At 47.8% G+C, this 68385-nt stretch overlaps 1 protein-coding gene across 1 annotated transcript; it reads left to right on the top strand.

The window, feature by feature from the left end:
• Positions 1–2783: 2783 nt before the first annotated feature.
• Positions 2784–41684, top strand: LOC149435151 (ubiquitin carboxyl-terminal hydrolase 5-like). Its single transcript, XM_089662972.1, has 12 exons — positions 2784–2836; positions 6634–6718; positions 7690–7815; positions 10483–10636; positions 12976–13150; positions 13245–13333; positions 19622–19813; positions 21384–21527; positions 24311–24456; positions 26045–26201; positions 37445–37529; positions 41191–41684. The coding sequence occupies exons 1-12, from the start codon at positions 2784–2786 to the stop codon at positions 41282–41284; spliced, it is 1500 nt and encodes a 499-aa protein (XP_089519098.1). The 3' UTR covers positions 41285–41684.
• The last annotated feature ends 26701 nt before the right edge of the window (positions 41685–68385 follow it).

The raw sequence follows: 68385 nt of genomic DNA on the forward strand, positions 1-68385 counted from the left end.
AAACCTTGAGAGGCTGGTGTTAATGAGCTCACGGCGAATCATATATCTGGCAAAGTCATTCAAGTCTGATCTCTCACTCTTTGGTGCCAAAGTAACTTGTGGAACCCCTTGGGTGTGAAAGTTCTCTGGTGATGTAGGGTGAGGTTTACCAGGGTAAAATGATGTTGCATGAGCGTTTAACTGTGGTGTAGTCTCTAAGGCTTGTGCTGGCTGTGGCTTGAGCTGCGACTTGTCACTGGAAATCACCTTGTTGTTGGCAAGAGTTGATGTGGTTTGCTGCATAGATGTACTTGTGTTGTAGATTTGAAGAGGCTTAGGCATATGGAGCTGAGAGGTCTCTGTGTTGAGAGTCAGAACAGTGTTGTTAGTAGGAGGTACAGGAGATGACTCTGTATCTTCGCAAATGTTATGCTTTAATACGTATTCACTGGTGCGTTCAACTGGATCTTCCAGTTCTGCTGGGATAAGGCAGTCTGAATTAGTACTTTGTCCCATTGCTTGTTCAAGGACTTTCAGCCTTGCTAGGGAAGCTGCTTCCTCCCCTTCCATCTGCAGAATCTTTATTTGGGAATCTGCCTCTGCTTGTTGAGAAGCCATTTGTGCTTGGAGAGCTTTGCTTTTAGCTTCCATCTCTGCTTGCTGAGCTATCATCTCTGCTTGTTGAGTTTTGCTTTTAGCTTCCATCTCTGCTTGCTTTCTGGTAAAAGAGCTTTGCGCCTTTTTTGATTCAGCATCAGCGCGGGCCTCTATTAGCTTATCGCTTAACGTCGAACTTCTGGAGTGAGAGGATCTAGAAGAAAGTGCAGTGCGCTTGGTTGAGGTGGATCTGTGAGATCTGGTCTCCTGCAGTTGAGTAATGCGGAGTTCTGCTTTAAACTTAGCATTTTGCACTGCAAGATCCCTTTGTTGGTTTAGTGCATCAATCCTGGTCAGTTCTGCTGAAGAATCCTCTATATTAGAGTCCTGCAAGAAAGCTGAGTATTTTACAGACAGCCGCTGGTAGCGTTCATACGCAGCAGATAGGCGATTTATAGAGTCTCTTAATTCAGCTGGTTGATCATTAAAGTGTGACAAAACTGACATGCATTGTGAAGTTCGGTCCCAGAGGTCTGACAGATTACTGGAGAACTCATCTCTAGTGGCTTCATAGTTTTCCCTGAGTTTCTGTGTCGGTTTTATTGTACGTTTGGGTTTTACGCTCTTTTCGGGAATGTCTGCAGAATCTCCTCCCTGGACGTCTGCTGGTTCAGGGGAATTATGTATCTGCGTTGGTTCGGCCATAAAGGAGTGTTCAGAGCCTTGTCTAGACATTTTTTACTGTTCTGCAAAAATTGGTACTGTCTCTTTAAGAAGACGAACAGCAGCTTAGACAGGTGGGGTAACACAGTTCAATGCAGAGAAACAGTTTTCAGCATTCACATGAAGTGCAGTAAGCTTGTGCGACCATGTGCTTTGCAAGATGGCGGATGGCACTGGAGCTTGATTGCAGATTAGGCACACACATATACACAGCAGGCTGGAGGGATTCTATGCATCTTCTGACTATTCTGACTCAGATTGTTGTGATAGCGATTTATCCCTTGTGAGACCTCTCTGCCTAGCCTGTATAAGCAGATATAATCACTGTGGGCAACCCTTGTCAGATAGCTGAACTCACCAATACTGTGTTCATCCAGAAGTTGCTTTATTCTGTACATGTGACAACAGGATACAGCAGAATGAATGGTTTCCAGTATTATGCGGTCAAAAGATGATACTTTCCATAGCGTACTATGCAGAATACATGTGTCCCTGTTACATGTGGTCTGTTAGCTGCATCCATGACACAGGAAGTGCTGAACTCAAGAAGAAGGGAGGAGCTTCATATACAAAGGAACTGTGTCATAGATCTCAGGGAGGCAACATGAAAAACAAAGTGTATACCAAATAAGACCACTGGATGGCAGCATTACTAACTATAGAAATGTCCATAGAAAATGGTACAAAAAATAAACTATATGAACTCTCATGTACATTAACATAAATATTAACTGTGTAACAGCATAATATATATATATATATATATATATATATATATATATATATATATATTTATATAGATCTATATAGATCTATATAGATAGATATATAGAGATATAGATATATATATATAATATATATATTAAAAATGCAGCCCAAGGTGACACCGTTCTTACTGGTAATATGTTATTCAGCAGTCTATGTGAGCGGCAAACAAATAGGTAAAATGCGCCCTCATGACACGCATGGATAATGCACAGTATATAAATCCGTGAAGATCTGCCCGGAATCCCTCTTTAAGGTAGTACTGGAGAGAACAGCCCAGTGTAGATGAATAACATCAGGGTGGCTCTACACCCGGAGGTCCTCTTTAAGGATGTGAGTGTAAACCTCTTCTGGATACAGGAATGGTCACCAGGAGGAGCTCTGGGGGATTAAAAGCTCACATCGGCGCCAGTTCCGGTGCCTAGTTCAACTTCCGTGACAAGCGGGCGTATTTCTACTTCCAGGTGACACAAATATACAACCTCTCGACAGGTGGGCCTTGACGCAGAGAGGCTGCATATTTGCGTACCCATATGTAAATAGACCTGTTCCCGAGCGCGCGCTGCGTGCACAGTTACCGGCGCCGAACGGAAAGCTCCCAATCGGGAGACTTGCGATCGGCAGCTTTCCGGTCATGTAACAGCCAATCATGACGGTCACATGACCGCAAACCCCTCCCTGCCTCCCAGCATCAGGAGCCTCTTTAAAGGCCAAGAGGCATGGCGTTAAAGGATAAGTTCAACTTTGGGAACAAGTTATTAGGATGGAACATGTAACATGTTCCACGTAGCTGCTGGCGCCACCTCTCCCCTCCCTCTGACAGTACGGGAAACTTCTCCCTGTACTATCTGTCAAATTTGAAAACAGCGCAGCCATATGGGGGGCTCCGCCCACACGGCAACATCATTAATTCATGGACTTCCGTGAATGAACTGCAAGTCCCGACAGCCTTAGCGGCTGTCGGTTTGTAGTTTTCAATGAACTACCACAACGCTGTGGAATGCCGTGGTAGTTCATTGAAGCTTCCTGTCAGAATATCTGCTTGTTCAGACATCCCGTACAGCGTGGGTGTCAAACTGGTGGCCCTCCAGCTGTTGCCAAACTACAAGTCCCATGAGGCATTGCAAGATTGACAGTTTTGATAGTTACAAACATGACTCCCGAAGGCAGAGGCACGATGGGACTTGTAGTTTCGCAACAGCTGGAGGGCCGCCAGTTTGACACCCCTGCCGTACGGCAAGCAGATATTCGGACAGGTCTGCCGGAGACAAAAATAATGCACATTTTTTTACCTGCAAAAAAATTAGCATTTATTATTTTTGTCTAAAAGGTGAACTTGTCCTTTTAAGGGGTTCAAATAGAATTGTGGGATAACCCAAACTAATCTGGAAACTGTCCTCTCCTCTGCTAACACCCATGATACCTAACCTGCATAAGAAGGATGTATAAATTTCTTATTATCAGCCCGCTCTGGTCCGGTTATAAGATCGCCTTTGTTAGACAGGGGAGAGCGCTCTGACAACAACTAGTAAAGCTTGGACCGGTGACGTCACCCTTAGGCTCCTATGGCCCATCCGTTGTTGGCGCTCTTTCCTCTCCCAGTGCAGCTGCCATTATTATTATTATTATACAGTATTTATATAGCGCCAAAGGGTTTGCTCAGCGTTGTACAATAGCAAGGGGGACAGAACATGAGACAAAACAGAAACAATACAATACACGAGGGGTTCGAGGGCCCTGCTCTTTCGAGCTTACAATCTAGGAGGGAGGGGATGGTGGTACAGGAGGAAATGGCTGTGGGGAATGAAGTGGTGGGAGGCGTGGAGGAGGTCAGCTGTTAGGTGAGGGTGGGGTAGGCTTCCCTGAAGAGGTGGGTCTTCAGGGTGCGCCTGAAGGTGATGAGGGTAGGTGACAGTCTGATGGATTGGGGTAGGGAATTCCAGAGGATGGGGGAAGTCCTGGAGAAGTCCTGCAATCGAGCGTGGGAGGAGGAGATCAGGGAGCTAGAGAGTAGGAGGTCCTGTGAGGAGTGAAGGGCACGGGTAGGGTAGTATTTGGGTTTCAGTCGGTTATGTAGTTTGGGGCGGCGTTGTGAATGGCTTTGTAAGTCAGGGTTAGCAGTTTGAATTTGATGCGCTGGGCAATCGGGAGCCAATGAAGGGATTGGCCAGAGGGGGGTGGCGGATGTGGAGCGGTTGGTGGATGAGTCTGACACAGGGGACCCAGATCATGTGATGGGACCAGAAGGGCCTAAAAAAGTACTGTATATACATCTTTCTCTCACAGGTTACTTGGCATAGGTGTTAGAAGAGGATAGTTTTAAGATTAGCTGGGGATATCCCAAACGTCTAATCCTCATGAAAAGGGTTATGCCGCTACCTACAGGTTCAGTAAACGTAAGGATTAATGACGCTGCTCTGTGCCTTCTGATGTACTCCTAGAAATGGATTTTACAGGTAAGACAGACATCTCATTTTGGTGCTACCTGTGTCTTCATTGCAGAGATTTCACCTCATTTCCTGTCCTTGACAATGCAACAGGAAGTGAGGGGAAATTTCCTTTAGTGATGAGACATCTAGCAGTAAAAACCTGACAGAGGTTGTACCTCTTCCATACCCTTTCCAAAAATAAAGAAACAAAAAAACAGCTTTTGATGTAGTCGAGCTTTGAATGCGTTCTTTGGTGTAAACAAAGAAAACGCTTGAGGGGAGAATTACTAAAACTGGAGCACTCGGAATCTGGTGCAGCTGTGCATGGGAGCCAATCAGCTTCTAACTTCAGCTTGTTCAATGAAGCTTTGACAATAAAACCTGGAAGCTGATTGGTTTCTACATAGAGCTGCACCAGATTTTGCACCCTCCGGTTTTAGTAAATCAACCCCTAAGGCTGGCCATACATTATACAATTATCTGGAGATTTTTGGTTTAGATTTACCAAAAACCATATAATAGGAGGACAAACCTAAACAACACTTTCAGTTGTATCCAATTAGGCAGGCCCTTGTACTACACAGTTGAAGGTAAATCTAAAGGAAATTGGTCAGAAAATTGGAAGATAATTGTATAATGTATGGCCAGCCTAAGTTTCTGTTCATGAAAACCCGACAATCACTCTTACTATATGGACAAAAATATGTGCACCCCTCCAAATAATTGAGTTCAGGTGTTTCCAGTGAAGGGTTCTGTTAATACTGTCGTTAATACCGAGTTTCTTGTCTTCGCCCCCCAGCCCGGACACCACCCCCCATTGACTTCTCCATCACATCCAACAACGCCGCCATCAAACCCGCCCCACAGGCCAGAGTACTTGGTGTCATTCTGGACTCCAACCTATCCTTGCAGCCCCAAGTCCAATCTTTACCAAACTCATGCAGACTCCACCTCCGCAACATCGCCAAAATCCACACGTTCCTAACCCCAGAAACCACTAAACAGCTCATCCACTCCCTCATCATATCACGACTCGACTACTGCAACTCCCTTCTCACCGGCCTGCCTCACCACAGACTATCCCCGCTTCAGTCCATCCTAAATACGGCAGCCAGACTCATTCACCTTTCCAACCGCTCCATCTCCGCCACCCCCCTCTGCCAATCCCTCCACTGGCTTCCGATTGCGCAATGGATCAAATTCACAATCCTAACACTGACGTACAAAGCCGTCCACCATACTGCCCCGAACTACATCACCGACCTAATATCCAAGTACCGCCCAACACGCACACTCCGCTCCTCACAAGACCTCCTTCTCTCTAGTTCCCTGGTCTCCTCCTCCCATGCCCGCCTCCAGGACTTCTCCAGGGTGTCACCCATCCTCTGGAACTCCCTGCCCCAACCCATCAGATTATCACCTACTCTTCTCTCCTTTAGGCGTACCCTGAAAACCCATCTCTTCAGGGAAGCCTACCCCACCCCCTGCTAATTTGCCGACCTCCTCCACTCTGCCTACCACCCCATCCCCCACAGCTATCTCCTCCTGTACCACCATCCCCTCCCTCCTAGATAGTAAGCTCGAAAGTGCAGGGCCCTCGATCCCCTCATGTTTTGCATTGTATTGGTATTGTTCTGTCACATGTTCTGTCCCCCTTTGTAATGTACAGCGCTGAGCGAACTATTGGCGCTTTATAAATACTGTATAATAATAAATAAAAATACTGCAGCTTACCAATACATTTTGAACAATTGTTTGCTTCCCATGACTGTGTCCGTCTGTACAAGGCCAGCTCCATAAAGACACGGTTTGACCAGTTTGGTGTGGAGGAACCCGAGTGTCCTGACCTCAACCCTACTGAACACCTTTGGGATGAATTGGAATGCCATCAGTACTTGACCTCAGAAATGCTCTTTTGGCTAAATAGACACAAATCCCACAGCTATTCACAAAAAGGCTGTGGAAAACGTCAGAGGGGAGCCAAATCCATGTTACTGGCCATGGTTTTGGATTCGGATGTCCAAGAATATCCTATAGGTGTAATGGTCAGGTGTCTACAAGGTTTTTGCAGCATAGTGTATTGTTTTGTGACATTAAGTGAATCTGTTTCAAAGAACACACCATTTATTGTTTCCAACAGAGCTAAACTGGGCAATGGTTTGTTGTCTGGAGAGTATTCAAAGCCAGCAGTGGATCGGGAGGGCGATGGTGGACAGGAGCAGAAGGTAGGTTTATAGCAGATGCATATCATGAGTTGTATAACATTCTGTAGTATGGGAACTGGCCAGCCACTGTCAAGTACGGTTTCTGGTGCCGTGGTGTCTTCCTCAGCATGCACAGTTACAGCAGAACTAAGACTGCAAGCCTAGAATTGCATTCACAGTGCTCAGACGCTCAGCCTCACCAGTTTGGTCAGCAAACCAAGCTATCACAGATCTTATGGCTTACACATACCCATACCTACACAAAGGTTACATATGGGAAACCGTGTACTATATGAGAAATACACAATATGTTTGTAAAAGTAGATCCGTGTTTCCCACTTGCCTTAACTCTTCTGGCTCAGGGCCCATGCCTTAGCCTCCCTCATGCAGTCCACTAGCTCTCTTTTTGGGGTCCAAGCCTTAGCCTCTCATGCAGTCCACTAGCTCTCTTTTTGGGGTCCAAGCCTTAGCCTCTCATGAAGTCCACTAGCTCTCTGGGGTCCAAGCCTTAACCTCCCTCATGAAGTCCACTAGCTCTCTCTATGGGGTCAACACCTTAGCCTCTCTCATGAAGTCCACTAGCTCTCTGGGGTCCAAGCCTTAGCCTCCCTCATGAAGTCCACTAGCTCTCTCTATGGGGTCAACACCTTAGCCTCTCTCATGAAGTCCACTAGCTCTCTCTATGGGGTCCACGCCTTAGCCTCTCTCATGAAGTCCACTCGCTCTCTCTATGGGGTCCACGCCTTAGCCTCCCTTGTGAAGTCCACTAGCTCTCTCCCTGGGGTACGTGCCTTAGCCTCCCTTATGCAGACCATTATCTCTCTCTGGGACCTGTGCCTTAGCCTCCCTCGTGCAGTCCACTAGCTCTCTCTCTTTCTCAGGTCTCTGCCGCTCTCTGTACCACTGGTATGTGTGCCCTGGTGTGCCTTTGGTATATGTATATCCTAGTCTGTCTCTTTCTGCACCGCCTACATTAACGTGTTTTTCTGCAGGGCATACAGGACGGAATTGCACCACGGATGTTCAAGTCACTTATCGGCAAGGGACACCCTGAATTTTCAACCAACCGTCAGCAGGATGCCCAGGAGTATTTTCTGCACTTTATCAACATGGTAGAGGTGAGCTGCGATATGGTCATTGTAACGGAACTGGACCCCGACTGCACTTGGGTATTTCCGTTAGACTCCCGCTTCCCTGTCCAACACCGTCCACGGACCCCACCGCTGGCCATACGAGACTAGACGAGACCAGTCTTGAAAAAAAAAGGAAATAGACTGCTTTGTTTTAACACAGAGACAAGATATATACGCAGGGTGGGGCAATACACACCCAGTAACAAGAAACACATCAGCAGGCAGTCCCATCAGGGGGAAGGGCTGCCAGAAACACCCCCCCCACCAAGCCAATACACAAACACGTACATCCCATAATAGTTTGCTCCCAAGCAAGACACACAATAGAACAATGGGATACAACCACATGGCATTAAACAATGAACAACCCCCACCTATACATGTCTACACAATATCAGAACATTTCACCCTGCACCCCTAACAGGCACAGGGTGACTTACACATAAGAGGGATATGGGGAGCTGAGACAGGGGTCTTCCCACCTCTCTAAAGTGAGCTGTGTTTCATGGGCCCCCCACCCAAAGTCAATCCCGTCACAGTCATACTTCATTGTCGGTGGTCTTAAAGGGAATGAACCATCTTTTGTGATTTTTAGGAGAGAGAGGTGAGACTGACACACCTCCCTCTGCTTCTCTCGTGCTGGTGCTTGCCCTATGCAAGTGCTGGGAGCTGGAGATAGATGCTTGCTAGCAAATCGGCTCTCTTCTTGCCAGCTGCAGTGTTGGGGGGGCTGTGCGCCAAGGAAGTGCTATTGGTCCCAAAAATAGGTTCCATCAGTTGTGCGTTCACAGCTCATGGAACTCTTAGCAACTTCTAGAAGTACTCTGGTTGAGAATGGCTGGACTATAGAGTTCTTCAACAGCAGACTGAATTAGAACCAGACCGTACTTCCCACATCCCAGCATTCCCTACCAGTCAACCTTTACCACTGAAGGCTGGGGTTTGCTGTTCCTTAGTAGCCACAAGGCTGCTGCTTTTCACCCCAGAAATAAATACCGTATTTTTCGCCGTATAAGACGCACTTTTTCTTCCCCAAAACTGGGGGGGAAATGTCAGTGCGTCTTATAGAGCGAATATGGAGCGGCCAATCCGGTATTTCCACCGCGGCCGTGTCAGAATACCGGGCCGGCCGCTCAGCTCTGCAGCGGGACCTTACCTGTTCCTCTATCCAGCCGCGCGCTGTCTTCCCGGCTTCTGTAGTGTGGGCATGACAGCTGGGTGCCAAGTGCGCATGCGCAAGAAGCGGTGCTTTTTGTGAATGGTAAGGCGGCACCTGGGACACATGACAGATCCCAGAAGCCGCCGGACCAATCACAAAGCGCAAGTGCTTCTCGCTCATGCGCACTGGGCACCCGGCTGTCATGCCGAGCGCCATTACAGAAGCCGGGAAGACAGCGCGCGGCTAGATCAAGGAACAGGTAAGATCAAACAAAAACTCTGCGGAAGTAAGAGCGGGTACCTGTCAAATTCATGTACCCGCTATCCACCTCCCCAAAGGTCAGCAGTCATCTGTGCTGTCCGCAGTCTCTGGTCATCCCTGTGCTGTCCGCAGTCTCTGGTCATCCCTGTGCTGTCCGCAGTCTCTGGTCATCCCTGTGCTGTCCGCAGTCTCTGGTCATCCCTGTGCTGTCCGCAGTCTCTGGTCATCCCTGTGCTGTCCGCAGTCTCTGGTCATCCCTGTGCTGTCCGCAGTCTCTGGTCATCCCTGTGCTGTCCGCAGTCTCTGGTCATCCCTGTGCTGTCCGCAGTCTCTGGTCATCCCTGTGCTGTCCGCAGTCTCTGGTCATCCCTGTGCTGTCCGCAGTCTCTGGTCATCCCTGTGCTGTCCGCAGTCTCTGGTCATCCCTGTGCTGTCCGCAGTCTCTGGTCATCCCTGTGCTGTCCGCAGTCTCTGGTCATCCCTGTGCTGTCCGCAGTCTCTGGTCATCCCTGTGCTGTCCGCAGTCTCTGGTCATCCCTGTGCTGTCCGCAGTCTCTGGTCATCCCTGTGCTGTCCGCAGTCTCTGGTCATCCCTGTGCTGTCCGCAGTCTCTGGTCATCCCTGTGCTGTCCGCAGTGTCTGGTCATCCCTGTGCTGTCCGCAGTGTCTGGTCATCCCTGTGCTGTCCGCAGTGTCTGGTCATCCCTGTGCTGTCCGCAGTCTCTGGTCATCCCTGTGCTGTCCGCAGTCTCTGGTCATCCCTGTGCTGTCCGCAGTCTCTGGTCATCCCTGTGCTGTCCGCAGTGTCTGGTCATCCCTGTGCTGTCCGCAGTGTCTGGTCATCCCTGTGCTTTCCGCAGTGTCTGGTCATCCCTGTGCTGTCCGCAGTGTCTGGTCATCCCTGTGCTGTCCGCAGTCTCTGGTCATCCCTGTGCTGTCCGCAGTCTCTGGTCATCCCTGTGCTGTCCGCAGTCTCTGGTCATCCCTGTGCTGTCCGCAGTCTCTGGTCATCCCTGTGCTGTCCGCAGTCTCTGGTCATCCCTGTGCTGTCCGCAGTCTCTGGTCATCTCCTGTACTGTGTCTGCAGTCCATAAGTTCAGAATTTTTTTTTCCTGTTTTCTGCCTCTAAAACCTAGGTGCGTCTTATGGTCAGGTGCGTCTTATACGGCGAAAAATACGGTAACCTCCCATGTCTGTCTGACTGATTGAGTCCAAGTTGTCTTTTTCTGCAGAGAAACTGCCGCAGCTCAACTAATCCCAACGAAGTATTCCGTTTTCTGGTGGAGGAAAAGATTAAGTGTTTGGCATCTCAGAAAGTCAAATACACACAAAGGGTGGAGTATATCCTGCAGCTTCCGGTACCCATGGAGGCCGCATTAAATAAAGGTATGTGAAGGGATTCTGTGGTTTGAAAGTCATTGTTGGTATATGGAAACTGTAATGCTTTGGTGGCAGGTTTTATAATCCTTTTTTTTTTTTATTCTCTACGTTTATGTAAGATGTTTATGAACATTTGTAATTTGTTCCCTTTTGATCTGTTACATATACCATTGAAAGTATCTCTTACATTTGCAAAAGAAAATTATTTTCTCTTGTCAGAAATTCTGAGCTGTCCTATGCCCCTTGCACACTTCCCGTGCTATTTCAAAGAAACTATTTAGCCTCTCCTATTCATATCTTAAGACTACATATCAGTTCCTGTCTGTGCTGTGCCTAAAGAGACAGTGGGAGTGGTTGAGTTTTAGCAAAAGGCATTGGGCAGGGCTGACGCTTTTCAGTCCATAAAATGCTGTGTACTGTCAGACCACAACAGAATATTAAAGTGTTACTAAACCCACAATTGTAAAATCAGTCTATGTAGGCAGTAAAGCATGCAGAGGGCCAATCAGCACTGTCCAGACAGAGGTCAGGGGTCCTGCAGACTCCTAGAGCAGAATGAAAACTGCTCCTACAAACTTTAACATGTGCTCGGCTGGACACTAATAGAAGTCACAAGAATGATATATACCACTGATGGGAAAAGGTATTTAGCAGTTTATATTTACTAAAATAATCGCATTTCAATGTTGTGTGTACTGTGGGAGACCAGCTTTAGTGAATGCAGGGTCCGGGGAGACCAGCTTTAGTGAATGCAGGGTCCAGGGAGAGCGGATATAGTGAATGCAGGGTCCGGGGAGAGCATATATAGTGAATGCGGGGTCCGGGGAGACCAGATATAGTGAATGCAGGGTTCGGGGAGAGCAGATATAGTGAATGCAGGGTCCGGGGAGACCAGATATAGTGAATGCAGGGTCCGGGGAGACCGGATATAGTGAATGCGGGGTCCGCGGAGAGCGGATATAGTGAATGCGGGGTTCGGGGAGACCGGATATAGTGAATTCGGGGTCCGGGGAGACCAGATATAGTGAATTTGGGGTCCGGGAAGACCAGATCTAGTGAATGCAGGGTCTGGGGAGACAGGATAGAGTGAATGCGGGGTCCGGGGAGACCGGATAGAGTGAATGCGGGGTCCGGGGAGACCGGATATAGTGAATTCGGGGTCCGGGGAGACCGGATATAGTGAATTTGGGGTCCGGGGAGACCAGATATAGTCAATGCGGGGTCTGGGGAGACGGGATAGAGTGAATGCGGGGTCCGGGGAGACCGGATAGAGTGAATGCGGGGTCCGGGGAGACCGGATAGAGTGAATGCGGGGTCCGGGGAGAGCAGATCTAGTGAATGCGGGGTCCGGGGAGAGCGGATCTAGTGAATGCGGGGTCCGGGGAGAGCGGATCTAGTGAATGCGGGGTCCGGGGAGAGCAGATATAGTGAATGCGGGGTCCGGGGAGACCGGATATAGTGAATGCGGGGTCCGGGGAGACCGGATATAGTGAATGCGGGGTCCGGGGAGAGCGGATATAGTGAATGCGGGGTCCGGGGAGAGCGGATATAGTGAATGCGGGGTCCGGGGAGAGTGGATATAGTGAATGCAGGGTCCGGGGAGAGCGGATATAGTGAATGCGGGGTCCAGGGAGAGCGGATATAGTGAATGCAGGGTCCGGGGAGAGCGGATATAATGAATGCGGGGTCTGGGGAGACCAGATATAGTGAATGCGGGGTCCTGGGTTTAGTAACACTTTGAAAGCTGAGTTCATTTCTGGCAGATCAACAAGTATCTTTCTGTACTTGCAGTGTCTTTAAATGGATAAAACATGGGGAAATGCACATGCATTGCAGAGATGTGCTTCATATGGTTGCACATGGGGTTATCACTTCAGTACACTATGAGGGAGATTTACTAAAACTGGTGCACTCAGAATCTGTGCATGATAGGTAGCCAATCAGCCTCAAGCTTGTTTAATTAAGCTGTGACAGTGAAACCTGGAAGCTGATTGGTTTCAATGAAGAGCTGTCCCAGATTTAGCATGCTTCAGTTTTAGTAAAACACACACACACACCCCCTGCATGGAGTTTGCATGTTTTCCCTGTGCGTGGATGGGTTTCCCTAGAATCTGCGGTTTTGCCACAAATTGGCTCCTGTCAAAAAAAAAAAGAAAAAAGAAAATGAACACTAGTATGATATGCTACTGAGCAAGCCCAAAATGGCTGCGTCACCATCTGCCCCTTCAGCAGGTAAAACACTTTTGAGTTCCTGGAGGGAAGAGCGCTATAGAAATAGAATTACAAACAATATCTTTATAGATCTCTTACAAGGACTTGCTTTACTCTCTTTTTCTGCAACACAGAGGAACTAGCAGCTTATGAGCAGGCCAGGCTGCAGGCAGAGCAGGATCACCGCCCCCCACCAGAGCTTGTACGGGCCCGGATCCCCTTCACGTCCTGCCTCGAGGCTTTTGCGGCCCCAGAACAGTTGGACGAGTTTTGGAGCGCCGCCCTGCAGGCCAAATCAACAGCACTTAAGTAAGAGGACTCAAAAAGTTCTGTATTATTTGCCAATAAAGTTATCTGTTTTTTTTTTTTTTTCATAATTGTAATTTTATGTGTCTCCTTACAGGACATCACGATTTGCCTCATTCCCAGATTATCTTGTTATTCAGATAAAGAAATTCACATTCGGTCTTGACTGGGTACCTAAGAAGTTGGGTAAGGATGATGATGGTGGGGTGAATGTCAAGCCACATTATTAAAGGCATCTTGATGCTGTGGATCAGTGACAGACAAGCAACTAGCATTTGCAGAATGAGAGGTCAACAGTGTCAGCTTCCTTGTTTTCTCAGGTTGCCTTTAACCCCTCGCCTACCAGGCACTTATACCCCCTTATTTACCGGGCCAATTTTCAGCTTTCAGCGCTGCCGCACTTTGATTGACAATTGCGCGGTCATGCAACATTGTACCCATATGAAATTTGATCATTTTTTTCTCACAAATAGAGCTTTCTTTTGGTGGTATTTAATCGCCACTGGGCGCTTTACTTTTTGCGCTATAAATAAAAAAAAGTGCAAAAAATTTGAAAAAAAAAAGTTTCTTTGTTTCTATTATAAAATTTTTCAAACAGGTATTTTTTCTCCTTCACTGATGTGCGTTGATGAGGCAGCACAGATGGGCACTGATAGGCGGCACTGATAGGCAGCACTAAAGGGCACTGATAGGCAGTACTAATGAGGTGTCACGGATAGGCGGCACTAATATGCAGCACTGATAGGCGGCACTGATAGGTGACACTGATGATGGGTACTGATAGACGGCACTGACTGGCATCACTGCTGGGCACTGACTGGCGGCACTGACTGGCACAACCCCTGGGCACTGCTGGGTGGCACTGGTGGGCAGCACTGCTGGGTGGGCACAGGTGGGTGGCACTGGTGGGCACAGGTGGGTGGCCACAGGTGGGTGGCACTGCTGGGCACAGGTAGGTGGCACTTCTGGGCACAGGTGTGTGACACTGCAGAGTGGCACAGGTGGGTGCACTGCTGGGCACAGGTGGGTGCACTGCTGGGCACAGGTGGGCGGAGCTAGTGGGCGCACTGCTGGGCACAGGTGGGCGGAACTTGCGGGTGGAGAGCGCGTTCTGGGAGGACGTCATATGACGTCCACTCAGAACTGGCCGGCCGCAGTGAAGCCGTCATTCGGCTATCTGTGGTCGGCAGGTAGTTAAAGGCATAGGGGGAGATTTAAACAGAGTAAAGAAGTGAGCGCTAATCAGTTCAGCAGCTGTACACTCAAGGCAACCAGTAAAACCTCAATAAATAATAACAAAGAAATAGTGCAGCGCTTAAATCAATAGTCCTCAGTTATTCCCGATCAGTGGATGTTCCTCAATACGGAATGGAAGACATGCCCACTCACCAGAACCGCACTTGATACAGTGCAGTGTATGATTGTTATTCCCTGGTGTCACTGGAAGTGTACATCTAGTTCAGCACTTGGAAGAGTATCCCTCTTTAGATCAGACAGGTCCAGGATCACAGCAATTAAGGCTCCGACACAGAGTTCCCCTTAAGGGATGTGTGGGTGTTGCTTTTGCAGCAAATAGAAACCTCCCACTCTGGATGGAATCGGAGAAACACAGCTTCTGAAAAAAAGGGTACAGTTCTTAGATGTGGTGGCTGCTTTAGATTTACTTTTTTTCCAGGCTACGTATATATTGTCTGCACACTCCAGAACACTGATCACAGCCCAGCACACTGCATGGAGGGAGGATCCATGTCACCTGAAACTCTGTCCTGCCCTCTTGGCAGCCTTAATTGCTGTGATCCTGGACCTGTCTGATCTAAAGAGGGATACTCTTCCAAGTGCTGAACTAGATGTACACTTCCAGTGACACCAGGGAATAACAATCATACACTGCACTGTATCAAGTGCGGTTCTGGTGAGTGGGCATTTCTTACATTCCGTATTGAGGAACATCCACTGATCGGGAATAACTGAGGACTATTGATTTAAGCGCTGCACTATTTCTTTGTTATAGGGGGAGATTTACTAAAGCTGGAGCACTCGAAATCTGGTGCAGCTGTGCATGGTAGCCAATCAGCTTTTTACTTCAGCTTGTTCAATTAAAGTGGTTCTAAAGGCTCAAGTTTTTTACCTTCATGCATTCTAAAAACCTTCTCTGTGCAGCATCCCGCCAAGCCCCCCCTAATACTCACGTGAGCCCCTTCTCAAACCAGCTATGTGCACTGGAGTCTCGGCTATCTCAGGACTCCCTCTCATTGGCTGAGACAAGAGCAGGAGCCGCTGCCTCCCACTTCTGTCAATCACAGCCAGTGAGCCAATGAGAAAAGAGGGGGGGGGGCAAGCCGCAGCTCTGTGTCTGAATGGACACACTGAGCAATGGGTGCCCCCGTAGCAAGCTGCTTGCTGTGGGGGCACCTGACAGGAGGGAGGGCCGAGGAGCGCCCACGGGGACCCAAGAAGAGGAGGATCTGGGCTGTTCTGTGCAAAACCACTACACAGAGCAGGTAACTATAGACATGTTTTGTTATTTATTTTTTTTTCTTTTAACCGCCTCCCGTCCGCCATATAAGGAAATGACGGGTGCAAGGCGGTTCTCTCGTTCCAGGAGGATGTCATATGATGTCCTCCCATTCTAACCGCGCATGCGCGGCTCCGGGAGCACGCGGCACGGCGATCGGTGGTGCGCTTTGTCCCAGACACAGCGGATCACCGATCAACGGAAAGAGCCAAAAATGTCGGCTCGGTCATGTGATCAGCTGTGTCCAATCACAGCTGATCACATGTAAATACTGACATGCTGGTTGTCAGCATTTCTCTCCTCACGAGCTGTCACGCTGACAGAGGAGAGGAGAGCCGGTAATCGTCATTCCTCAGAGAGGACATGTGCACTGATCATCAGGGCACTGATCATCAGGGCACTGATAATCAGTGTGCCCTGATGATCTGTGTAGCCCCAGCAGTGCCACCTGTCAGTGTCCATCACTGCCACCTGCCAGTGCTCATCAGTGCCACATATCGGTGCCCATCTGAGCTGCCTTTCAGTGTTACCTAACAGTGCCAGTCAGTGCTGCCTGACAGTGCCGCCTATCAATGCCATATGAGTGCTGCCTTTCAGTGCCCATCAGTGATGCCCATCAGTGCCACCTATCAGTGTCCATCAGTGCAGCCTATCCGTGCCCATCACTGCAGCCTCATTAGCGCTCATCAGTGAAGGAAAAAAATCAGTTCTTTACAAAATTTTATAACAAAAACTAAGAAAAAACATTTTTTTTTCCCCAAGATTTTCAGTGGTTTTTGATTTGTTTAGCAAAAAATAAAAAACCCAGAGGTGATTAAATACCACCAAAAGAAAGCTCTATCTGTCTCAAAAAAATGATAATTTCATATGGGTACAGTGTTGCATGACCGCGCAATTGTCATTCAAAGTGTGACAGCGCTGAAAGCTGAAAATTGTCCTGGGCAGGAAGGGGGTAGAAGTGTCCAGTAGGCAGGAAGGGGGTAGAAGTGTCCGGGGGGCAGGAAGGGGGTAGAAGTGTCCGGTGGGCAGGAAGGGGGTAGAAGTGTCCTGTAGGCAGGAAGGGGGTAGAAGTGTCCAGTAGGCAGGAAGGGGGTAGAAGTGTCCGGTGGGCAGGAAGGGGGTAGAAGTGTCCTGTAGGCAGGAAGGGGGTATAAGTGCCCGGTAGGCAGGAAGGGGGTAGAAGTGTCCTGTAGGCGGGAAGGGGGTAGAAGTGTCCGGTAGGCAGGAAGGGGGTAGAAGTGTCCGGTAGGCAGGAAGGGGGTAGAAGTGTTCTGTAGGCAGGAAGGGGGTAGAAGTGTCCGGTAGGCAGGAAGGGGGTAGAAGTGTCCGGTAGGCAGGAAGGGGGTAGAAGTGCCCGGTAGGCAGGAAGGGGGTAGAAGTGTCCTGTAGGCAGGAAGGGGGTAGAAGTGCCCTGTAGGCAGGAAGGGGGTAGAAGTGCCCTGTAGGCAGGAAGGGGGTAGAAGTGTCCGGTGGGCAGGAAGGGGGTAGAAGTGTCCTGTAGGCAGGAAGGGGGTAGAAGTGTCCGGTAGGCAGGAAGGGGGTAGAAGTGCCCTGTAGGCAGGAAGGGGGTAGAAGTGTCCGGTGGGCAGGAAGGGGGTAGAAGTGTCCTGTAGGCAGGAAGGGGGTAGAAGTGTCCGGTAGGCGGGAAGGGGGTAGAAGTGCCCGGTAGGCGGGAAGGGGGTAGAAGTGTCCTGTAGGCGGGAAGGGGGTAGAAGTGCCCTGTAGGCGGGAAGGGGGTAGAAGTGCCCTGTAGGCGGGAAGGGGGTAGAAGTGCCCTGTAGGCGGGAAGGGGGTAGAAGTGCCCTGTAGGCGGGAAGGGGGTAGAAGTGCCCTGTAGGCAGGAAGGGGGTAGAAGTGCCCTGTAGGCAGGAAGGGGGTAGAAGTGCCCTGTAGGCAGGAAGGGGGTAGAAGTGCCCTGTAGGCAGGAAGGGGGTAGAAGTGCCCTGTAGGCAGGAAGGGGGTAGAAGTGCCCTGTAGGCAGGAAGGGGGTAGAAGTGTCCTGTAGGCGGGAAGGGGGTAGAAGTGCCCTGTAGGCAGGAAGGGGGTAGAAGTGCCCGGTAGGCGGGAAGGGGGTAGAAGTGTCCTGTAGGCGGGAAGGGGGTAGAAGTGCCCTGTAGGCAGGAAGGGGGTAGAAGTGCCCGGTAGGCAGGAAGGGGGTAGAAGTGCCCTGTAGGCAGGAAGGGGGTAGAAGTGCCCTGTAGGCAGGAAGGGGGTAGAAGTGTCCGGTGGGCAGGAAGGGGGTAGAAGTGTCCTGTAGGCAGGAAGGGGGTAGAAGTGTCCGGTAGGCAGGAAGGGGGTAGAAGTGCCCTGTAGGCAGGAAGGGGGTAGAAGTGTCCGGTGGGCAGGAAGGGGGTAGAAGTGTCCTGTAGGCGGGAAGGGGGTAGAAGTGTCCGGTAGGCGGGAAGGGGGTAGAAGTGCCCGGTAGGCGGGAAGGGGGTAGAAGTGTCCTGTAGGCGGGAAGGGGGTAGAAGTGCCCTGTAGGCGGGAAGGGGGTAGAAGTGCCCTGTAGGCGGGAAGGGGGTAGAAGTGCCCTGTAGGCAGGAAGGGGGTAGAAGTGCCCTGTAGGCAGGAAGGGGGTAGAAGTGCCCTGTAGGCAGGAAGGGGGTAGAAGTGCCCTGTAGGCAGGAAGGGGGTAGAAGTGCCCTGTAGGCAGGAAGGGGGTAGAAGTGCCCTGTAGGCAGGAAGGGGGTAGAAGTGCCCGGTAGGCAGGAAGGGGGTAGAAGTGCCCTGTAGGCAGGAAGGGGGTAGAAGTGTCCTGTAGGCAGGAAGGGGGTAGAAGTGCTCTGTAGGCAGGAAGGGGGTAGAAGTGCCCGGTAGGCAAGGGGTTAAATAAGCCTTTTGAATCACTTTAAGCTTTGACAGTAAAACCTGGAATCTGATTGGTTTCCATGCAGAGCTGCACCAAATTGTGCACTATGCAGTTTTAGTAAATCTCCCCCACAGTCTGCATTTTGCAAAAATGTAATAAATGCATCCACATTGATACAATATTTTTTTTTAAATATTTTTATTAAATGTTTGCATTTAGCCTTCCAAAGCATTGCAACCGTGATCAGCGCATCGCAGGCGCAATGCTCAGGCTCCTGCAGACTCTTCCCCTATGCTCTGGCTGGAGGAAGTGCCCCTGAATTTCATTGGTCAGGGATCAGCCGGTGCACTTTCTGCAAGTCCTATATGCTGCAGTGGCAGATGGGACTAGTAGACAGATAACCTGGCTGTGTGTGGGCAAAGCTGCGATATTTTGAAACCACAACACATTTGTGCAGGGGGAAACAACCCACTATTTAGGCAAGTGAAGGGGTAGTTTAAAGCGGAGTTCCACCCAAAAGGGGAAGCGCTGCTTTAAAGCTTGGTCCCCCGCTCCCCATTAAGGATTGGCACCTCTGGGGAGCGGGTACCCAAAATTGACAGGTACCCGCTCCCACTTCTGCTGCGATCGCCAGCGGATGTTGTCCTCCCCCCTCCCTCCCCGTAGTCTTGTGGGACACGTGACAGGTCCCAGAAGACTACGGGGACATTCAAGAAGCGCAGCGCTTCTAGCACATGCGCAGTGGGCACCCGGCTGTGAAACCGCAAGCTGTCGCAGCCGGGTGCCCACATTGAAGATGCCGGCGCTTGGAATAAAGTTTTTGTAGCTGCTGACTTTTTATTTTTTTACAGACTGAGTGGAACTCTGCTTTAAAGTGTGTGTGTGGGAGGGGGGTTGGGGAATCAAAAATGACCAAAAAAAATGATCGTAAATCGATCTGAGTGAGTTTAGGAAAGGGCAGCTTCTGCTTCCTTGGTCATCTCCCCCGCCCTGTCCTGCTGATTGGAAAGTGAAGGAGCAGTAAGCGCACTGATGGGGTCATCCTTGTGTGCTTAGTGACGGATAGGACTACAGAGCCAATAGTGACAGTCACTGAGTCGGCGGGTAATACTTGTCTGATTCAGTATTTTCTTTTCTTCTCCCTACTCAGATGTTTCTATTGATGTCCCGGAGGAGCTGGACCTGTCCAAGTTTCGCGGTGGGGGTTTGCAAGAGGGTGAGGAGGAGCTTCCAGACGTTGCCCCCCCATTGGTGACCCCAGACGAGCCCAAAGGTAGCCTTGGTTTCTATGGCAACGATGATGACGACTCGTACTGCTCCCCTCACTTCTCCTCTCCGACATGTTAGTGTTTCCGCCTCTTGTGGATCATGTGACTGCTGTCTGAGGGGGCGGGTGACTGCGTGCTGAGTGAGTGACAGAGGTAGCCGTGTATGTAGTTTTCAATCGGTCCCTCGTCCCCAAAAATGTGTTAGGAACATTTTCTGTTCTAGCCAAGTAACTGTTAGCCATTGTGGCGTAGTGGCTTAGACCACAGGACAGAAACTCAAAAGAAATCGTAATAGAGGGTGTCACTGGAGGGGGGACATTGCACCTCGCAAGTGCTTTGTTTGTTTATTTTTATTAGACCAAACAAACAAAAAATGTTTAAAAAGTATACGCAGCTCAGTCCCCATTGTGTACGTCACCAGTGGGATCTGCACTTTAGCATACACACCTTACTACCCATAATCCATGACACCAGTGAGATATGCTCACTAATGTACACATCCCGTGCCCCAGTATCCATGTCACTGGTAAGATTTGCACACTAGCATACACAGCTCTCTCCCCAGTATCCATGTTATCCTTTGTGATCTGAACATTAGCATACACACCTCACTCCCCAGTATCCAGGTCTGTCATTCCAGTACACAGACCTCACTCCCCAGTATCCAGGTCTGTCATTCCAGTACACAGACCTCACTCCCCAGTATCCAGGTCTGTCATTCCAGTACACACACCTCACTCCCCAGTATCCAGGTCTGTCATTCCAGTACACAGACCTCACTCCCCAGTATCCAGGTCTGTCATTCCAGTACACAGACCTCACTCCCCAGTATCCAGGTCTGTCATTCCAGTACACAGACCTCACTCCCCAGTATCCAGGTCTGTCATTCCAGTACACAGACCTCACTCCCCAGTATCCAGGTCTGTCATTCCAGTACACAGACCTCACTCCCTAGTATCCAGGTCTGTCATTTCAGTACACAGACCTCACTCTCCAGTATCCATGTCACAGATGAATTCTGTACTCCAGTACACACACCTCACTCTCCAGTATCCAGGTCTGTCATTCCAGTACACACAGCTCACTCTCCATGTCACAGATGAATTCTGCACTCCAGTGTACACACCTCACTCTCCAGTATCCATGTCACAGGTGAGACCTGTACTCCAGTACACACACCTCACTCCCCAGTCTCCATGTCACAGATGAATTTTGCACTCCAGTACACACACCTCACTCTCCATGTCACAGATGAATTCTGCACTCCAGTACACACACCTCACTCTCCAGTCTCCATGTCGCAGGTGAGACCTGCACTCCAGTGTACACATCTCACTCCCCAGTCTCCATGTCACCAGTGAGATCTGCACACAGCCACCTAGGATTGCTATCTCACCCCCATTATATTTTGTGCTACTTCTGTTTGGGTATGAATGTATTATCATTGTATGTGAGGGTGTTTTTTCTGTACATGACCCATGTGTGTGTGTGTATAGGGGGAGGGGGTCTGCCTGTGGGCTCCCTGCTCCTCTCCTCCTAGAATCTGTAAATCTGACCTGTCCTGCCATCTCTCCCTGAATGCTGGGTCTTCCTTTCCCCTGTTCCTCCACACTTGTTCACTCCATACTGTCCTTTTCATCGCAGCTCCAATGTTGGATGAGTCAGTGGTCACACAGCTGGTAGAGATGGGATTCCCGGCTGAAGCGTGTCGCAAAGCCGTATATTACACGGGCAATAGTGGAGCAGAAGCAGCCATGACGTGGGTGATGTCACATATGGATGACCCAGGTAAAGGATAGTCCAGGGAAAAGATTATGTAACTTGAGGCCCTCTTATAGCACCTTATGCAGTCAGAGTAGAGCTCTGAGATGTCAGGTCTGTCATTCCCGTCACAGCAGCCCTGTGATGTTAGGTCTATCACTCCTATCACTGCAGCTCTGAGATATCCAGTCTATCACAGCAGAGCTCTGAGACATCAGGTCTATCATTCCTACGGGAGTAGAGCTCTGAATTGTCAGGTTGTGTCACTCCTATCATAGCAGAGCTCTAAGTTGTGGGGTTTCACTCCTATCACAACGGAGCTCCGAGATGTTGGGTGTGTAAATTCTATCACTGCAAAGCTTTGAGATATCGGGTCTATCATTCCTTTTACAGCAGAGCTCTGGGATGTCAGGTATTCCACATACATCACCGCAAATCTCTGTGACGTCAGGTCTATCACTCCTATCATAGCAGAGATCTAAGATGTTGGGTCTATCACTCTTACCGCAGCAGACATATGTCAGGTATATCACTCCTATTGCAAAATAGTTCTGTGGTGTCAGATCTATCATTCCTATCTCAGCAGAGCTCTGAGATGTCAGGTCTATCGCTCCTATCACAGCAGAGCTCTGAGATGTCAGGTCTATCGCTCCTATCACAGCAGAGCACTGAGAAGTCAGGTCTATCGCTCCTATCACAGCAGAGCTCTGAGATGTCAGGTCTATCGCTCCTATCACAGCAGAGCTCTGAGATGTCGGGTCTATCGCTCCCATCACAGCAGAGCTCTGAGATGTCAGGTCTATTGCTCCTATCACAGCTGATCTCTGAGATGTCCGGTCTATCACAGCTGAGCTCTGAGATTTCAAGTCTATCACAGCAGAGCTCTGAGATGTCGGGTCTATCGCTCCCATCACAGCAGAGCTCTGAGATGTCGGGTCTATCGCTCCTATCACAGCAGAGCTCTGAGATGTCGGGTCTATCGCTCCTATCACAGCAGGGCTCTGAGATGTCGGGTCTATCGCTCCCATCACAGCAGGGCTCTGAGATGTCGGGTCTATCGCTCCTATCGCAGCAGAGCTCTGAGATGTCGGGTCTATCACTCCTATCGCAGCAGAGCTCTGAGATGTCGGGTCTAGCACAGCTGAGCTCTGAGATTTCAGGTCTATCACAGCAGAGCTCTGAGATGTCAGGTCTATCGCTCCTATCACAGCAGAGCTCTTAGATGTCGGGTCTATCTCTCCTATCGCAGCAGAGCTCTGAGATGTCGGGTCTATCGCTCCTATCACAGCAGAGCTCTGAGATGTCGGGTCTATCACTCCTATCGCAGCAGAGCTCTGAGATGTCGGGTCTAGCGCTCCTATCGCAGCAGAGCTCTGAGATGTCGGGTCTAGCGCTCCTATCGCAGCAGAGCTCTGAGATGTCGGGTCTATCGCTCCTATCGCAGCAGAGCTCTGAGATGTCGGGTCTATCGCTCCTATCGCAGCAGAGCTCTGAGATGTCGGGTCTATCGCTCCTATCACAGCAGAGCTCTGAGATGTCGGGTCTATCGCTCCTATCACAGCAGAGCTCTGAGATGTCGGGTCTATCGCTCCTATCACAGCAGAGCTCTGAGATGTCGGGTCTATCGCTCCTATCACAGCAGAGCTCTGAGATGTCGGGTCTATCGCTCCTATCACAGCAGAGCTCTGAGATGTCGGGTCTATCGCTCCTATCGCAGCAGAGCTCTGAGATGTCGGGTCTAGCGCTCCTATCGCAGCAGAGCTCTGAGATGTCGGGTCTATCGCTCCTATCGCAGCAGAGCTCTGAGATGTCGGGTCTATTGCGCCTATCACAGCAGAGCTCTGAGATGTTCAGGTCTATCGCTCCTATCACAGCAGAGCTCTGAGATGTTCAGGTCTATCGCTCCTATCACAGCAGAGCTCTGAGATGTCGGGTCTATCGCTCCTATCACAGCAGAGCTCTGAGATGTCGGGTCTATCGCTCCTATCACAGCAGAGCTCTGAGATGTCGGGTCTATCGCTCCTATCACAGCAGAGCTCTGAGATGTCGGGTCTATCGCTCCTATCACAGCAGAGCTCTGAGATGTCGGGTCTATCGCTCCTATCACAGCAGAGCTCTGAGATGTCGGGTCTAGCGCTCCTATCGCAGCAGAGCTCTGAGATGTCTGGTCTATCGCTCCTATCACAGCAGAAATGTGATTCTACAAGTTTATTATTTTTAAGAAAAAAATAACAAACATGTCTATACTTACCTGCTGTGTGCAGTGGTTTTGCACAGAGCACCCCGGATCTCCTGGCTCCTCCCTCCTGTCAGGTGTCCCCACAGCAAGCAGTTTGCTATGGGGGCACCTGCTGTTGCAGTGTCCATTCACACACACAGCCGCAGCTCGGCCCTACCCCCTCTCTCTTCTCATTGGCTGTGATTGACATCATTGGGAGCCAATGGCTCCCGCTTCTGTCAGCTAGTGAGAAGAGGGAGTCCCAGGATAGCCAAGACTCCAGTGCACATCGCTGGATCGAGGTGGGGCTGTTGGGAGGATGCTGTACACATAAGGTTTTTTACCTTTATGCATGGACTGCATGATGGTAATAAACCTTGAGCCTTTAGAACCACTTTAAGATGTCAGGTCTGTCACTCCTATCACAGTAGAGTTCTGAGCTGTTAGATCTATTATTCCTATCATGGCAAAGCTCCGAGATCCTCAGTGTGCCATTCTCATCATTTCTATAAGCACAGGCAGGGTGATGTGTGGTGCTAGCTCACATCCCAGGATATCATCTAAATCTGCTTTATTCACCATCTCCCTGCAGACTTTGCTCAGCCGCTGGTTTTATCAGGAGTTAGCGCACCATCTTCAGTCACCACAGGAGGAGACCCTCCTTCAGAGGAGCACATAGCTACCATCATATCCATGGGCTTCTCTCAAGATCAGGCAGTGAGAGCACTTCGATCTACGGTGAGTCTTCCATAGCAGCTATTGTGCTTTTACTATACCTATTGTCTCCTTATCCACCTAAATTCCATTTTAATTTCAGTAACGTCCCTCACTTCTACAGAATACGTTTACAGCCATGTGTGCGCTAATCCACGATCCCTCCATTGTTTTATTTTCCTTCCTTCCTTAACCACCTCCCGCCCACCATATAAGGTAATGACAGGCGCAAGGTGATTCTCTGGTTCTGGGAGGACGTCATATGACGTCCTCCCACTCCAACCGCAAGTGTGCAGCACCGGGGGTGCACGGGGATCGGTGGTGCGATATGTCCCTCCGCTTTAAAGATTAGTCCCCCGCTCCCCAAATTCGGGTGACCGAATTTGACAGGTACCCGCTCCCACTTCCACTGCAATCGCCTAGGCCAGTGGTGGGCAACCTTTTTTTTCAACTGAGCCAAATCTCGCCAAAACCACGATTGAAATTTATTTTGAGAGCCACATTTTTAAAACTGAAAATACATCCCCCATGTAGTAATTCATCCCCCATGTAGTAATTCATCCCCCATAGTAATTCATCTCCCATATAGTAATTCATCCCCCATATAGTAATTCATCCCCCATATAGTAATTCATCCCCCATAGTAATTCATCCCCCATATAGTAATTCATCCCCCATATAGTAATTCATCCCCCATATAGTAATTCATCCCCCATAGTAATTCATCCCCCCTATAGTAATTCATTCCCCATATAGTAATTCATCCCCCATATAGTAATTCATCCCCCATATAGTAATTCATCCCCCCTATAGTAATTCATCCCCCATATAGTAATTCATCCCCCATATAGTAATTCATCCCCCCTATAGTAATTCATTCCCCATATTGTGTCAATTCACTTACCTTTGCTCCGCGCGTTCCTCTCGCCGTGTTCCCGTGCCGTTCCGGTCTTCAGGGCGGACTGTGAGAGGAGAGGAGTTTGTCACGCTGCCCCGCCTACATCCTGACAGCCAATGTTTGCCACGCTCCGCGGGCCGGATTAAAAGGTCCGCCGGGCCGTAGTTTGCCCATTGCTGGGCTAGCTGCAGAGTCCTGACTTTTGGGCCGGCCGCCCGAGAGGAGGGAGGGGAGCGGGCGCCCGGCACACAGAAGAGTCACATTAAAGCATGTAAAGAGCCGCATGTGGCTCGCGAGCCGCGACTTGCCGACCACTGACCTAGGTGATCGGAAATGGAAGTTGTCCTCCGCCCTCCCTCCCCAAAGTCTTGTGGGACATGTGACAGGTCCCAGAAGACGACGGGGCCATTCAGGAAGTGCAGCGCTACTCGCGCATGCGTGGTGGGGACCCGGCTGTGAAGCCTTAAGCTGTCACAGCCAGGTGCCCACACTGAAGATGGAATACAGGACGGCCGGTGAAACGGGCTGCGGCGGGGGCAATGCGGAATCGTGGGACAGGTAAGTGACTTTTATTTTTTTACAGAGTGAGCGGAACTCCGCTTGAAGCAATGTCGTAAAGATGGAATAAGTCCTTAGGCCACCCTCTCTGTTCCTTTTCTTTTCTCTCCATTAGCTCCCTCCTGTTTATCTTCCATTTTGTTTTCCTCTCCCTAGAACAACAACCTCGAACGAGCCGTGGATTGGATCTTCTCCCACATTGATGATTTAGATGCTGAAGCTGCCATGGATCTGTCCGAGGGGCGATCTGCTGCTGAATCGGTCTCAGAGAGCCTCCCAGCTGCTGGACCTCGAGTGAAAGATGGAAATGGCCGTGAGTGTTTGGTGCCTGTTTTCATCGTCCATCACTAATCACCTTCACAGCCCCGTCTGCTCTGTTGTTTGCATGAGCAACGTTTAGAGACAATTTGGTTGATTTACTAAAACTGAAGAGTGCAAAATCTGGTGCAGCTGTGCATAGGAACCAATCCGCTTCCAGGTTTTATTTTAAAAGCTTTTTTTGAACAAGCTAAAGTTAGAAGCTAATTGGCTACTATGTACAGCTGTACCAGATTTAGCATTTTCCAGTTTTAGTAAATCAACCCCAAAATGTTTAACCCCTTGGCGCCAGCGCCTCACAGCCCTTTAAGGGTTTCAGAAGCCGGGAGGCGGGGCGGGGTTTTAGGGTCATGTGACCGCCGTGATTCGCCGTCACGGCGGTCACATGATCGGGAAAGGTCCCGATCGAAAGAGGAGAACGGGACCTTTCTGTGAGTACCGGACATTTGTGCTGGGAGCGTGCAGGGCGCGCACTCTAAGCACATATGTTTTTCTTAATTGCACACAAATGTGCGTCCACTCGGCGTCTAAGCCCAGACACCAGGAGGCCGCACATTTGTGTGTGGCCGCCGTGAAGCTGTTAATAGGGAGCAGCAGAGCCTTTTTGTTGACCCCATATAGCAGAGGTCTCAAACTGGCGGCCTTCCAGCTGTTGCGAAACTACAAGTCCCATCATGCCTCTGTCTTTGGGAGTCATGCTTGTAACTGTCAGTCTTGCAGTGCCTCATGGGACTTGTAGTTTTGACAGCAGCTGGAGGGCCACCTGTGCCATATAGTAATATTGTTTACTAATTGTTATCAGTTGAGTATTGGGTCGCCTTACAATATAAAGGTGAAGCTCGAAAAAATAGAATATCGTGCAAAAGTTCATTTATTTCAGTGCAGCAACTTAAAAGGTGAAATTAATATATGAGACTCATTACATGCAAAGCAAGATAGTTCAAGCCGTGATTTGTCATCATTGTGATGATTATGGCTTACAGCTCATGAAAACCCCAAATCCACAATCTCAGAAAATGAGAATATTCCATGCAATCAATAAAACACGGATTGTACATAGAACAATATCGGACCTCTGAAAAGTAGAAGCTGCATATGTACTCAGTACTTGGTTTGGGCCCCTTTTGCAGCAATTACTGCCTCAATGCGGCGTGGCATGGAAGCTATCAGCCTGTGGCACTGCTGAGGTGTTATGGAAGACCAGGATGCTTCAATAGCAGCCTTCAGGTCTTCTGCATTGTTCAGTCTCATGTCTCTCATCTTTCTCTTGGCAATGCCCCATAGATTCTATATGGGGTTCAGGTCAGGCTAGTTTGCTGGCCAATCAAGCACAGTAATCCCACGGTCATTGAACCAGGTATTGGTGCTTTTGGCAGTGTGGGCGGTGCCAAGTCCTGCTGGAAAATGAAGTCGGCATACCCATAAAGCTCATCTGCAGAAGTAAGTGCTCCAAAATCTCCTGGTAGATGGCTGCGTTGACCCTGGACTTAATGAAGCACAGTGGGCCAACACCAGCAGATGACATGGCTCCCCAAATCAACACAGACTGTGGAAACTTCACACTGGCCTTCAAGCATCTTGCAGTGTGTGCCTCTCCATTCTTCCTCCATACTCGGGGTCCTTGGGCCTCTCCATTCTTCCTCCATACTCGGGGTCCTTGGGCCTCTCCATTCTTCCTCCATACTCGGGGTCCTTGGGCCTCTCCATTCTTCCTCCATACTCGGGGTCCTTGGGCCTCTCCATTCTTCCTCCATACTCGGGGTCCTTGGGCCTCTCCATTCTTCCTCCATACTCTGGGTCCTTGGTTTCCAAATGAGATGCAAAAGTTGCTCTCATCAGAAAAGAGGACTTTGGACCACTGAGCAACAGACCAGGTCTGTTTTTCTTTAGCCCAGGTAAGACGCTTCTGGCGTTGTTTGTTGTTCAGGAGCGGCTTGACAAGAGGAATACGAAATTTGAAGCCCATGTCCAGGATCCGTTTGTGTGTGGTGGCTCTTGATGCACTGACTCCAGCCTCAGTCCACTCCTTGTGAAAGTCCCTACACTTTTGAATGGCCTTTTCCTGACAGTGCTCTCCAGGTTGCGGTCATTCCTGCTGCTTGTGCACCTTTTTCTTCCACACAACTTTCTATTAATGTGCTTTGATACAGCACATTGGGAACATCCAACTTCTTTTGCAATTACCTTTTGAGGCTTTCCCTCCTTATGGAGGGTGTCAATGATGGTGTCAGGTCAGCAGTCTTTCCCATGATTGTGATTCCTACTGAACCAGACTGAGAGACCATTTAAAGGCTCAGGAACCCTTTGCAGGTGTTATGGCTTAATTCGCTGATTAGAGTGGGACACTTTGAGCCGAGAATAATGCACCTTTTCACAATATTCTCATTTTCTGAGATTGTGGATTTGGGGTTTTCATGAGCTGTAAGCCATAATCATCACAATGATGACAAATCACGGCTTGAACTATCTTGCTTTGCATGTAATGAGTCTCATATATTAGTTTCACCTTTTAAGTTGCTGCACTGAAATAAATGAACTTTTGCACCATATTCTAATTTTTCGAGTTTCACCTGTACATTTAATCAACATTATATGATGGCAGGACCTCCAGCCTGAAGGGAAAAGATAATAGCTTTGTCAGCCCTTCTATCCTTTCAGGCTGATTGACTACAAAGCTTAGATGTGGCAATATGAAAATGTCCTGTTGCTTTGTGGGGCCAAACTTTATTCCCTGTTTCAGACTGATAAAACTATGAGATGTTGGGGAGGGACTGAACACATGGCCTGATATTTTAAACATTTATTCCATATGTGCAACTAGCACTGCCTCTGCAAGGCAGCCCCCCAATATTGGCTAGAACCCTCAGTTTTGCTTGGTGACAACTGTCCTGAGAAGTGCCTAGTAGACACAAATCCAACACCTCCTGCACTCTGGGACCCAGATCAGAAGATGGCCAATCGGACGATATATGATTGGAAATTGTAAAGTTTATCCAACATTGATCAAAGGTTGTACAGGTGTAACGGACCGCCTGACAGCACCTCTATCAGTCCCCTGGTAGAGCCTCCCTAGAGTGTGGAGTCTAAGCACCGGAGCACTTGTTCACCAGGGCCCCTGATGGTGGGGATGGACTTGGAGCGCTCCGGTACCAGGTCACAACTACCAGGTATCTCCAACAGGGGTAGAGGAGTCTGACAGGGGCCCCAGAGAGCTAGGAGTCTGATGTAAGGGAGCCTAGTGATCCCTGCGGGGTGGGTGGATGGATGAGCGAAATCAGAGTCGTGCAGGCCGGGTTGGTAACTAGCGGATCGGTAAGGTACACAGCGGTAGGCAAAGGATAGTCGGGTCACACGCAGGGTCAATACCAGGAGGTCAGATCTAAACGGAAACATCCAGGAGCAGAGTCAAGCAAGCCAAGGGGTCAGGACGGGAGAAGGCAACAAGGTCAAAACAATCCAGATCAGAAGTACTCACACACAGGTAACAGGATACAAAGACCATTCAACAACAAGTGTCTGTGCAGGGCTAGTTTAAATTGCCCGCCCTGCACCTGACAGGCGTAGCCTGGGTCCCAGTGCCTGCCTAGTACTGTCCAGACGACGGGTGCGCCTGGGTCCTAGTGCCCTGCCACCTATACGTCTCGGCAGACACCTACGCATGTGTAGACCCATGCGTCACGATGGTTCCTGACAACGGGTCTAGCACGAGGCTGGGGAAGCTCGATACGGACTATGGTAGAGAACAAAAACAGAGCGCACCAACCTTGTGCATTACCTCACTTGGCAATAAATACATTTATTAATAAAGAGATATACTCAAAAGAGTAGCAATATAAAAGACATATAACATCCAAATACGAAACACTGAGACACGTGCGAATCCCATCAAGAGGGGTAAGAGACTGTCAGAGCTCTCAAGAAGAAGGGACTCCCCTTCGAAACGCGTCAACTTGGCCCTGAGGGTATCTCTCCCCTCTTGATGGGATTTGCACGTGTCTCCTAACCCAGTGTTTCCTATTTGGATTTATATGCCCTTTATATTGCTACTCTTGTGAGTATATCTCTTTATTAATGTATTTATTGCCTACTGAGCTAATTAGCAAGGTTGGTGCGCTCTGTTTTTGTTCTGTACCACTGAGCGGTGCCTAGACCAGAGTGGGACATACTGAACATTCCAGTACAACATTGAATAAGCAGAGAAAGCACATGGAAAACAAACAGCGACCTACAGGGCAAGATGGAGTATCAACAAAGCATATTTTGGGAGGCAGCCAAATGGGCCACCAATCACAGAACCATATAGAAATGTCATATTGAAATCCATAAGCCGTACAACCAGATGCTGTATGTAATAGGGATGCACCGAAATTTTGGTGGCTGAAACGTTTCGGTCGAAAACACCCCTATCGGCCTTTGGCCGATATGAAAGTAAGCACCGATGCAGGTGCAGAAAATAACCCCGCCCCTTGCTGTTGCCCACCCACCGCTCGGTGCTTTTCAGCCTTACAGTTGTGCTCAAAAGTTTGCATACCCTTGCAGAAATTGTGAAATTTTGGCATTGATATTGAAAATATGACTGATCATGCCAAAAAGTGCTCTCTTATTTAGTTTGTTAGCTCTTACGTGGATATTCAAGGCTTTGGACATCTTTTGATGTCCTTTTCCATCTTTATAAAGTTCCATTACCTTGTTACGCAGGACTTTTGACAGTTCTTTTTTGATCCCTATGACTCAGTATCTAGCCTAGTCAGTGCTTCCATGTATGAGCTAACAAACGCATTGACTATTTATACACTGACACTAATTGCAATTTAAAAAGCCACAGATGGGGGACATTAACTTCTAATTGGCATTGTAACCCGTGTGTGTCACCTTGTGTGTCTGTACCAAGGCCGAACATTCCAGGGGAGGGATACTTCTGATCCGGGGGGGGGGGGATACTTCTGATCTAGGGGGGGGGATACTTCTGATCTAGGGGGGGGATACTTCTGATCTAGGGGGGGGATACTTCTGATCTGGGGGGGGGGATACTTCTGATCGGGGGGGGCGGATACTTCTGATCTGGGGGGGCGGAGACTTCTGATCCGGGGGGGGGCGGATACTTCTGATCCGGGGGGGCGGATACTTCTGATCCGGGGGGGCGGATACTTCTGATCCGGGGTTGCAGATACTTCTGATCCGGGGGGGCGGATACTTCTGATCCGGGGGGGCGGATACTTCTGATCCGGGGGGGCGGAGACTTCTGATCCGGGGGGGCGGAGACTTCTGATCCGGGGGGCGGAGACTTCTGATCCGGGGGGGGGGAGACTTCTGATCCGGGGGGGCGGAGATTTCTGATCCGGGGGGGGGGGGGATACTTCTGATCCGGGGGGGGCGGATACTTCTGATCCGGGGGGGGCGGATACTTCTGATCCAGGCCATTTGGGTCATTTCTGTTATCATTATGATTTAGAAAGGAGCCAAACAACTATTTGATAATAAATGGCTTCATATGATCATCATCCTTCCATAAAAGAGCATTTTTTGTCATTATCAGTCATATTTTCACTATCAATGCCAAAATTTCACAATTTCTGCCAGGGGTGTGCAAACTTTTGAGCACAACTGTACCTGAGAAACCACCGAATGAACCTGACACTGGGCATAGAGATAATTGAAGGAAAGATATCCTGCACTCATCTCTATGCCCTTGGAGGACCAGAGCGACAGCACTTCCAGTTCTGGCACCTTGTTTTTTTTGTTTTTTTTTGTTTTTTTTTAAGCACGAGATGAATGCTTTTTTTTTTTATCTAATGCTTTGCATTGTAGAGGAGAGATGTGGCGTCTTATTGACTACATATCTCTCTATGAAGAGGACCTGTCACTACTTACTTCTATCACAAGGGATGCATGCATTCCTTGTGATAGGAGTAAAAGTGATTAAAAAGGGACAGTGTAGAAAACTTTTAAAAAAAAAAGTTAAGTGCCCCTGTTCTTGCACATAGTGGTGAACACATACGTAGACCACACCCACATATGTAAAGCGCGTTCAAACCGCACATGAGGTATCGCCACGAACATCAGAGCAAGAGCAGTAATTCTAGCACTAGACCTCCTCTGTAACGTTACACTGGTAGCTCGTAGAAATGTTTTAAGTGTCGCCTTTGGAGATTTTTACGTAACTTAGTTTGGCACCATTTCACGACAGTGCAAAATGTTAAAGCATGACATGTTTGGTATCTATTTACTCAGCGTAACATCATCTTTTGTATTTTACAAAAAAAATTGAGGTATATATTGTGTATTTTGTTCCCAAAAAATTGCGTTTTAAAAATATATTACATTTTAAAAACTGTCCATTTTGCTTTCGGCACCCTGAATTTTCGGTTTTGGCGCCAGAATTTTCATTTTGGTGCACCACTAGTATGTAAAGGCACAAAGGGTTTTTTTTTTTTTTTTTTTTTCCTAAACCTGGAGAGTGCAAAATCTGGTGCAGCTCTGCATAGAGACCAATCAGCTTCCAGCAAGCTGAAACTAGAAGCTGATTGTCTGCCATCCTCAGCTGCACCAGATTCTGAGTGCTTAAAGCGGAGTTCCACTCACACTGTCAAAAAATAAAAGTCAGCAGCTACAAAAACTGTAGCTGCTGACTTTTAAAAAAACAGCCACTTACCTGTCCCTCGGTTCCGTGGTGTGTGTCCCCCGCAGCCCGTTTCACTGGCCGTCCTGGATTCCAGGAGGCCGGCATCTTCAGTGTGGGTACCCGGCTGTGATAGCTTGCGGCTTCATAGCCGGGTACCAACTGCGCATGCACGAGCAGTGCGTCGCTTCATGAATGGTCCTGTAGTCTTCTGGGACCTGTCACGTGTTCCAAAAGACTACAGGAAGGGAGGGAGGACACCTTCTGTTTCCGATCGCTTAGGTCAGGGGTCTGCAACTTTTAAGACATAAAGAGCCACTTGGACCCATTTCCGAAGGGAAAAAAAAGACTGGGAGCCGCAAAACCATTGCAACATTTAAAACAAATCCAACACTGCATATATTGTTTCTTACCTTAATGCTATATACAGGATCGTGCAGTTAGCTTCATCCCCCATATAGTAATTCATCCCCCCTATAGTAATTCATCCCCCCTATAGTAATTCATCCCCCATAGTAATTCATCCCCCATATAGTAATTCATCCCCCATATAGTAATTCATCCCCTATAGTAATTCATCCCCCATATAGTAATTCATCCCCCATAGTAATTCATCCCCCATATAGTAATTCATCCCCCATATAGTAATTCATCCCCCATATAGTAATTCATCCCCTATAGTAATTCATCCCCCTATAGTAATTCATCCCCCCTATAGTAATTCATTCCCCATATTGTCTCAATTCACTTACCTTTGCTCCGCGCGTTCCTCTCGCTGTGTTCCCACGCCGTTCCGGTCTTCAGGGCGGACTGTGAGAGGAGAGGAGTTTGTCACGCTGCCCCGCCTACATCCTGGCTGCCCCGCCTACATCCTGACAGCCAATGTTCCACGCTCTGCGGGCCGGATTAAAAGAGTCCTGACTTTTGAGGCGGCCGCCCGAGAGGAGTGAGGGGAGCGGGCGCCCGGCACACAGAAGAGCCGCATGTGGCTTGCAATCCGCGGCTTGCCGACCACTGAAACCCTATTGCCTGTCACCTGGTGGGCAGTGTGCTCCGGAGCCGCAGCAAAGATGAAAAAGAGCCGCATGCGGCTCTGGAGCCGCGGGTTGCCGACACCCGGCTTAGGTGATCGCACCAGAAGTGGGAGCGGGTACCTGTCACATTCGGGTACCTGCTCCTCCCTGTCCCCCAAAGGTGCCAATCCTTAATGGGGAGCAAGGGAGCGGTCCTTAAAGCGGAACTTCCCCTTTTGGGTGGAGCTCCGCTTTAAGTTCTAGTAAATCTCCCCCATAGGGTTCAATAAATGAGGTTCTGGACATGGCGTGGGAAAGATGGTAGCAGAGAGGGAAGGAGGAAGAGCATAAGGAATCTGGCACCCCCTCGAAGTCCCAAACCATAGTACAAGTCTGGGTCTTGGGACTTCCATGCGCAGAGAACCTGTCTGTTAAAATAGGAGGCAAAGTTGGAGGAGTACCTGAAATAAGTCCGCACGGTCCATGTCAGATTATAGGCCTCTGACTTGACATTTTCCCAGGAGACTATCTGCTGTAAGTGACATAAGGAGTCCATCTCACAAGCCCAGGCATGCAGAGAGGGGGTACCCGATTTTCACCAGTTACGGGAGATAATGGTACGTGCTGCAGTTAAGTGGCGGAGTAAGCCCTTCTGAGAGTTGCCTTTTTAAGGGAGGGTCCCCCCTTTTGGAAGGGTGTGAACTTTAGGTTTTCTTACTCTCAGTGTCCTCGTTATAGGGATTTCTTGTCAGTTCTACCGGTGCAATAAATGAGGAGAAATCTCCACACTGTAAAAACCTGGAACAGGATCTATCACTTCCTAACACTTTCCAAAACTGAAATGAATATTTTTCCTGGAGGCAAAAGGATATTGCATCCTGATAACTAGAAGTAATTAAAGCGGAGTTCCACTTACCTGTCAAAAAATAAAAGTCAGGAGCTAAAAAAAAAACTGTAGCTGCTGACTTTTAAAAAAAAACAGCCACTTACCTGTCCCTCGGTCCCGTGGTGTCCCCCCCGCAGCCTGTTTCACCGGCCGTCCTGTATTCCAGGCGGCCGGCATCTTCAGTGTGGGCACCCGGCTGTGATAGCTTGTGGCTTCACAGCCGGGTACCCACTGCGCATGCGCGAGAAGTGCTGCGCTTCATGAATGGTCCTGTAGTCTTCTGGGATCTGTCACGTGTCCCAAAAGACTACAGGGAGGGAGGGAGGACACCTTTCGTTTCCGATCACCTAGGCGATCAGACCAGAAATGGGAGCGGGTACCAGTCAAATTCGGGTACCTGCTCCTTCCCCACCCCCCAAAGGTGCCAATCCTTAATGGGGAGCGGGGGAGCAGTCCTTAAAACGGAACTTCCCCTTTTGGGTGGAGCTCCACTTTAATGCCTGTAGGATGTAGCGTGGCACGCTGGCAGTCCTATCCACAGTGACAACTTGCCAGCAACAGAATCTCTGAAAAATGCTGAGAAAATACTGATTCTTTGCTGACTGAATAAGCCGGGAATCACTTGATTGCGGGTGGAAATGCTATAGACTGCCCATCGCTAGTGACAGAGCAATGCCTAGCTTATCTGGACGAGAAACCCAGAAGTCCAAAACACCGCGGTGGTATGCAGGTCTGTACCCGTTTTCATGGAACCCAGGAGCCCTCGGCTGTGCTCAGGAGTGTGTTGTGTCTATGGGAAGGTTGGACCATTCTTCCAGAAGCACATTTGGCAGGTCAGGCACTGATGTCGGGGGAGGAGGCCTGGCTCACAGTCTCCGCTCTAATTCATTCCAAAGGTGTTCTATGGGGTTGAGGTCAGGACTCTGTGCAGGACAGTCAAGTTCCTCCACCCCAAACTGGCTCCTCCATGTCTTTATGGCCCTTGCTTTGTGCACTGGTGCGCAGTCATGTTGGAACAGGAAGGGGCCATCCCCAAACTGTTCCCTCAAAGTTGGGAGCATGAAATTGTCCAAAATGTCTTGGTATGCTGACGCCTTAAGAGTTCCCGTCACTGGAACTAGGGGGCCAAGCCCAACCCCTGAAAAACAACCCCAAACCATAATCTTCCCTCCACCAAACTTTACACTTCGCACAATGCAGTCAGGCAAGTACTGTTCCACTGGCAACCGCCAAACTCAGACACGTCCATTGGATTAGAAAGGAATTCTCCTGCGCTCTAGGACCCAGGTGGGTGGCGGATGGATGGAACCAGAACTGGAAAAATCGACCACCAGTGCATGTAGACTTGTGCAGCTCCAAACAAGGCTGGGAAGCCCGACCAATACTGCAAAGCGACAAAGAAAACGAGAAGCGCACCAACCTAGCGCATTACCTCAGTAACCAAAATGTATTAATTATAAAATGATACTCACAAGCCGCGAATAAAATCAGGCATGCGAGTCCTCAGAGGGACTTGAAAGATAAGGAGCCAGCGCGAATCCCATCATAGGGGTAGATACTCAGTACAGCTGACGCGCTTCGAAGGGCATCCCTTCTTCATCGGAGCTGAGGTAATGCGCTAGGTTGGTGCGCTTCTCGTTTTCTTTGTCGCTTTGCAACATCCATTGGATTGCCAGACAGAGGAGCGTGATTGGTCACTCCAGAGAACACGCCTCCTCTGCTCTAGGGTCCAGTGGCAGCGTGCTTTACACCACAGCATCCAATGCTTTGCATTGCACTTGGTGATGTAAGGCTTGGAAGCAGCTGCTCGGCCATGGAAACCCATTCCATGAAGCTCTCTACGCACTGTTGTTGGGCTCATCTGAAGGCCGCATGAAGTTTGGAGATCTTTAGCTATTGACTCTGCAGACAGTTGGCGACTTCTGCGCACTGTGCGCTTCAGCATGCGCTGACCCCGCTCTGTCATGTGACGTGGCCTACCACTTGGTGGCTGAGTGGCTGTTGTTCCCAGTTGCTGCCACTTTGTTATAATCCCACTAACAGTTGAGCGTGGAATGTTTAGTAGCCAGGAAATGTCATGGATGGACTTATTGCCCAGGTGGCCACCTATCACGGGACCACGCTTGGAGTCACTGAGCTCCTGAGAGCGACCCATTCTTTCACCAATGTTTGTAGAAGCAGTCTGCATGCCTAGGGGCTTGATTGTATACACCTGTGTCCATGGAGGGGATTGGAACACCTGAATCACATGATTTGGAGGGCGGGGCCAATACTTTTGGCAATATAGTGTATATCCTCTATAAACAACATGTTAGGTCTTGTGAACGTATACAAATGACATTGCTCCAGGCAAGCACATGCAGCAGCTGGCAGCGGTTGCACTAGTTCTCCGGGATCCACCTTCTCCCCTCTAGGCATACAAAAACATAGCTTGTGCTCTGCTTTGCTTTTTTGATACCAGAATATTCATTCAGACACGCTCTCCCCGTGTCACGTGACTCCGCCCTTCTAAAGTGTTTCACCCAATGGCCTTAATCATAGGAAGTGGGTGATTCAAGCATGGTAGGGACCTATATACTGAATGCTCCCAGTTAGGTTATGTTGTGTATATCTAACTTCAGGGGCTGGAATGGAAGACGGGAAGTCTGCATAGGATAAGATAAGTGCTGAATTTATTAACATTGTTTCCTCTCTCTTTCTCTTTCTTTTATCTCTGGCAGGATATGAACTATTTGCATTCATCAGTCACATGGGCACTTCCACCATGTGCGGCCACTATGTGTGTCATATAAAAAAGGAGGGAAGGTGAGATGTTCTCGGTTTTTCTTGTTTTGATTGTCATGTCTAATGGAATTTATTTATTTTCTGTGGGCTTTTACCCTTGTGCAGGCAAAGAAAAAGTAACCTATTCAGTACATCTCTGCAAAACATGAACATCTCCACAGTTTGTATCCCTTCACAAACATTGCAAGTGCAAAACAGCGCCTTTGCTGCACTGGAATGCCATAGAGCAGGGGTGTCAGACTCCATGTCATCGTGGGTTGTATCAGCATTATGGTTGCTCTCAAAGGGCCGGTTGTATCTATAAGACTAGATGTCCAGAGCACCCCCCCCCCCCCCCCCCATTACATCAGATGTCAGGAATCCCCCACCCTCCCTAACATCACTGTGCATTCCCTTTGGGGGCAGAGCTGGAAAGCAGAAAGTGCAGGGTCTGGAGGAGGACCAGAGGAGGAGTGGAGTCAGAGTCTGCTGAATGCTGAGAACGGGAGCAGAGATGAAGGGGTGCTGCAGCTGCACTGAGAGGTGCAGGATTTGGCAGAGGAGTTCTATTCTCTCTGCTGCCGACTGCTGAGACAAGGTGTCGGCAGAGGAAAGGGGGTACCTGCAGGTTTTTTTTTTTTTGGTTTTTTTTTAACATACCGTCACCCTATAGCAGTACAGTGTCACCATGGTGACACTGTACTACTAGTGGGGGGGTGATGAAGATTTTTTTTTTTTTTTTTACACTGATTGCTTTTACACCCATAAAGGCTGTAAAAGCAATAATTTCTCCTTCTCTCTGGCTGCATTCTTCCAGCCATTGAGAACTACTGTGTGAGCTGTGATTGGTCACAGCTTGTCACATGGTACAAGGCTGTTGTGAATAGCCCTGTACCATGTGACCTCAGTGATCATTCTCAGATTTCACACGTAGTAAGCAATGATGTCAGAAGTGACATCTTGCTTACTACTCTGCATGTGATCACTGATTGGCCAATCAGTGATCACATGATCGGGACCTCGCACAGAGGTCCCGTACGCCGATTGGTGTTCCACTGTGTCCAGAGGACACAGCGGGCACCAGATTGCGGTGCTGCGCGCTCCCAGGGAGCGTGCACAAGCATGGGGCGGGGAGGCCATTTATAAATGGCCACCCTGCACTGCCACCTTCTGGCTGTTTATATACAACGGCCGGACGGGAGGTGGTTAATAAGTAGCCTCGCAAGTCACCTGGAGGAAGTAGGAGCAGTCCGGGAATTGCAAAAATGAACTCCCTGCAAGGTACGCTGAAGGATTCTGGCGCTGCTCGCATGCCGGGAATGCAGCCGACAGTGACGACATGCAGTAGTCAACATCGAAAACAGAAAGGGGATTGATTTCATTGAGAAAAGGACAAACCGAGGGCGCACAGGCCTAGTGCATACCATAAAAAATGTTTAATAAGAAATAAAGTAGGTGTTGTACTCACAAACAACAATAAAGTCAAGGCACGTCATAAAAGAACAGCTGGATCAACACCGCGATGAGTAACAGTCCGCAATAGGGAGTGTAGACATCCAATAGGCTGACGCGTTTCAAGGACTTGCCTCTTCCTCAGAGCCCTGTAAAAAATGTCAAACACAAGGCCTGCGGGCTGAATCCGGTTCTCCAGGCCATTTCATGTGGCCCTTGCACCTCTCCTGCAGCTCTGCCCCTAGCATCTTCCCGGCAGTAGTGCAATGTAAGGGGGGTGCATTGTGATGTACGAGAGGGTGGGGGGCTTTTGATGTTGACCACCCCGCCCAACATCAGATTGTTAGTGGGGTCCTTGACATCTGATGTAAGGGGGTGGGGTGCTCTGCACATCTACTTATTACTATGAGAATAGTACAATGCTGGTCCAGTTGATAAGGAGGATTACACACCACTGGGATCATGTATTTTATAACTGCTGTGGGTTTAGAAACCCTTTAACCATTAGCCGCCTGGCCAATGGCCGTTTGGCGGCTTCAGATGTGCCTCTTCATTCCGGGTGCACGCCATTTGGCGTGCTCCTGCACATGCGCCATTTGCGGTAATGCAGAGCGGCGCAGCAGCGGGATCTGTCACGGGCCGTGCACCTCGGACACGGCCGATGACAGATCCGAGTACCGGCTCCCGTTGCTGGTACCATGTGACCTGCTGTGACCAATCACAGCAGGTCACATGACAGTTGTATACAATAGATGGCTTCATTCATGATGCCATCCATTGTATACTAGTGCCTAGCTGTGAACGCTCACAGCTAATCACATGCACATGTCATCATGTGACCAAATCACAGCTAAGCACAAAAAAAAAAAAAAAAAGCTGAATGAATCGATGTCATTCAGGTAAATGCTTGCTTATAGCAAAGTAATTCTTTGCTATAAGCAAATTTTGTAAAAAAAAAAAAAAAAAAAAAAAAAAAATACTGATCACTTCCCCAAAGTAGTACAGTGTTACTATGGTAACATTGTACTACTTTGGTCATAGTAAAATATGAAAAAAAAATCTTAAAAAAAATGTAATAAAAAATTAAATATAATAAAAAAATTTAAAAAAAAAAATATATATATTTTTTTCATACTGTCACCAGTCAGTGTCCCTGTTAACCGCCATGCCAGTTATATGATGACGCTGTACTGCACTGGTGACAGTATGTAAAAAAAAAAATAGTGAAAATAATTTTTTTAATCTTTTCATTTTCCGAAAAATTATGACATAAAAATACAACTTCAAAAAACTCGCCATGCCTCTTATGAAGTACGTCGGACTGTCTACTCTGCAAAAAGGGGTCATTTGGGGATATCTGTACTGTTCTGACATTTGGGGGATATCTGTACTGTCCTGACATTTGGGGGATATCTGTACTGTCCTGACATTTGGGGGATATCTGTACTGTCCTGACATTTGGGGGATATCTGTACCGTCCTGACATTTGAGGGATATCTGTACCGTCCTGACATTTGGGGGATATCTGTACTGTCCTGACATTTGGGGGATATCTGTACTGTCCTGACATTTGGGGGATATCTGTACCGTTCTGACATTTGGGGGATATCTGTACTGTCCTGACATTTGGGGGATATCTGTACCGTCCTGACATTTGGGGGATATCTGTACTGTCCTGACATTTGGGGGATATCTGTACTGTCCTGACATTTGGGGGATATCTGTACTGTTCTGACATTCTTGGACCTCAAGAAATTAGATTGGCTGTCAGTACTTCAGGATTGATCAATATTCAGATCTATACCATAGTTTGTAAACTCTATAACTTTCCTACAAACTACAAAATACATCCTAATTTGGGTTATTTTCACCAAAGACATGTAGCAGAATACATCTCGGCCTAAATTTATGAAGAACAATTATTTATTTGTAAACTTTTATAACAGAAACAAAGAAAAATGTGGGTTTTTTTCAAAATTTTTGGTCTTTTTTTGTTAATTTTGCAAAAAATAAAAACCCCAGCGGTGATTAAATACCACCAAAAGAAAGCTCTAGTTGTGAAGAAAATGATACAATTTTAGTTTGGGTACAATGTTGTATGACTGTGCAATTGTCATTCAAAGTGTGAGAGCGCTGAAACCTGAAAAATGGCCTGGGCAGGAAGGGGTAAAATTGCCCGGTATTGAAACGGTTAACTGACTCCTGATCTTTGTTGCATTTTCCATTCTGACTGTCCTCTTCTCTTCCCCAGGTGGGTGATCTACAACGACCAAAAGGTCTGTGCGTCTGAGAAGCCTCCGAAAGACCTCGGCTACATCTACTTCTACCAGCGCGTCCACAGTTAATCCCCCTCCCCCCTGCCATATATATATTTATGCCCCTGGATCTCCCTCCTAGAGAGCGGAGGGGGGTGGGATGGAGGGTATCCCATTTCCGCAAGGCTTGGAGGAGGCTGTATTCATGATTAAGTAAAGCGAGATGTTCTTGTCCTTTTCACAAGAGCTTTTGGTATCTCCCGAACCCTCCGGTCCCATCACTGCGCTTCTTCCCGAAACCCACGGCAGTGAATGGGTCCGACTGCGAGGCAGTCATACCGTTTCTGCACTGGGGGTTATTGGACTGGAAATGCGCTAGGGGCAGGACTCTGCGTGATCTGATTGGGTATAGAGGACGCTTGACTGTAGTAGGCTGGTTTATGTATTCCCACATCTGACCTGTGTGAATAAAGTTTCTTTTTTCCCCCCAGTATACTCTTTAATTGCGGGATCTGTTGCATTATATCTTTTCTGAGTCTTTTAATAGGGAGCTGCCATAACTGGCCTTTCTGCTTCACGAGAACAAGCATGCAGCAAGTGAATTCTGATAAACTCTTGTCCTGAAAACTTGTCCCACAACTGTAACTCCTTGGGGATCAGCCCTGGAGCTTGCACTTTTATCAACAACTGTCTTCAAAGGTTCACTTTTAGGTATCGGTCCAGCCTGATCTTTCAACAGCATCTCCTCGTGTCTGAGTGTGCCTCTGCCAGTCCTGGACTTCATCTTTTGAAAGCTTTTGGCAGTGATGGGTGGGTGGAGCTGGAAACGCAAGTACTGTGATGTCACTGAACGATACAAGAAGCCAGAAGGTAACACAGCTTACCAACTTTGATGTAAAAATGGCAGTTAGGGTTGAACAGAATGCTCAGAGCAGCCAATGGAACAGCATATATATATCATTGTTTTGATCATCCTTTTGTGCTTTGCACAATGCATCTGAGCTACAGCAAAAGAAACTGCCCAATTAGACCAAGGGTGATGGCACCCTTGCAATCCTGGCACTGCCACTGACTGGGTTGTTATAGAGTGGGGGGTTGGCAACCCTTTAGATCAGACGTATGATGGATAGACCAGCATTACTACTGTCACCTTCTACTTACTCCTGCAATCTGCATTGCATGCTATTGACCTGACCTCTGCACTGTGAGCTACATCCTCCTGACCCCTGCATTCTGTGTTACTTCTGACCTCTGCGTAACCTACCCCTGACCTCTGCGTAACCTACCCCTGACCTCTGCGTAACCTACCCCTGACCTCTGCGTAACCTACCCCTGACCTCTGCGTAACCTACCCCTGACCTCTGCGTAACCTACCCCTGACCTCTGCGTAACCTACCCCTGACCTCTGCGTAACCTACCCCTGACCTCTGCGTAACCTACCCCTGACCTCTGCGTAACCTACCCCTGACCTCTGCGTAACCTACCCCTGACCTCTGCGTAACCTGCCCCTGACCTCTGCACTCTGTTTCCTGCCCCTGACCTCTGCACTCTGTTTCCTGCCCCTGACCTCTGCACTCTGTTTCCTGCCCCTGACCTCTGCACTCTGTTTCCTGCCCCTGACCTCTGCACTCTGTTTCCTGCCCCTGACCTCTGCACTCTGTTTCCTGCCCCTGACCTCTGCACTCTGTTTCCTGCCCCTGACCTCTGCACTCTGTTTCCTGCCCCTGACCTCTGCACTCTGTTTCCTGCCCCTGACCTCTGCACTCTGTTTCCTGCCCCTGACCTCTGCACTCTGTTTCCTGCCCCTGATCTCTGCACTCTGTTACATACAACTGACTTCTGAACTATGTGTTGCTTACTGTGAACATGCCATGGCTCTTAATCTGGTAAAACATTAAAGTGGAACTACACTGCACCTGAGCACCGCAAACCAAAATGCTATTTAAACCCTTGACGCCGACCGTACGCAAATATGCGGTCTCTTGATGGCTGGGCTTTGACACCGAGCGGCCGAGACATTTGAAAACACATATGTGCTGAGTGTGCACTCCCAGCACATATGTCGGTGTCTCACGGAAAGGTCCCGATCTTCCCTTGCGATCGGGACCTTTTCCGATCATGTGACAGCGAATCACGGCGGTCACACAACCCTAAAACCCCGCCTCGCCTCCCGGCATCTGAAACGCCTTAAAGGGCCGGGAGGCGCCGGTGTGAAGAAGTTAATTCATTTTTAATTTAACCCCCCACCCCTAGCATTTCTACCCACGTCATCTTGAGTAAGGGCAGATGATTAATGTATCATTTACTTCCTGGAATCCTTCTACCCTTTAGTCGAGGATTGCAGGTAGGAGGTTGTGCTTAGCTGATAGACTCTGGGATGTATGACATCATGTGCCTAGGCACAGAAACCAGGAAATAACTGAAGAAATGTAGAAAAAAAAAAGTTGAAAACAAGTAAATATGATATCCTTTCCAATCTATTTACTAATGCTAGAAGCAGAAGTATTACAAGTACTCAATGCTGATTGAGAGAGTGAATTTTCACTTTAAATAGTTGAATAATAATAATAATAGAGTCCTGTTACTTTCCTTTAGGCTAAACCATGGGTGCTCAATCTTTTGACAAGCGAGGGCCGCTTATTTGGTAACCGGTCATGGGCCACAATGAAATGGTTCAGATTTTTTTATTTTGAGGAGGGAGAGAAGAAGAAACTGGCTTTCAGCGGTTGCAGGGGGAAAATGGAGTGGATCGGTTCCTGTATACGCCGCCCCTCCAATCCAAGTGTAAAACAGAATGTGAAAGGGAGGTCGCACGGGCCCACTGGAGCATGGAGTGGTGGTGCCGTTGATTCTACACCCTTGATGTCTCACCCTGGGGTTTTACTGCCCCCCAAACCGCAAATGAAAAGGAGTCCTTACTGTCCTGAGCCGGCTGCTTTCACAAATGTGCTGCGGTTTATCCGCACCGCGGGTGCAGCGCAGTGCACTTACGGCTTTCCTGTGGGTTAGCTGCTCTTTGCCATATACTTCAATTATATCTTGTGGGTGTCTTTCTGAAAAGGCCCCAAAACTCCTGAATTCAGTTTGAGGTGGAGGGCCACAGGTTGAGTACCCCTGGGCTAAACATAAGGCAGCTTACCTCTGAGCTCTGCACTCTGTTACTTACTCCTGACCTCTGAGCTCTGCACTCTGTTACTTACTCCTGACCTCTGAGCTCTGCACTCTGTTACTTACTCCTGACCTCTGAGCTCTGCACTCTGTTACTTACTCCTGACCTCTGAGCTCTGCACTCTGTTACTTACTCCTGACCTCTGAGCTCTGCACTCTGTTACTTACTCCTGACCTCTGAGCTCTGCACTCTGTTACTTACTCCTGACCTCTGAGCTCTGCACTCTGTTACTTACTCCTGACCTCTGAGCTCTGCACTCTGTTGCTTACTCCTGACCTCTGAGCTCTGCACTCTGTTACTTACTCCTGACCTCTGAGCTCTGCACTCTGTTACTTACTCCTGACCTCTGAGCTCTGCACTCTGTTACTTACTCCTGACCTCTGAACTTTGTGTTGCTTACTACTAACATGCCAAAACATTGAATACACTGTAATAATAATAATAATACAGTACTACATTTATAAATGTAGCGCTCCCTAAAAAATAAATTAATACATATATTTTGTGATAAACACATACCATCATCAAACAATTCTTTTCTATATGAAACAATTATAATGACATGATCTGAATAAATAAAAAATAAAAAATTTCAAAAAAAATGTTATTATTTTGCTCTAAAAAAAATATAGTCCCATCAATCAATGAGTGATCCAATAATCGTGACGTGGTGACTTATAAATCATCAAATAGTGACTTCCCGTGATCCTCCAACCAGTAAAATTGTGCGCTCACCTCCATCTATGCCTAAAAAGTAGGCTACACACGCTTGTGGTTCACACAACCTGGAACCTGCTAGAATAGTTGTAGTATCCCATGGATATGTGCTCTTTCCTATGGAGAACACGGTTAGCCCCTTGTTAGCTGGATATCCCTGCAGGGATTAATCCCTCCTTGATCTGCCAGAAATCACCCGCTTTTCTCCTCCTCATTCGTTCCTCAGCAATAAAGGAAAATAGGAGACATAGTGCTTTATCCTTAAAACAGTATGTTTTATTCCAAATCTTTTTTTTATCTTATCTTAAATGTGAGTGTAATAGAGATTGGTTTTAGAATAAAACATACTGTTTTAAGGATAAAGCACTATGTCTCCTATTTTCCTTTATTGCTGAGGAACGAATGAGGAGGAGAAAAGCGGGTGATTTCTGGCAGATCAAGGAGGGATTAATCCCTGCAGGGATATCCAGCTAACAAGGGGCTAACCGTGTTCTCCATAGGAAAGAGCACATATCCATGGGATACTACAACTATTCTAGCAGGTTCCAGGTTGCGTGAACCACAAGCGTGTGTAGCCTACTTTTTAGGCATAGATCAGTGTTTCTCAACTCCAGTCCTCATGGACCCCCAACAGGTCATGTTTTCAGGATTTCCATTATTTTTCACAGGTGATTTGATCAGTTTCACTGCCTTAGTAATTACCACAGCTGTTTCATCTGGGGGAAATCCTGAAAACATGACCTGTTGGGGGTCCATGAGGACTGGAGTTGAGAAACACTGGGCATAGATGGAGGTGAGTGTAGCTGGCCAGCTAAGACCAGTCCTAGGTTGTTAATATGGTTCACATATATGTGTATACCAAACCTGCCAATAACCTCAGTACAGTATATATGTGCATATGTTAAAGCCAAAAGCAGAATCATTGCTGTAATTTATGTCTTTGATTGTTATATGACATTTATATATTCATTGTGTTAGCACAGCGTTTTTCAACCACTGTGCCGCGGCACACTAGTGTGCCGTGGGAAAAATTGCAATTTCATCCGTAACATAGACCTTTTAATCCGGCCCGCGGAGCGTGATACTGTCAGGATGATCTGTCCCCCTCGACGTATCTGCGCATGTGCCGGAGATCGCTGATCGGCTGCTAATGCCTGAAACTGGCACATGCGCAGATACGTCGAGGGGGACAGATCCTCATAGGAGACAGATTTTCATGCTACACCAGAACGGCGAGAGGAACACGCGGAGCAAAGGTAAGTGAATTGACACAGGGGGGGCTTGGGGACTTAATATGGGGGATGAATTACTATAGGGGGGATGAATTACTATATGGGGGATGAATTACTATGCTTACTATGGGGGAATATTACTATACTTACTATGGATGACACATACACATCATTCATCTACTCTTGGTCCGGCCCCCGGGTCCAATTATAAAATACTTTATTATTTCATAATAAAGTAATTATAAAATAATTTCTTTGTGTTTGATTCCTATTCAAGAGAATTACTTTATATATAGTCAATATAGGCACAGAGGTAAATTTTTTTTAACATTTTCTAATGGTGGTGTGCCTCGTGATTTTTTTCATGAAAAAAGTGTGCCTTTGCACAAAAAAGGTTGAAAAACACTGTGTTAGCAGAAGCAGAAAATGAAAATATGCCTTTGAGTTAGTTAAAGATGAGCCAATCACAGACAGCCTCACACTGTACAGAGCCTTAACCAATCCCTGCCATTTTCACATTTGTGCCTGTGTAAAACTCCCTGCTAGGATTTTCTAGAGACACATGCTCACCAGACAGAGGAGGAAACAGACAAAGTTCCAATCAGAGAAGCTTTATGGAAGCAGAGAAGGCCAAATAGGTATTTAATGCACTTGTGTGTTCCTCTGTTGTTTAGTAATGCAGGTAGATCTGTGTGTAAAAACTGTTGTATGTGTTTACTTGTAGTTCCACCGAACTTACGAATCAAGTCACTGTAGAGCAGGGGTGTCCAAACTTTTTTCAAAGAGGGCCAGATTGGATGAAGTGAACATGGTGGAGGGCCGAACATTTTTCCGAACATTCTTTGAACCATTACAATTAAATGCAAATAAATTATTTTATGCCAAGTTAATTGCAAACGACATACTTTTCATTTCATAACATTAAGATCAACTGACAGCTGAGTTTTCACAATGTATTGAAAATAAATTTTAAAAAAAACTTACCTGCACTAATGTGAAGGGTGAAAAAGGTAGCTGGAGCTGAAGTCTCTGTTCGGCAGCCGGGAGGGGAAGAGAAACACACTTCACGCTGGAAGCCCGGCCCTGACGTCACCGCCCTCTGTCGCTCCCAGCGCGGCGCAGTCACGCATGCGCACTGCTCTCAAGCAGAAGACTGTCTGCCACAGAAGGGAGGGCCGTGCGACAGCCGCATTTACACAGACCAGGGAGAACGCGCCGCAGTCACGCATGCGCACTGCTCTCAAGCGGAAGACTGTCTGCCACAGAAGGAAGGGCCGTGCGACAGCCGCATTTACACAGATCAGGGAGAACGCGCCGCAGTCACGCATGCGCACTGCTCTCAAGCAGAAGACTGTCTGCCACAGAAGGGAGGGCCGTGCGACAGCCGCATTTACACAGACCAGGGAGAACGCGCCGCAGTCACGCATGCGCACTGCTCTCAAGCAGAAGACTGTCTGCCACAGAAGGGAGGGCCGTGCGACAGCCGCATTTACACAGACCAGGGAGAACGCGCCGCAGTCACGCATGCGCACTGCCCTCTGCTCTCAAGCAGAAGACTGTCTGCCATAGAAGGGAGGGCCACATTACACAGAGCAGGGAGGGCTGTTGGAGGGCCGTATTAAACTGACCCCCGGGCCGGACTTTGGACATGCCTGCTGTAGAGTAATCATAATCGAACGAATTTACCGAATCTAACGAATTTATCAATCTATCGAATCAACCCAATGTAATACGAATTAAACCATTGTAATATGAAAGAAACAAGCCATTGTAAGCAGTTATATGAAGAAGATTGAAGTTATTAAAGAAGTTAACTAAAGTATTCGGTGTGCTCTTTAAACCTACTGCATCCATAGAGCGGCATTGGAGGAATTACAGAGTGAAGTCAGTCTAATCAAACAAAGAAACAACAATTGCATCATTTTTCTAATGCCACAGCGCACTAGGCACCAAAGGGTGCTGCGCCTGCCACAGTGAGCGCACAATTTTACTGGTTGGAGGATCACGGAAAGTCACTATTTGATGATTTATAAGTCACTACGTCACGGTTATTGGATCACTTATTGATTGATTGGGACTATATTTTTTTAAAACAAAATAACCACATTTTTTTTTTTAATTTATTTTATTCAGATCATGTCACTATAATTGTTTCATATATAAAAGAATTGTTTGATTATGGTATGTGTTTATCACAAATTATAAGTATGTATTTATTTTTTAGGGAGCGCTACATTTATAAATGTATTATTAGATTGCACAGCTTGAGTTATGTGTTAAATGTTGGCGATCCGTAGAAACACTGTATTGAGTATATCGTTTGGCTCGCAAGTCATACATATTTTTTCAAATAATCAGTACTGTTAGTTTCCATTGAGGATAAACAATAAGGGAACTTACCTCTGAGCTCCTTTACCTACTCCTGACCCCTGCACTCTGCATTACTTATTGACCTCTGACCTTTGCTGCTTACTGCCAACATGTGCTGTAGACATTAAAGCGGAGTTCCAGTGAAAATAAAGAAAAAATAAAAGTCCGCAGCTACAAAACCTGTAGCTGTTGACTTTTAAAAAAAACGGACACTTACCTGTCCCTCGATCCCGCGGTGACCTCCCCCCCGTTTCACCGGCTGCCCTGTGTTCCTTGCATCTTCAGTGTGGGCACCAGGCTGTGTCAGCTTGCGGCTTCACAGCCGGGTGCTCACTGCGCATGTGCAAATGGTCCCATAGTCTTCTGGGACCTGTCATGTCTGACTACAGGTGGGGGGGGGGGCCAACTTCTGCTCCCGATCACTTAGACGATTGCAGCAGACATGGGAGCGGGTTCCTGCCAATTTTGTGTACCTGCATCCCCCCCCCTGCTCCCCAAAAGGTGCCAATCCTTAAGGGAGAGCGGGTGAACAGTCCGTAAAATGGAACTTCCCCTTTTGGGTGGAGCTCCGCTTTAATCTGGGAAAACTGCATATAGTCCTGTTAGTTTCCATTACCCTAGCCCAGGGGGTAGGCAACCTGAGAGCCGCAGGACTACAAGTTCCATCATGCCTCTGCAAGTCATAGCTGTAACTCAGTTTTGTAATCTTTGCAATGCCTCATGGGAAATGTAGTTCCACAACAGCTAGAGAGCCGCAGGTTGCCTACCCCTGAGCTAGGAGATCGCAGTGGGAGCGGGTACCCGCTCCCCAAATATGCCAATCCTTCATGGGGAGCGGGGGACAAAGGCTTAGAGTGGAACTTCCCCTTTTGGTAGAGCTCCGCTTTAATCTGGGAAAACTGCATATAGGCCTGTTTAGTTTCCATTACCCTAGACCAGGGGTTAGGCAACCTGAGAGCCGCAGGACTACAAGTTCCATCATGCCTCTGCAAGTCATAGCTGTAACTGTCAGTTTTGTAATCTTTGCAATGTCTCATGGGAAATGTAGTTCCACAACAGCTATAGAGCCGCAGGTTGCCTACCCCTGGCCTAGGAGATCGCAGTGGGAGCGGGTACCTGTCAAATTTGGGTTACCCGCTCCCCAAATATGCCAATCTTTAATGGGGAGCGGGGGACAAAGGCTTAGAGTGGAACTTCCCCTTTTGGGTGGAGCCTAGGTGCACACCTAAGCGGTTTCTGCAGCGTTTCGCAGAAAACGCAGTAAAGTGCATTTAACGTGATTTCCTGCGGGACATGTTCACATCTGCGCGGTTTTGGAAAGGGTCAGGGACTTTTTTGAATGTGAAATGTTGCCTTTTTGGTTCTATAGATTTCAATGGAAACACAGCAGAAAAGCATGATTTGCGTTTTTCTGGCATTTTTTATGCATTTTTGCATTTTTAAATCTGCCTAGCAACCAGAAAAATAAAGAAAATTAACATCCCCCCCCCCCCCCCCCAGAAATGGCTTAAACGCAACCTGCATAGGTGTGCACCTAGGGCAGGGGTAGGCAACCTGAGAGCCGCAGGACTACAAGTTCCATCATGCCTCTGCAAGTCATAGCTGTAACTGTCAGTTTTGTAATCTTTGCAATGCCTCATGGGAAATGTAGTTCTACAACAGCTAGAGAGCCACAGGTTGCCTACCCCTGACCTAGGGTAATGTCTGTCAAGCGTTCTAATTGCTTCACCTGAAGCCCATTAAAAGGAACCTGTTAGGTGTCATGCCTGCATCTGCGAGTTTGTTTAACTACTTCAAGGCCAGGATGTTTTGAAACGGCGTGAAGTGCTTAAAGCGGAGTTCCACCTAAAAAAAACCCCAAAAAACTGTAGCTGCTGACTTAAAATACCGACACTTACCTGTTGCTCAGTCCAGCGGTGTCCTCACCACTGCTGGTTTCAGTGGCAGTCTTCTCTTCCCAGCATCTTCAGTGTGGGCACCCGGCTGTGACAGCTTGCGGCTTCACAGCCGGGTGCCTACTGCGCATGCCCAAGAAGCGCTGCTCTTTGTGAATGGCCGCGTAGTCTTCTGGGACCTGTCACTTGTGCCAGAAGACTACGTGGAGGGGGGAAGACAACTTCCGCTTCCGTTCACCTAGGACAGGGGTAGTCAACCTGAGAGCTGCAGGACTACAAGTTCCATCATGCCTCTGCAAGTCATAGCTGTAACTGTCAGTTTTATAATCTTTGCAATGCCTCATGGGAAATGTAGTTCCACAATAGCTAGAGAGCCACAGGTTGCCTACCCCTGACCTAGGCGATTGCAGTGGGAGCGGGTACCTGTCAAATTTGGGTACCCGCTCCCCAAAGGTGCCAATCCTTAATGGGGAGCTGGGGGACAAAGGCTTAAAGCAGAACTTCCCCTTTTGGGTGGAGCTCCGCTTTAAGTAAAGTGGGTTACACCAAAATTCACACAACACCAGCCACAATGCCCAATAAGTGCAAAGAGCAAACCAGGCAAAAGTTGGGGAGACGAAGGGGGGGGATCATTTCACCATGAGAGAGAGCCCAGCATCACTGTCAGTCTATCATCCCATCAAAGACCCTGCACTTCAAGAGGGGAAGAGACTGTTAAGCATCATGTTACCTTTTGGCCAAATCCTAATCCCTCCGGGTCAGGAAAACATCTGAGGTCCGGGTGAGCCGCATTCTCTACCGAACGAGGAAAACAACAACCTCTGCTCCACTGAAAGTTTTGACTGTTTATTTGAAAGAGAAAAGTTACAAAGTAAAAGTAAAGTTTTAACAATGAATGTGCTGTGATGCTTCGTACACCTGCCATGTGTAATGCAGGCCAGACATGGTTTGAACTCTGAACGATTTTTTGTCCGAAAATCAAAAAGTCATTTGCTCGGTAATCCGATGGTGCCTTCAAAGATTTCGAAAATCGGCCGACCGAGTCATAAGGTTCACCCCATATAACAGGCGAAACTTCTGTTCCTTCCAGGTCACGGCTCATGCGCATATTCTTTTTGGAAAAACGATCGTACGATATGACCATCATTGAGCTGAAAATTGGTCGTGTTTCACGAATTTTCCAACATGCCCGATCACCGAAGAGGGGAGGAACCACGAAAATAGTCCGATGCCATTGACCCCACTAACAGAGCGAAAATTGGACAATTATTCTTGGGTTTGATTTTCGGATGAAAAATTGGTCGAATTTCGACCCATGTATGGCCGGCCTAAATCTTGGTGCACACCATTGCGGTTTCTTTTGCTTGTGTTTTCACACATTTTCATTCGCTGTCATGCTTGTTTGGGCTTGTTTACATGGAGCGTACTAATGGGTGTGGCCTGTGTAAGGCTTTGCTTACCCGTATGGGAAGTGCACAGGTGTTCCGTGCAAGGCCGGACTGACAACTCATGGGGCCCCCGGGCAATAGGGGATCATGGGCACCCCTGTGTCCTTGCCCAAACTCAAAAAAGCCTATGAAAAAGGTACCAAGGGCATCTCATGGGGCCCCCTACTGACCTCGGGCCCTCGGGTAGTGCCCGAGTTTCCAAATGGTCAGTCCGTCCCTGGTTCCGTGCGTCCCTGTGCAGGCAGTCCCATTGATAGCAATTGGATACAGTTGCTGCTCCCAAATTGACATCTGTGCATGTGCAAGTCCCTGAACTCACCTATATGCATGTCAGAAGGGGAGCAGCTACAGTGCCTTGAAAAAGTATTCATACCCCTTGAAATGTTCCACATTTTGTCATATTACAACCAAAAACGTAAATATATTTTATTGGAATTTTATGTGATAGACCAGTGGTCTCCAAACTGCGACCCGGGGGGCTGAATGCGGTCCTTTGCTTGCTTTCATCTGGACCTTAGAGCATTACTTTATTCACTGACACCAATGATAGGGCACAATTCCTCCCACTGACACCATTGATGGGGCACTATTCCTCTTACTGACACCATTGATGGGGCACTATTCCTCCCACTGACACCAATGATGGGGCACTATTCCTCCCACTGACACCAGTGATGGGGCACTATTCCTCCCACTGACACCAGTGATGGGGCACTATTCCTCCCACTGACACCAGTGATGGGGCACTATTCCTCCCACTGACACCAGTGATGGGGCACTATCCCTCCCACTGACACCAATGATGGGACACTATTCCTCCCACTGACACCAATGATGGGGCACTATTCCCCCCACTGACACCAATGATGGGGCACTATTCCTCCCACTGACACCAATGATGGAGCACTATTCCTCCCACTGACACCAATGATGGGGCACTATTCCTCCCACTGACACCAATGATGGGGCACTATTCCTCCCACTGACACCAATGATGAGGCACTATTCCTCCCACTGACACCAATGATGAGGCACTATTCCTCCCACTGACACCAATGATGGGGCACTATTCCTCCCACTGACACCAATGATGGGGCACTGTTCCTCCCACTGATACCATTGATGGGGCACTATTCCTCCCACTGATACCATTGATGGGGCACTATTCCTCCCACTGACACCAATGATGGGGCACTATTCCTCCCACTGACACCAATGATGGGGCACTATTCCTCCCAATGACACAAACAATGGGGCCCAATTCTTTCTAATCACGCCAATGGTGGGGTACAATTCCTCGCATTGACACTGGTGATGGGGCAGAATTCCTCCCAATGATACCAACAATGGTGCCCAATGACACCAGTGATGGGGCAGAATTCCTCACATTGACACCGATGATGGGGCACAATTCCTCCCAATGACACAAAAAATGGGGCCCAATAACACCAGTGAAGGGGCACAATTCTTTCTAATGACAACAGTGATGAGGCAGAATTCCTCGCATTGATACCAGTGATGGGGCAGAATTCCTCCCAATGACTCAAACATTGGGGCCCAATAACACTAGTGACGGGGCCCAATAACACCAGGGAGGGAGCACAGTTCTTTCTAATGGCACCAGTGATGGGGCACAATTCCTCCCAATGACACAAACAATGGGGCCCAATAACACTAGTGACGGGGCACAATTTCTAATGACACCAGTGATGGGGCAGAATTCCAAGGACACAAAAAATGGGGCCCAATAACACCAGTGATGGGGCACAATTCCTTGCATTGACACCAGTGATTGTGTCATTAGGAGGAATTGTGCCCCAACAGTGGGACCCAGTCACACCAGTGAGAGGGCACAATTATTTCTAATGACACCAGTGATGAGGCACAATTCCTCGCATTGACACCAGTGTTGGGGTAAAATTCCTACCAATAATGGGGAACAATTCCTACCAATGACACCACCGATGAGGCATTGTTTACTCCAACTGAGGTCGGGACATTTTCTCCTCCCGATAACCACAGTCCGGCCCCCCTAAAGTCTGAAGGACAGTAAACTGGCCCTTTGTTTAGAAAGTTTGGAGACCCCTGCGATAGACCAACACAAAGTGGCACACGCTGTCACGGCGGTCACATGATCGGGAAAGGTCCCGATCGAAAGAGGAGATTGGGACCTTTCCGTGAATACCGGACACGTGTGCTGGGAGTGCGCAGGGCGCGCGCTTTCAGCACATATGTTCTTTTTTAATAGAACGCAAATGTGCGGCCGCTCAGCATCCAGGCCCAGACGCCAGAAGGCGGTACATTTGCGTTTGGCCGGCGCCAAGAGGTTAATCCACCCCGTGTGAACAAACCCTTTTACGTTGGATAATTAAAAAATAAAACTAGGTTTCCCAGGGGCTGAAATTGCGTGCAAAAAGCATCATGCGTGCATTTCATGCATGGCTGCTGACCAATATGAATTGTATGAAAGCTGACAAAAAAGTGCCACAAGCTATTTTTAAGTCTAGGTTCACACCTAAGCAGTTTCCACTGCATTTTGCAGAAACGCACAGCAGTCCATTCCCTATGGGACAGGTTCACATCACATCTGCGCGTTTTCACCTGGAGCGTTTTTTTTTTTTTTTTAAAGGGTCAGGGACTTTTTTTTAATGCAAAAAGTTACTTTTTTGGTTCTATAGATTTCAATGGAGACGCTGCAGAAAAGCATGTTTTTCTTTTTCCTGCATTCTTTTATGCGTTTTTGCATTTTTAAATCTGCCTAACAACAAGAAAAATTAAAAAAATGATCAATGGAAACCCTGCAGAAAAAAAGCCTGTAATGCTTTTTTGATGCGTTTTGCGTTGTATTCTGCCCAGCAACAAATTGAAAAAAACAAAACAAACGCGAAACGTATCAAAAATATGGCAAAAACACAAAACAGACCGCAAAGTAGCACTGCAGAAATAGATCAAACGCAAACTGCATTGGTGCGTATTGAGCCTAAAAATGTGCATTTTAAATCTGCCTAGCAACAAGAAAAATTAAAAAAACGATTGATGGCAACACTGCAGAAAAGCCTGTAGTGCGTTTTTGATGCGTTTGCTTTTTTTTTTCAATTTGTTGCTGGACTGAATAAAACGCAAAACGCATCAAAAACGCACTACAGGCTTTTCTGCAGTGTTGCCATCAATCGTTTTTTTAATTTTTCTTGTTGCTAGGCAGATTTAAAATGCACATTTTTAGGCTCGGTTCACACCAATGCAGTTTGCGTTTGATCTATTTCTACAGTGCTAATTTGCGATCTGTTTTGCGTTTTTGCACGTGTTTTTGCCATATTTTTGATACGTTTCGCATTTGTTTTTTTTTCAATTTGTTGCTGGGCAGAATAAAACGCAAAACTTATCAAAAATACGGCAAAAACGCAAAAAGCACTACAGAAATGGATCAAACGCAAACTGCATTAGTGTGAACCGAGCCTAAAAATGTGCCAGACCTGTGTGCCGGCTCTCCAGCATGCTACAGGCACAGGACAGATTCATAGGACCAGGGAGCAGTAACAAAAGGTGGTTGGGCTGCAGTATTACTGCTGTCCATCTATAGAAGGGCATTCAGCTGTGCAGGGCTGTACATACGCCGTGGCAAACGTTTTCTTGCATGTTGCATTCACCAGGCGGTACCGATGCCAAACTCGACCCATTCAAGTGTATAGGACCACCACGTAACAACATGCAATGAGCAGCTTGGTGATTGGGCCTATCTAGAATGAAAATAGATGGTGAAGAGGAGACAACGGGTCCCCTCACCGCTTGTCCAATGCCCTCTGAAAAGCATCCCACCATGAATTCTTTTCAGAGGTAATGCAGGGCATAGACGGTTCATTTATCGGTCAATTTTTTTGGCCGAAAAACAAATCACCGGTCATTCTGTTGCCACCAATGATTGCAAAAATCGGCCATTTTTGGCAAATTTTCCAGCATGACCGATAAAAGAAATGAGGAGGAACCGTGAAAATCGTCCGATGACATTGCCCCACTAACGGTGCGAAAATCGTCCGATGACATTGCCCCACTAACGGTGCGAAAATCGTCCGATGACATTGCCCCACTAACGGTGCGAAAATCGGCCGATGACATTGCCCCACTAACAGTGTGAAAATCGTCCGATGACATTGCCCCACTAACGGTGTGAAAATCGTCCGATGACATTGCCCCACTAACAGTGTGAAAATCGGCCGATGACATTGCCCCACTAACATTGTGAAAATCGTCCGATGACATTGCCCCACTAACAGTGTGAAAATCGGCCGATGACATTGCCCCAGTAACGGTGGGAAAATCGTCCGATGACATTGCCCCACTAACGGTGCGAAAATCGTCCGATGACATTGCCCCACTAACATTGTGAAAATCGTCCGATGACATTGCCCCACTAACGGTGCGAAAATCGTCCGATGACATTGCCCCACTAACGGTGCGAAAATCGTCCGATGACATTGCCCCACTAACGGTGCGAAAATCGGCCGATGACATTGCCCCACTAACGGTGAGAAAATCGGCCGATGACATTGCCCCACTAACGGTGTGAAAATCGTCCGATGACATTGCCCCACTAACGGTGTGAAAATCGTCCGATGACATTGCCCCACTAACAGTGTGAAAATCGGCCGATGACATTGCCCCACTAACGGTGTGAAAATCGTCCGATGACATTGCCCCACTAACGGTGTGAAAATCGGCCGATGACATTGCCCCACTAACAGTGTGAAAATCGTCCGATGACATTGCCCCACTAACAGTGTGAAAATCGTCCGATGACATTGCCCCACTAACAGTGTGAAAATCGGCCGATGACATTGCCCCAGTAACGGTGGGAAAATCGTCCGATGACATTGCCCCACTAACATTGTGAAAATCGTCCGATGACATTGCCCCACTAACATTGTGAAAATCGTCCGATGACATTGCCCCACTAACATTGTGAAAATCGTCCGATGACATTGCCCCACTAACGGTGCGAAAATCGTCCGATGACATTGCCCCACTAACGGTGCGAAAATCGGCCGATGACATTGCCCCACTAACAGTGTGAAAATCGTCCGATGACATTGCCCCACTAACAGTGTGAAAATCGGCCGATGACATTGCCCCACTAACAGTGTGAAAATCGGCCGATGACATTGCCCCACTAACGGTGTGAAAATCGTCCGATGACATTGCCCCACTAACGGTGCGAAAATCGTCCGATGACATTGCCCCACTAACGGTGCGAAAATCGTCCGATGACATTGCCCCACTAACATTGTGAAAATCGTCCGATGACATTGCCCCACTAACGGTGCGAAAATCGGCCGATGACATTGCCCCACTAACAGTGTGAAAATCGTCCGATGACATTGCCCCACTAACAGTGTGAAAATCGGCCGATGACATTGCCCCACTAACAGTGTGAAAATCGGCCGATGACATTGCCCCACTAACGGTGTGAAAATCGTCCGATGACATTGCCCCACTAACAGTGTGAAAATCGGCCGATGACATTGCCCCACTAACAGTGTGAAAATCGTCCGATGACATTGCCCCACTAACAGTGTGAAAATCGTCCGATGACATTGCCCCACTAACGGTGGGAAAATCGTCCGATGACATTATTATTATTATTATTATACAGTATTTATAAAGCGCCAATAGTTCGCTCAGCGCTGTACATTACAAAGGGGGACAGAACATGTGACAGAACAATACCAATACAATGCAAAACATGAGGGGTTCGAGGGCCCTGCTCCTTGGAGCTTACAATCTAGAAGGGAGGGGATGGTGGTACAGGAGGAGATAGCTGTGGGGGATGGAGTGGTAGGAAGAGTGGAGGAGGTCAGCAAGTTAGCAGGGGGTGAGGTAGGCTTCCCTGAAGAGATGGGTTTTCAGGGTGCGCCTAAAGGAGAGGAGAGTAGGTGATAATCTGATGGGTTGGGGCAGGGAGTTCCAGAGGATGGGTGACACCCTGGAGAAGTCCTGGAGGCGGGCATGGGAGGAGGAGACCAGGGAACTAGAGAGAAGGAGGTCTTGTGAGGAGCGGAGTGTGCGTGCTGGGCGGTACTTGGATATTAGGTCAGTGATGTAGTTCGGGGCAGTATGGTGGACGGCTTTGTACGTCAGTGTTAGGATTTTAAATTTGATCCGTTGCGCAATCGGAAGCCAGTGGAGGGATTGGCAGAGGGGGGTGGCGGAAATGGAGCGGTTGGAAAGGTGAATGAGTCTGGCAGCCGTATTCAGGATCAACTGAAGCGGGGATAGCCAGCGGCGAGGCAGGCCAGTGAGGAGGGAGTTGCAGTAGTCGAGTCGTGATATGACGAAGGAGTGGATGAGCTGTTTAGTGGTTTCTGGGGTTAGGAACGTGCGGATTTTGGCGATGTTGCGGAGGTGGAGTCTGCACGAGTTTGTTAAAGATTGGACTTGGGGCTGGAAGGATAGGTTGGAGTCCAGAATGACACCAAGTACTCTGGCCTGCAGAGCGGGTTTGATATTGACGTTGTTGGATGTGATGTAGAAGTCAATGGGGGGTGGGGTTCGGGCTGGGGGGAAGACAAGGAGCTCGGTTTTGGAGAGATTCAGTTTAAGGAAGTGGAGCGACATCCAATCTGATATGTCGCTCAGTAGGTGTGTGATTTGGGCAGAGACCGAAGGGGTGAGGTGGGGGGTTGAGAGATAGATTTGTGTGTCGTCGGCATAGAGGTGGTAGTTGAAGCCGTGAGAGTGTATGAGTTGGCCAAGGGAGGAGGTGTAGATGGAGAAGAGAAGGGGCCCAAGGACAGAGCCTTGAGGGACCCCAACAGAGAGGGGGAGTGAGGGGGAGGTGGTAGCATTATAGGTAACGCTGAAAGAGCGTTGTGACAGGTAGGATGAGAGCCAGGAGAGGGCAGAATCTCTGAGGCCGAGGGAGTGTAGTATTTTGAGGAGGAGGGGGTGGTCAACTGTGTCGAAGGCCGCAGAGAGGTCAAGGAGTAGGAGCACTGAATAGTGGCCATTAGCTTTGGCGGTTAGCAGGTCGTTGGAGAGTTTGAGTAAGGCGGTTTCGGTGGAGTGTAGGGGGCGGAAGCCAGACTGTAGGGGATCGAGGAGGTTGTTGTCGTTGAGGTGAGAGCATAGGCGGGTGTAGACGAGACGCTCGAGGAGTTTAGATGTAAGTGGGAGCAGGGAGATGGGTCTGAGGTTGTTCGGGTCATTGGGGTCCAGGGAGGGCTTTTTAAGTATGGGGGTGATGTGTGCATGCTTCAGTGGGGAGGGGAAAGTGCCGGAGGAGAGGGAGAGATTAAAGATGTGGGTGAGGGAGCGTAGGATGGAGGGGGAGGGAGGTCGTAGGAATTGTGAGGGGATAGGGTCGAGGGGGCATTGCCCCACTAACAGTGTGAAAATCGTCCGATGACATTGCCCCACTAACAGTGTGAAAATCGGCCTATGACATTGCCCCACTAACGGTGTGAAAATCGTCCGATGACATTGCCCCACTAACCGTGTGAAAATCGGCCAATTATTCTTTCAGACGAAAAATCAGCCGATAAACGAGCCACCTATGGCCTGCATTAGTGCTGCCGCACATGAGTACAATTTTCTATAGCACTGAAGCACTAATACATGAAAGTGCCCCCCCCCCCTTCATTAATGCAGTGTATTTATAATTAACCCCTCGCCCTCCTGAGGATTCTCCCCCCCCCCTTCCTGATCAGGCCTTTTTTTGTGATACGGTGCTGCGTTACTGGCAATTGCACGGTCATACAACGCTGCACCCAAATGAAATTTACGTCCTTTTTTCCCCCACAAATTGAGCTTTCTTTCGGTGATATTTGATCGCCTGTGTGGTTTTTATTTTTTTGCGCTATAAACAAAAATAGACCGACAATTTTGAGGAAAAAAAACTATATTTTGACTTTTTGCTATAAAACTTGTCCAGTAAAAAAAATGTAAAAAAAAAAAAATCAAATTTCATCATAAATTTAGGCCAAAATGTGTTCTGCTCCATGTTTTGCTAAAAAAAAAAAAATAAATCCCAATACGTGTAAATTAATTGGTTTACGTGAAAGTTATAGTGTTTACTGATGGCGGTATATATACTGGGATTTTTTTTTTTTGGATACTAGAAATGGTGGTGATCAGCGACTTATAGTAGGACTGTGGTGGACATTCTGACACTGGGGGGTGGGGACTAACTGTCACCGACATCCCCAGTGACACTAATACAGGGATCAGTGCTAATAAAAAGTACTGACACTGTACTAATGGCACTGGGCAGGAAGGGGTTAACATCTGGGGCGATCAAAGGGTTAACTGTGTGCTGTGTGTTTCTCTGTGTAAGCATGCTGCTTTGTGTGGCTGTGCTATGCAGGAGCTGACAGAGAAGAGATCTGTGTTATTTACATACAGGTCTCTCTCTGTCAGTGATCGCTGGGTGTCGGCGCAGAATCACTGGTCGGGACCCGGTGATTGACAGCTGAGGCCACCATCATTCAGATGTTCAGTGGCAGACTTCAGACTGGCCTGGACATGTGCTTTCTTGAGCAGAGGGACCTTGCAGGCACTGCAGGTTTTTAATCCTTGTTGGCGTAGTGTGGTGCCAATTGTTTTCTTGGTGACTGTGGTCCCAGCTGCCTGGAGATCATTGACAAGATCCTCACGTGTAGTTCTGGGATGATTCCTCACTGTTCTCATGATCATTGACACTCCACGAGGTGAGATCTTGCATGGTGCACCAGACCCAGGGAGACTGACACTTGTTTTGTGTTTCTTCCATTTGTGAATGATTGCACCAACTGTTGTCACCTTCTCACCAAGCTGCTTGGCCATAGTTTGGTAGCCCAGTCCAGCCTTGTGTAGGTCTACAATCTTTTCCCTGACATCCTTGGACAGCTCTTTGCCATGGTGGAGAGTTTGGAATCTGATGGTTTGATTGCTCCTGTGGACAGGTGTCTTTTATACAGGTAACACAATGAGATTAGCAGCACTCCCTTTAAGAGACTGCTTCTAATCTCAGCTTGTTACCTGTATGAAAGACACCTGGTAGCCAGAAATCCTGCTGAATGATAGGGGATCAAATACTTATTTCCCTCATGAACATGCAGATCCGTCATCATTTGTTAGACGCATTTCTGCTGAATTTGTTGTTGCTATTCTGTCTCTCAGTGTTACACCGAACATTCCATTTTTAGTCCGATCATTTCTTTGTGAGTGGGAAAATCTTCAACATTAGCAGGGGAGCAAATACGCATTTCCTTCACTGTAAGGAACAATTTTCCAAAAATGCCCACTGTCTCCACAGCTCCGCAAGCAGCAAAGAAATGTATCACCATGTAAGAAGAAAAAGAAGGGGACATCCCATTGGTGTAAAGTAGCTTGGACTCTTTATTGGGGGTAATTATATGAATATACACTCACAAGAAAAGTGCCTGTAGTCCTGCACCTAGTGTACGCAGCCTTGTGGTAAATCAAAGATGGAAACCGCTGCCTTGATCGTTCCTCAAAGCAGCGTGCGTTCCACAGGGCGGATGTGACGTTGGCGGAAGTTGTGTCATCAAACCTCAACGCATTTCGATCAAAGATCGTCTTCAGGAAGTGCTCCGAGGAGCGATCACGGCTGCGGCTTCCATCTTTGATTTACAACAAGGCTGAAGACACCAGGTGCCGGGCTATAGGCAGCCAACTGCCACTGTCCCAGCAACCAATGATGCTCTGCTGCCCAGCTGCCACTGTCCCAGCAACCAATGATGCTGTGAGATCCAGACGCCAGTGTCCCAGCAACCAATGATTCTGTGCTGCCTAGCTGCCAGTGTCCCAGCAACCAATGATGCTTTGCTGCCCAGCCGCCAGTGTCCCAGCAACCAATTATGCTGTGCGGCCTAGCCTTTAGTGTCCTAGCAACTATGCTGTGCAGCCCAGCTGCCAATGTCCTAGCAACCAATGATACTGTGCAGCTCAGCCGCCAGTGTCCCAGCAACCAGTGATGCATTGCCACCTAGCCACCGGTGTCCCAGCAACCAATGATGCTGTGAGGCCCAGCCACCAATGTTACAGCAATCAATGATGCTGTGCTGCCCAACTGCCAGTGTCCCAGCAACCAATGATGCTGAGACCCAGCCGCCAATGTCCAAGCAACCAATGATGCTGAGACCCAGCCGCCAGTGTCCTAGCAACCAATGATGCTGAGACCCAGCCGCCAGTGTCCTAGCAACCAATGATGCTGTGAGACTTAGCCACCAGTGTCCTAGCAACCAATGATGCTGTGAGACCTAGCCACCAGTGTCCTAGCAACCAATGATGCTGTGAGACTTAGCCACCAGTGTCCTAGCAACCAATGATGCTGTGAGACCTAGCCACCAGTGTCCTAGCAACCAATGGTGCTGTGAGGCCCAGCCGCCAGTGTCTCAGCAAGCAGTGATGCGGTACTGCCTAGTCGTCGGTGTCCCAGCAACCAATGGCGCTGTGAGGCCCAGCCACTTATGTCCTCACAGATAATGACACACAACATCACTGGTAGCTATGGAGCAGGCAGCCACCAGCATCCTAGCAACTAGCTTAGCAATGCTGCTCTGTGCATTCAGGACATTACTGAGCTGCAGTGTAGATCTACCTCTGAAGGCGATTGTACGATGTATGGGCAGCTGTCTGTACACACTTTCATTTTTGAAAATTTTGACGGCTTTGAATTGCAAATCCAAACCCCTGAAGCTGAACTACCCAGAATCCTTTAGTATGATTTGTATGGGCTGCTAGGGAGCCGTAGTCAGAGCCGACATGTTAGAATTGAAGGTTGTTTCCATGGAAATAGTAACATCCTGATCCACATCTTCACAATGGAGGCGCACGCGAAGGGTCAGGCCGAGTCCTCCATCCTAAACACCCTTTACCCACACTAAAGATGGCGCCCTGAGCCGTGTGCTATCCGTCTCAATGCCAGTGGGCGGAGCGAATGGGGCCTTTAGCTACAGGGCTAATGCGAATGCGTTGCCCACACCTAATATGGCGACGATAGAAGTAGGTGTGTACAAGCTGTCAAAGCGCCATTGGGCGGAGTGAATGGAAACCTTTGGCCAGGAGAGGGGGCGTGTCCGCGGTGACTATTTAAAGGCTCTGCACGCAGCCTGCTCGCCTGTCTTCACCGCGCCCCATTCATAGACATCTCGGGACTCTCCTCAGCACCGACACCGACACCATGGCTCCAAGGAAGTTCTTCGTGGGGGGAAACTGGAAGCTGAACGGCGATAAGAAGAGCCTGGGGGAGCTGATCAATACCCTGAACACCGGCAAGATCAGTGCTGAGACAGGTGAGGGGGGCCCAGATCAATACCCTTCCCTCTTCTGCAATCCTATCTACACTGTTATTATATGATCAATAACTAATATATTAGGAGCTGATCGTTTCTGAGACAGGTGAGGGGGTGGGGCTGGGATCAATACGCCTCTTCCATAGGCCTGATTGGTGCAATTTATATATGTATTGTGCGGGTTGTGATCAATAACTAATCTAGAAGAACCCTGATCGATTCTAAGACCGATGAGGGGTCCAGAGATTAACACCTCCTTCTATAGTCCTGATTGGTGCGTTTATATCAGTACTGTGCTATTAGTATATATAATCATTAACCAATATCAGCAATCTGATCGACTCTGAGGGAGCCCAGAGATCAATAACCTGCCTTCCATAGTCCTGAATGGTTCCTTTTTTATATCTGATCAATAACTAGTGTTTCAGAACCTGATCTTGTCTGAGACAGGTGAGGGAGCCCAGAGATCAATAACACTCCTTCCATAGTCCTGATTGATTCCTCTAAATCTGTAATGGGTTATAATATATCTGATCAATAACTAATGTTTCAGAACCTGATCAAGTCTGATACAGGTGAGGGAGCCCAGAGATCAATAATCCTCCTTCCATTGTTCTGATTGGTTCCTTTATATCTGATCATGAATATTTCAGAACCTGAACCTGTCTGAGACCGGTGAGGGAGCCCAGAGATCAATAACCCTCCTTCCATAGTCCTGATTGATGCCTCTAAATCTGTAATGGGTTATAATATATATGATCAATAACTAGTATTTCAGAACCTGTTCAAGTCTGAGAGAGATGAGGGAGCCCAGAGATCAATAATCCTTCCATTGTCCTGATTGATGCCTCTAAATCTGTAATGGGTTATAATATATATGATCAATAACTAGTATTTCAGAACCTGATCAAGTCTGAGACAGATGAGGGAGCCCAGAGATCAATAATCCTTCCATTGTCCTTATTGATTCCTCTAAATCTGTAATGGGTTATAATATATATGATCAATCACTAATATTTCAGACCCTGATCAAGTGTGAGACAGGTGAGGGAGCCTGGATATCAATAACCCTCCTTCCATAGCCCTGAATGGTTCCTTTTATATCTGATCAATAACTAATATTTGAGAACCTACTCAAGTCTGAGACAGGTGAGAGAGCCTGGAGAACAATAACCCTCCTTCCATAGCCAGGGGCGGACTGACAACTCATGGGGCCCCCGGGCAATAGGGGATCATGGGGCCCCTGTGTCCTTGCCCAAACTCAAAAAAGCCTATGAAAAAGGTACCGGGGTGTCTCATGGGGTCCCCTACTGACCCCGAGCCCTCGGGCAGTGCCGAGTTTCCAAATGGTCAGTCCACCCCTGTCCATAGCCCTGATTGATTCTTCTAAATCTGTAATGGGTTATATCTGATCAATAACTAATGTTTCAGAACCTGATAAAGTCTGAAACAGGTGAGATAGCCCAGAGATCAATAACCCTCCTTCCATAGTCCTGAATGGTTCCTTTTTTATATCTTCTCAATCACTAATATTTCAGAACCTGATCAAGTCTGAGACAGGTGAGGGAGCCCAGATATCAATAACCCTCCTTTCATAGCCCTGATGGGTGCAATTAAAACCTGTAATGCTTTCTTATCGGTGATCAATATCTACTATATCAGAATCTGAACAATTCTGATACAGGTGGGCCTCAGAGCTCCGTACGCTGTTCTCTATAGTCTCCAGCCTGGTGGGTGTAAGTATGGCTGTAGTCTCCGATTCTATATGATCAATGTCTAATATATCAGCAGTTCGATCAATTCAGAGACAGATGGGGAGCCCAGAACTCCCATCATCCTGAGTCTGGATGGCTCAGTTTAGATCTGTAATGTGCTATTGTAAGATATGTGCTATTATCAATATTTATAAATAATAAATCAACCGAGTGATCAATACTGAGGCAGGTAGGGGAGATCAGAGATCAATAACCCGTCCCTATCTATGCTCCTGAGCACCGATGGCTGCATTACTATCTGTAAACTGCTATTAGTATATATGATCAATATCTAATATCAGCAGTCTGATCAATTCTGAGATGTGTGAGGGGGCCCAGGGGCTTATAACCACCCCCCCTCCATGATTCTGATTGGTTAATGTAGATCAGTAATGTGTTCTAATATATCTGATCAATAACTACTCTATCAGAACCTGATCAAGTTTGAAAGGGGTGAGGCATCCTAGAGATCGACACCCCCCCCCCCCCCCTTCCATGCAGATGTACCTGTAATGTCCTATTATAAGTGATCAATAACTAATCTGTCAGAACCTGATCAAGTCTGAGAGGTGAGGAGACCAATACCCAGCTTTACATAGTCCTCATGTTCTGTTAATAGATATGATCAATACATTTATCAGCAACCTGATCAATACTGAGATAGAGAGGGGAGATCAGAGATCTATAACCCTTCGGTATTTACACTCCTGAGCCCTGATGGCTATAAACTGCTGTTAGTATATATAATCAATAACTAATATATCGGAACCCAATCCGTTAACAGGTGGACGTTCCCTGTATCCAATACCCCTCCCACTTCTGTAATCTGAACTGGATGGCTGCATATCTGGATTGATTGATTAGTTTATATGATCAGTATTGCTAATCAATTCTGATACAGGTGGGGGTGCCTGGTGGGCCATTTAAATTTTTTTTATTTTTTATAATCCGAAGAGCTATGTTTTGTAGAAGTGATCAATAACTGATCTATCATGAACCTTCTGTAAGGCGCCATTTGTAGAAGTGATCAATAACTGATCTATATCATGAACCTTCTGTAAGGTGCGATTTGTAGAAGTGATCAATAACTGATCTACAAATAGCGCCTTACAGAAGTTTCATGATAGAAGTGATCAGTAACTGATATATATATATAATGAACCTTCTGTAAGGCGCTATTTGTAGAAGTGATCAATAACTGATCTATCATGAACCTTCTGTAAGGTGTGATTTGTAGAAGTGATCAATAACTGATATCTATGATAAACCTTCTGTAAGGCGCCATTTGTAGAAGCGATCAATAACTGATCTATCATGAACCTTCTATAAGGTGCCATTTGTAGAAGTGATCAATAACTGATCTATCATGAACCTTCTGTAAGGTGTGATTTGTAGACGTGATCAATAACTGATCTATCATGAACCTTCTGTAAGGCGCCATTTGTAGAAGTGATCAATAACTGATCTATCATGAACCTTCTGTAAGGCGCTATTTGTAGAAGTGATCAATAACATATATATCATGAACCTTCTGTAAGGCGCCATTTGTAGAAGTGATCAATAACTGATCTATCATGAACCTTCTGTAAGGCGCTATTTGTAGAAGTGATCAATAACTGATCTATCATGAACCTTCTGTAAGGTGCGATTTGTAGAAGTGATCAATAACTGATCTATCATGAACCTTCTATAAGGCGCCATTTGTAGAAGTGATCAATAACTGATCTATCATGAACCTTCTGTAAGGCGCCATTTGTAGAAGTGATCAATAACTGATCTATCATGAACCTTCTATAAGGTGCCATTTGTAGAAGTGATCAATAACTGATCTATCATGAACCTTCTGTAAGGCGCCATTTGTAGAAGTGATCAATAACTGATCTATCATGAACCTTCTGTAAGGTGTGATTTGTAGACGTGATCAATAACTGATCTATCATGAACCTTCTGTAAGGCGCCATTTGTAGAAGTGATCAATAACTGATCTATCATGAACCTTCTGTAAGGCGCCATTTGTAGAAGTGATCAATAACTGATCTATCATGAACCTTCTGTAAGGTGCTATTTGTAGAAGCGATCAATAACTGATCTACAAATAGCGCCGTACAGAAGTTTCATGATAGAAGTGATCAATAACTGATAGAGATATATATATAGAACCTTCTGTAAGGCGCCATTTGTAGAAGCGATCAATAACTGATCTATATCATGACTGATCAGTTCTGAGACGTGTGGGGTAGTCATACATGCACTACTTATGGTGCGATTTTTGCATAGACATCTGTCAGACATCTTGGAAATCGCACCGGAAATCGGCATCTCCCCCTGACTGAAATTGTGCGGCTTCACTGCAATGCAGGCCATACATGGTTCAAATTCCGAACGTTGTTTGTTCTGTAGTCCGATGGTGCCACCAATGATTTTGAAAATCGGTAGTTTTTCACTAAATTTTCCAGCATGACCGATAAATGAAATGGGGAGGAACCATGAAAATCAGCCGATGCCATTGCCCCACTAACAGCGAAAATAGCCCAATTCTTGGGTCTGAGTTTCGTACAAAAATCCTTCAGAATTCGAACCGTGTATGGCCTGCATAAGTCGCACAATGTCATAGTCGGGCTTGATGTGACCGGAGAACATGATTTCCTCTGGGATGGATTCACATCTCTGCGTTTTTCACCCGCTGCGTTTTTTGAAAAGGGTTAGACTTTTTAAACCGCAAAACTTTTCAATGGAGACGCTGCAGAAAAGCATGAAGCGCGTCTTACGTTTTATTCTGCCCAGCAACAAGTTGTGGGGGGGGGGGGGGGCGACAAAAACATGAGAAAACCACATGCGCAAAAAGCACTGCAGAAATGGATCAAACGCAACCTGCATAGGTGTGAATGGAGCCTTAGGGCCGGTCGCACCGTAGAAACGCAGTCCGGAAGCGTTCTGGGTGTATTTTTGATGCATTTCATTACGTTTTTGATGCGTTCTGATTCGTGTTTTTTTTTGTTTTTTTTTTTTTTTTTTTTTTTTTTTTTCTGGAACTGACCACACTGGTGTGAACTATAACATTTGAAACTATGTAACCTATTGTCAATGTTTGTTTTTGTTTTGTGTTTTTTGGATTTATGGGTTTGGTTTTTGGGTGGGTTTGGTTTTTGGGTGGGTTTGGTTTTTGGGTGGGTTTGGTTTTTGGGTGGGTTTGGTTTTTGGGTGGGTTTGGTTTTTGGGTGGGTTTGGTTTTTGGGTGGGTTGTGTTGGTGTGGTTGGTTTGGCTTTTGGGTGGGCTGGGTGGGTTGTGTTGGTGTGGTTGGTTTGTGTTTTTGTGTG

The sequence above is a fragment of the Staurois parvus genome, unplaced genomic scaffold (genome assembly GCF_062004578.1).
Source record: "Staurois parvus isolate SC_StPar_1 unplaced genomic scaffold, SC_StPar_1.0 ptg001594l, whole genome shotgun sequence".
NCBI classification, from domain to species: domain Eukaryota; kingdom Metazoa; phylum Chordata; class Amphibia; order Anura; family Ranidae; genus Staurois; species Staurois parvus.

Bases quoted from the DNA above. Each gene is read 5' to 3' on its own strand.
- LOC149435151 (XM_089662972.1), top strand. From the start codon at position 2,784: ATGGCGTTAAAGGATAAGTTCAACTTTGGGAACAAGTTATTAGGATGG. The intron at 7,816-10,482 runs GTGAGCTGCGAT...CTTTTTCTGCAG, and splicing joins ACTTTATCAACATGGTAGAG to AGAAACTGCCGCAGCTCAAC. The intron at 10,637-12,975 runs GTATGTGAAGGG...TCTGCAACACAG, and splicing joins GGAGGCCGCATTAAATAAAG to AGGAACTAGCAGCTTATGAG.